The following is a 72089-nucleotide window of genomic DNA, read 5'->3' as shown; positions in this document are numbered from 1 at the left end:
CAGCTTGCCAAATGGCCTGTCAAATGGCCTGCCTGGCTCACAAACGGCCTACTAAATGGTCAGAGCAAACGGGCACCTTCAACGGCTTGACTTTCCAAACGGCCCCTGCAAATGGCCTGCCAAACGGCCTGCCAGCCGTTTGCAGGCAAAAATCAAGTATATTTAAAGGGCTTTCTCCATCCATTTCAACACACTCTCAATTTGCAGTTCATTTTATATTTTCAAGCTTTTAGTTAGTTTTTAGTAGTAGTTAGCTTAGCTTTTATTTTACGGAGGATATCCCGCCGAGTCCCTGCGATCTCGGGCAGATTTCTTTGACCTTTTCAGGTTTTTATCCGAAATGCTTGTCTTTTGTTGCCATGATAGCTTAATTAATCTGTATGTTGCCATGATAGAAGTTTGGATTAGCGTAATTATGTTAATTTAGTACAATTACTGTTATAATAATGAACTAGGAAGTCTGATAGATTTGTATGCTAGCATCTTAAGGATTGACCAACCTAGGTTGTGATCAGGACTTGTCCACCTGTATGAAATTAGCTACTTCATTGGATTAAGATCCCTGGTTATACTGTATCTGAAGATTCTATGAACTCGGTTATACTGTATCCCGAGAGGCATTTAATGTGCTTTTAGGGCACGGAACTTAGGAATTGAGATATGAATGACCTAGTATGCCTATTGACTGTTCCGAAGAGACTTCTTAGGAGCTGTTAAGATCTAGTTAGTGTTGTTCTTGTTTGATTGTTGCCTTAGGACTTAGTCATATCAACTGTTTAGGTATTCATTAGGTTTCTATCTGCTTTACTATCAGTATCTCAACTGTAATGTTGTATAATGTTTGAATTGATATGATTTCATTAGTATGATGGAATGGCTATTAGTTTTCACTTAAGGTTTTGCCAACTTAAACTGACGAATCCTTTTCGTTTGTGATCAGTGTTCAATCAACACGGCATGTTTTTATTCAGTTAACTAAACTGATAACGAGGGTTAGGATTAAAGCTCAATTCACTAATAAACCTAGTACTTTACTGAGGATAACCTCTGAGGTATAGCTACCTTTCAATTCTGCGACCAAGTGACATACTTCTCACTGCTTAAAGAGAACTCCGAGAGTTCAGAGACAAGTAGGTCTGTGTAATTGGCTCATCCAACCAGATCTACATCATTCCAAGCATAGTCTTAACATAAGCATAATTACCTTTCCCTAACTCAACACTGATATCTTGGTCAACATTTTCCTGATCTGTATACTCCGGATATCCTTCCACTTATTTACTTTTCTGCTCTTAGGACTTTTAGCTAAAACCAACTACTATCTTTTATCTAGGTAATTTAACTAAAAGACAATTATCCACTTGATCTTCAATTCGTTAATCCATAAAAAAAATACGACACTAGGTTAACTTACACCTTCTACACCTTAGAAAGTAAAAGTAAATTTAGGCCCCGCATAATATAAATAAACAAAACCACTGTGTGCTACCTTGATCAACTAAATCAGACGTCCTGCGGCCTAACGACACCGCACGAATAAAACCGTCCGTTTCGGCCATATCATGGTCATTAAAAGCGCGGCACGCATAGTGAAAACACTGTTTGTGAAGGAGTCCTTTGTTTCGACTCCATTATACCACTGATCATTCAATTTGTAACGACCCTGGTATTTACAACGTTATTTATTAATAATTATTATTATTAATACGCTTGATTAAACGAATGTATGTTATTACATTTACATATTGCTTTGATTGCCCGTACTTGAACTTTAAATGCCCGAAACGTCTTTGTGACACCCGGAACTTGCACGAATAATATTTTAAGATATTATTTACATTCATGATTAATTTTATTAATCATTTTAATTAACTAAAGCTATTAGTTAGTTACTTGGGCTTAAGTTGGACTTTTATTGGATTACTTGCTAACTACTTGCAAACTTGGGCCTTTTAGTGTTAATGGACTTGTGTAAGCCCACCCTACATTTATTAATGGACCTTTAGCCCACTCTTTCAAAGTGTAAGTATTACTTAGGACTTGTAACTAGTTGGTTTGAACATTTGGAATCTAGTCATGCCATAATCCCCATGTATAACCACTCTTTAACCAACTTTTGAAGCTTTAACACCCTATTAACCAAAGAACTTTGTCCTCCCCCTCCCAATTCAGCTGAATGCCGAATCCATGTACCCCATTTAGTGGAGTTTTGATTTCATTTTCCTTCATTACTCTCACTTGCTCACTCATTTCTCTTATACACACACACACTTGCTTCATCTTTTCTCTTATCTTTCTCTCAAGTTCTTCTTTCTTTCTTGTAAGTAACAACTTCTTTTCTTCTTTTCTTTGTTGGTAAAAACTGATTTCTACATCACATAATCATCATCAATCTTTGTTGTTAAAACTTTTGTTACTTGTTCTTGTTTAAAGTTAATTACTTGTAAGATACTAAGTTGTTTACTTACTTACTTTCATGTTACAAGATCAAACTTCTTAGTTTTGATTCTTCATAATATCTTGTATTATCAAGAACATCCAAGAACATAATCTATCTAGTTATGTTCTACATATTTTGTTTCAAAAGATTTAAAGTTTATAATCTTTATAATTGTTACTTGTGTTCTTGTTTGTTGTATGTTACTAGAATACCACCTTCATGGTTGGTTTAGGCTTATCATTTATTTTCTTTATTTCTTATTGTTAGTTGCTTACTACACATTTGAACAAGGACATGAAACCAACAAGAGCTTACACTTTGGTGCAAGTATCATGGATCCAACACTTGGTTGTGATCTTTCTTAGTGTTCATGAACTTGTTCATAAACTTACATGTAACCTTGGTTCATCAAACACTTACAACACTTGCACTTGAGTTATGATGGACAAACCTTGGTCAAAATGATGTTAACACATCAACGAGTTGTACACTTGAAGCTATACGCATCAAGGATGAGAACCATGATGAGCATCAAGCACCAAGACACCGGAACTCACCTAAAACCCACTGTTTCTGTCCAAAAGTTTCTGACCTACTGCTTCTGGAACAGACCAGCAGACCTGGGCTGTTCTAACCTTGATTTTTAGATAGAACTTTTCGAGTAGATAACTTTTCATATAGGACTCGTCTTAATCCGAGTTACGGTTTAGGATCTACGGCCCTCCGATCGTTACCATGTCCTTTAACGTTGTGCAGAAATTTCTGACCTACTCGCACTTAGACCGTCGCCACGGTCAAACCAAGACGAGTTTGCTTCTGTAAATTTTACCACACTTAAGGGACTCATAGACGGAGCCATGACCACTGGTCTCACCTTAATTCAGTAAGGGTAGAGGCCGTGGTGACTGACCGAAGTCAGCCTTTGTTTTAAACGACTTTCATAAACGAGTCTTACTTGTTACCTTTTGCTTAATGATGATTGATGATGACCCTTATGACCTTAATTACGTACTTGTAAACCTTTTGAGACGACTTATTGACTTAGTGCTATTTGACTTAGGTTGAGGACGTTTGGACCGTTACTTGCACACCACTTTCCGACTACTACCTTACCGTTACTACTAATCATTGTGAGTTATAGCATTCCCTTTTTACTTTAACTTATTTTGGGAACTGAGAATACATGCGGATTTTATGTTTTACATACTAGGCACGAGTACTTAAACTTATATATGTGTGGGTTATAAAACGGCAGAAACATTCCCTTTAGCTCGGTAACGTTTAATCATTGGTTTTTGAACCGTGAACGCGAATCTTAGATATGGATCCATAGGGTTTGACATCCCCACTCGGGCTAGTAGCGCTAGCATTTAACGAGTGTTTAATACTTCGAGGTTATACGCACTTGCCAAGTGCACTTTAAGGGGGTACATTAAACGTTAAGTTAGTTACCGGGTGCCCACGGTTAAGCATATACTTTTACATACTTTTGAAACGCTCGTTGTAGCACTGAAATCTCGTGGCCTACTTACATTACTGTTATACTTAAACTATAGCTCACCAACCTTTGTGTTGACCTTTTTAAGCATGTATTTTCTCAGGTGCTTGAAGTCGCTTCCGCTATCTTACTAGTCGTGCTGTAGAACCCGCTGCCTAGAGTTGTTATCGCATGACTACTTATGTTGCATTCAAACTTTTTACTTATGAACTTATGTTATGTAACGACCATTATGGTCACGTACACTTATTTAATGCTTCTACTTAGCGAAGCATACTTTTGATTTGTAAAACAATTGACGTATGTTATGACGTCACTTTTATTTATGAATGTAAACTCTGTTTTGAAAACGCATATAGTACTTAACCTTGTAATGATCCTGTTGTTGATGGTCCGTACATGATGATTTAGTACGGGGCGTCACATTTGGTATCAGAGCATTGGTTGTAGGGAATTAGGATGCATTAGTGAGTCTAAGACCGACCCGAGTAGGATTCACTAATAGGGCTAATCTACAACTTGTTAGTTTACTTGTTTCCGCTGAACTTACTGCATGCTGCTGCTTACTGTTACTGCTATATGCCGTATGCTACTACGTGATATCACTACTGCATGCTATTACTTGCTTTCGATTGCATGCTAGTTTCGTACGATTACTGATATTGCCATGCTACTTATTGTTATACATGATTTAAACTGTTGGCCTATTATTTGCTAGCTTTATGACATACTGACATGGAAAATTTATTTTTCCTTGTTCAGATGTCGGACGTTCCACCTACTGACATCCCGAGCGGCTCAGGCCCCGTTGTTCCTCCCACTGCTGCACCTGTTGCTGCTGCTGCTGCTGCTGACATTCCGGCCCCGACACCCACTGGCGACCCCGGCGCCTCTAGTTCTGGAGCTAGCTCTAGTGTGCTTATCCCGGCGTCTTCTTTCAGACCCCTGAGGCAACTGGCTCGCATTGGTGGCATGGAGATCCCCGCGGAATTCGGGGAAGGTCCCTTCCGTAACCATTGGCGCACACCTTGCCGACGCACTGCCGACGGCCGCTTAGCCGTGATTACGCCAGGCCGACACCGACAGATGTTGGCCGCTTTCGGATACGTTGAGCCACCCGCGCCACCACCGCATGATTCAGACGACGGTTCTTCCACCGATGCTTCTTCAGACGACACCTCATCTGACGACTCCAGTGATGAGGAGGATCCCGCTGACCGACCGATTCAGGCACCTTCTACCCCGCCGAAGAAGCGGTATCGCTTCGCTGGCATAATTCCTGGTCGTACTGTCACTGACGCTTATGGTCGGCGTCGTAGGATCACTGCTCGTAAACGGCTGGTGCCGTACCCCGCCGACCCACTGATATTACCGTCTCCACCCAGAGCCGGACCATCCACTTCAGCACCACAGGCTCCACCTGCACCGCCAGCACCACCTGCCCCACCATCTTCCTCTAATGAGGAAATGAGGCGGGAGATTGAGATTCTCCAGACTCGAGTTACTGAGCTCGAGGAGCAGTTGGCTCATGTTTTGGACATCTTGTACCCACCATCGCCGTAGGACTTTGTACTAGATTCTGTATTGTAATCTCTTTTGTAATTTCATATTTCACTTATGTAATGTACGAACTTATTGTAATGTATGAACTTATTATCATTAATGAATGGAATTTGTGTTGTTACTTTGTGCGCAAGTGTTCTATTTACGTTATCATATCATGGTTTTGTGGTACTTAAATATGCTTGCATTACTTAATCAACATGCGTTGTGCTGTTTTCATGTTGGTTGTTATATACTATATTATTATTATTTGCATAATGGATTTTGACTTGAGTCAAAATGTTTGTATAGAACATCATGGCCAACGGGAGATCTATCCCCACCGCGGCACAAATTGAGGAAATGATTAACGAACGTGTCGCTGCTGCACTAGCTGAAAGACAACCCCAAGTTCCACCACCACCGCCTGTCAATCCACCTGTCGTCCGAGATGGGTGTACTTACAAGGAATTCCAAAACTGCAAGCCACACTACTTCAGTGGCACTGAGGGACCCGTCGGTCTCACCAGATGGTTTGAAAAGTTGGAATCGGTATTCAGGGTTAGCAATTGTTCTGAGGCTAACAAAACGAAATTTGCATCTTGCACGCTGTCTGATGGCGCGCTCACATGGTGGAATACCATGGCCCAAGCGAAAGGAATTGATGAAGCGTATGCTACGCCTTGGGAAGAATTTAAATGTGCTATGATCGAGGAATACTGTCCGAGAACCGAGATTCAAAAGATGGAAATCGAATTTATGCAATTGAAAACCGTAGGGAACGACCTTAACAGCTACAACCGTAGGTTTTTGGAATTGGCCCTTATGTGTCCAACCATGGTCACCCCCGAATTTAAGCGTTTGGAGAAATACTTCTCGGGACTTCCTAAGTCCATCAAGGGTAATGTTACCTCATCCAAACCACCAAGTGTTCCCGAAGCAATGCGCATGGCGCATACTCTCTTGAATCAAATCATCCTTGACGAGCCGGAGAAGGCTAAGTTTGAAACTGTTAGTGGTGAAAAGAGGAAGTGGGACAACAACCACAACAACAACAGGGGTAGGAACTATGATCAAAACCCGGCAAAACGACATGAAGGGTTTAGGCAAAACAACAACATGCACAACAACAACACCAACCCCAACAACAACAACCGCACCAATCCGAACTACAAAGGAACCTTACCACAATGCAATAGGTGCTACAAGCACCACACTGGGTATTGCAATGTTATCTGTGAGAAGTGCCAACGATCTGGACATGTTGGCAAGGATTGCAAGGTTACCACTTTGAATGTGAAGCCAAACCACAACAACAATGGGCCTAAGAAGTGTTATGAATGTGGAAAGACGGGCCATTTCAGAAACGAGTGTCCTAACAAGCGTAAGGATGGCGGACCACCACGTGCTAGAGCCTTCAATGTTAATGCAAGAGACGCTCGCGACAACCCCGACTTGGTGACAGGTATATTCAAGATCAACAATCTTTTAGCTTCTGTCCTATTTGATACTGGTGCCGATAGGAGCTATGTGTGTAGACATTTTTGTGATAAGTTAGATTGGTCGTTAGTTCCTTTGAAGGAAAGTATGCTTGTCGAGGTCGCCAATGGAAAACTTGAAAAGGTTGACCATATTAGCCGTGGAGCTATTATCAACATAGCTGGTGCAGATTTCGAAATTGATTTGATACCTATCAAACTGGGAAGTTTTGACGCGATCGTCGGTATGGATTGGTTGAGCAAGATAAAGGCCGATGTTATCTGTGGAGATAAAGCACTTCGCATACCACAAGGAGATGGCGAACCACTGGTTATCTATGGAGAGAGATGTACCTCGAAGTTGAACCTCATTAGTTGCGTGAAAGCGCAAAAGATTATGAAGAAGGGACGCTTTGCTGTCCTAGCACATGTGAAAGCGGTAGAAACTGAGGTGAAGAGCGTGAACGACGTTCGAATTGTGAACGAATTTTCTGATGTCTTCCCAGAGGAATTGCCTGGATTACCGCCGCAGAGAGCAGTAGAGTTTCAGATTGACTTAGTGCCAGGAGCTGCACCTGTAGCTCGCGCACCTTATAGACTCGCACCTTCCGAGATGCAAGAATTACAGAGTCAACTACAAGAGCTATTAGATCGAGGGTTTATCCAACCAAGCTTCTCGCCTTGGGGCGCACCGGTGTTGTTTGTGAAGAAGAAGGATGGATCCTTTCGTATGTGTATCGACTACCGTGAACTCAACAAATTGACTATCAAGAATCGATATCCTCTTCCACGAATTGATGATCTTTTTGATCAACTACAAGGATCGAGCGTTTATTCAAAGATCGATTTGCGATCCGGATATCACCAGCTGAGGGTGAAGGAAAGTGACGTGATGAAAACTGCATTCAGGACCCGTTATGGTCATTATGAGTTCCTCGTGATGCCATTCGGTTTGACAAATGCACCTGCCGTGTTCATGGATCTCATGAATCGTGTCTGCAAGCCTTACTTGGATAAGTTTGTTATCGTCTTCATAGATGATATCCTCATCGACTCTAAGAGTGAAGAAGAACATGAGCAACACCTCCGATTAGTGCTTGAACTCTTAAGACAAGAGCAACTTTACGCCAAATTCTCCAAGTGCGAATTTTGGTTGAAGGAGGTACAGTTTTTGGGTCATGTTGTGAGCGACCAGGGTATCAAAGTTGATCCCGCCAAGATTGAAGCCATCAGCAAGTGGGAGACCCCCACTACTCCAACGCATATTCGCCAATTTCTAGGTCTCGCCGGTTATTATCGAAGGTTTATCGAAGGATTTTCTCTGATTGCGCGTCCTTTGACCGCACTGACTCACAAGGGCAAGAAGTTCATTTGGGAACCCACACACGAATCAGCATTCCAAACTTTGAAGAAGAAGTTAACCTCCGCACCTATCCTATCACTTCCTGAAGGCAGTGACGACTTTGTTGTTTATTGCGATGCATCAAAGAATGGTTTTGGTTGTGTACTGATGCAACGATCAAAGGTTATTGCCTATGCCTCCCGCCAATTGAAGATTCACGAGCGGAACTACACTACACATGATCTTGAACTTGGAGCCGTTGTCTTTGCACTCAAATTGTGGAGACATTATCTGTATGGAACTAAGAGCACTATCTTCACCGACCACAAGAGTCTCCAGCACATCTTTGATCAGAAGCAATTGAATATGAGACAGCGTCGATGGATCGAGACGCTCAACGACTACGATTGTGAACTCCGTTATCACCCTGGCAAGGCCAATGTTGTAGCTGACGCTTTAAGCCGAAAGGAGAGGACGGCACCTCTCCGTGTTAGGGCTCTGAACATCACCATCCATTCGAACCTCAACAACCAGATCAGAGTAGCCCAAGTTGAGGCTCTCAAGGAGGAGAACATATCTCACGAGCATTTGAACATACTTGTCTCTCGATTCGAGGTTAGAGAGTCTGGACTCCGATGTTATGCCGGAAGAATTTGGGTACCTTACTATGGAGATCTGCGAAGCCTGATACTTGATGAAGCACACAAATCGAGATATTCGATTCACCCCGGTGCAGGTAAGATGTACCACGACCTTAAGGAACAGTATTGGTGGCCGAATCTTAAGAAGGACGTTGCGACTTATGTTGGTAAGTGTTTGACTTGCTCGAAGGTTAAAGCCGAGCATCAGAGACCTTCTGGGTTACTTCAACAGCCGGAAATCCCACAATGGAAGTGGGAAAGGATCACAATGGATTTCATTACTAAGCTGCCGAAGACGGTGGGCGGATGCGATACTATTTGGGTTATTGTTGACCGCCTCACCAAATCTGCACACTTCCTAGCGATGAAGGAAACTGATACAATGGAAAGACTTGCTCACCTGTACATCAAAGAGGTTGTATCTCGTCATGGTGTACCTTTATCAATCATCTCCGATCGCGATCCCCGTTTTGCTTCCAGATTTTGGCGTTCTTTGCAAGAAGCCATGGGAACTCGTCTTGACATGAGTACTGCTTATCATCCTCAGACTGACGGGCAAAGTGAACGAACGATTCAGACCTTGGAGGACATGCTGCGTGCATGTGTCATTGATTTTGGAAAGGCCTGGGAAAGGCATTTGCCACTCGCCGAATTCTCGTACAATAACAGTTATCACTCAAGCATTAATGCTGCACCTTTTGAAGCATTGTATGGTCGTAAGTGCCGATCTCCTATTTGTTGGGCCGAAGTAGGCGAAAAGCAAATCACCGGACCCGAGGTAGTTCACGAAACCACGGAGAAGATTGCTCAGATCCAAGCTAGACTTAAGACTGCCCGTGATCGCCAAAAGAGCTATGCCGATCTTAAACGGAAAGACTTTGAATTTAATGTTGGTGATCGTGTAATGTTGAAGGTTGCACCTTGGAAAGGTGTGATCCGTTTTGGAAAACGTGGAAAGTTGAACCCACGATACATTGGTCCTTTCGAAATCTTGGAACGTGTTGGACCAGTTGCATACCGTTTGGATCTACCGGCACAATTGAGCTCAGTTCATCCTACCTTCCATGTGTCAAACTTGAAGAAGTGTCTTGCTGCACCCGAACTCATCATACCTTTGGAAGAACTTACTATTGATGACAAACTCCACTTTGTGGAGGAACCTGTTGAGATTATGGATCGTGAGATCAAAACTTTGAAACGCAACAAGATTCCGATTGTACGAGTACGATGGAATGCCAAACGAGGACCTGAGTTTACTTGGGAACGAGAGGATCAAATGATGCGGAAATATCCTCATCTTTTCCCGACTCCTCCATCTACTTCAGCTTAAATTTCGGGACGAAATTTTCTTTAACAGGTGGGTAATGTAACGACCCTGGTATTTACAACGTTATTTATTAATTATTATTATTATTAATACGCTTGATTAAACGAATGTATGTTATTACATTTACATATTGCTTTGATTGCCCGTACTTGAACTTTAAATGCCCGAAACGTCTTTGTGACACCCGGAACTTGCACGAATAATATTTTAAGATATTATTTACATTCATGATTAATTTTATTAATCATTTTAATTAACTAAAGCTATTAGTTAGTTACTTGGGCTTAAGTTGGACTTTTATTGGATTACTTGCTAACTACTTGCAAACTTGGGCCTTTTAGTGTTAATGGACTTGTGTAAGCCCACCCTACATTTATTAATGGACCTTTAGCCCACTCTTTCAAAGTGTAAGTATTACTTAGGACTTGTAACTAGTTGGTTTGAACATTTGGAATCTAGTCATGCCATAATCCCCATGTATAACCACTCTTTAACCAACTTTTGAAGCTTTAACACCCTATTAACCAAAGAACTTTGTCCTCCCCCTCCCAATTCAGCTGAATGCCGAATCCATGTACCCCATTTAGTGGAGTTTTGATTTCATTTTCCTTCATTACTCTCACTTGCTCACTCATTTCTCTTATACACACACACACTTGCTTCATCTTTTCTCTTATCTTTCTCTCAAGTTCTTCTTTCTTTCTTGTAAGTAACAACTTCTTTTCTTCTTTTCTTTGTTGGTAAAAACTGATTTCTACATCACATAATCATCATCAATCTTTGTTGTTAAAACTTTTGTTACTTGTTCTTGTTTAAAGTTAATTACTTGTAAGATACTAAGTTGTTTACTTACTTACTTTCATGTTACAAGATCAAACTTCTTAGTTTTGATTCTTCATAATATCTTGTATTATCAAGAACATCCAAGAACATAATCTATCTAGTTATGTTCTACATATTTTGTTTCAAAAGATTTAAAGTTTATAATCTTTATAATTGTTACTTGTGTTCTTGTTTGTTGTATGTTACTAGAATACCACCTTCATGGTTGGTTTAGGCTTATCATTTATTTTCTTTATTTCTTATTGTTAGTTGCTTACTACACATTTGAACAAGGACATGAAACCAACAAGAGCTTACACTTTGGTGCAAGTATCATGGATCCAACACTTGGTTGTGATCTTTCTTAGTGTTCATGAACTTGTTCATAAACTTACATGTAACCTTGGTTCATCAAACACTTACAACACTTGCACTTGAGTTATGATGGACAAACCTTGGTCAAAATGATGTTAACACATCAACGAGTTGTACACTTGAAGCTATACGCATCAAGGATGAGAACCATGATGAGCATCAAGCACCAAGACACCGGAACTCACCTAAAACCCACTGTTTCTGTCCAAAAGTTTCTGACCTACTGCTTCTGGAACAGACCAGCAGACCTGGGCTGTTCTAACCTTGATTTTTAGATAGAACTTTTCGAGTAGATAACTTTTCATATAGGACTCGTCTTAATCCGAGTTACGGTTTAGGATCTACGGCCCTCCGATCGTTACCATGTCCTTTAACGTTGTGCAGAAATTTCTGACCTACTCGCACTTAGACCGTCGCCACGGTCAAACCAAGACGAGTTTGCTTCTGTAAATTTTACCACACTTAAGGGACTCATAGACGGAGCCATGACCACTGGTCTCACCTTAATTCAGTAAGGGTAGAGGCCGTGGTGACTGACCGAAGTCAGCCTTTGTTTTAAACGACTTTCATAAACGAGTCTTACTTGTTACCTTTTGCTTAATGATGATTGATGATGACCCTTATGACCTTAATTACGTACTTGTAAACCTTTTGAGACGACTTATTGACTTAGTGCTATTTGACTTAGGTTGAGGACGTTTGGACCGTTACTTGCACACCACTTTCCGACTACTACCTTACCGTTACTACTAATCATTGTGAGTTATAGCATTCCCTTTTTACTTTAACTTATTTTGGGAACTGAGAATACATGCGGATTTTATGTTTTACATACTAGGCACGAGTACTTAAACTTATATATGTGTGGGTTATAAAACGGCAGAAACATTCCCTTTAGCTCGGTAACGTTTAATCATTGGTTTTTGAACCGTGAACGCGAATCTTAGATATGGATCCATAGGGTTTGACATCCCCACTCGGGCTAGTAGCGCTAGCATTTAACGAGTGTTTAATACTTCGAGGTTATACGCACTTTCCAAGTGCACTTTAAGGGGGTACATTAAACGTTAAGTTAGTTACCGGGTGCCCACGGTTAAGCATATACTTTTACATACTTTTGAAACGCTCGTTGTAGCACTGAAATCTCGTGGCCTACTTACATTACTGTTATACTTAAACTATAGCTCACCAACCTTTGTGTTGACCTTTTTAAGCATGTATTTTCTCAGGTGCTTGAAGTCGCTTCCGCTATCTTACTAGTCGTGCTGTAGAACCCGCTGCCTAGAGTTGTTATCGCATGACTACTTATGTTGCATTCAAACTTTTTACTTATGAACTTATGTTATGTAACGACCATTATGGTCACGTACACTTATTTAATGCTTCTACTTAGCGAAGCATACTTTTGATTTGTAAAACAATTGACGTATGTTATGACGTCACTTTTATTTATGAATGTAAACTCTGTTTTGAAAACGCATATAGTACTTAACCTTGTAATGATCCTGTTGTTGATGGTCCGTACATGATGATTTAGTACGGGGCGTCACACAATTCATCGACCAACGGATGTAAAAAACATCCATGTCCTTACCCAGCGACTTAGGACTAGGTATTAACAGTGTCAACATGAATGAAGAATCTTTCATACAAATCCAGGGGACAAATTATATGTTGTCAATACGACCGACCACATACTGCAAGCATTATTCATGTTGCCAAACGGATTAAGACCATCAGAAGACAACCCTAACCTAACATTTATAGGTTCGCTTGCAAAAACTAGATACCGTGCTTCAAATTTTTTCCATGATGTACCATCCACCGGGTGACGCATTTTACCTTCTTCCTTACATTGACCAGTAGCATGCCAAACCATATCTTTTGCAGTTACACTTGATTTATATAGACGTTGAAGTCTTTGAGTCAATGGAAAGTAACGCAAAACCTTGTGAGCAACTTTCTCCCCCTTCGTGTTTTCATTTTTTCATCTACTGGTCTTACATACAGGACAATGGTCCTTTTTGCTGTTCTCTTTCCAGAACAAATAACAGTCATTCTTACAAACATGGATCACTTCGTATCCTAAACCAATCTCACTCATTTTCTTCTTAGCCTCATAGTGAGACTTAGGAATATTAGCGAGAGGAAATTCAGTTGTAAGCAATTGCAAGAATTTGTCAAATGATGTATTGGTCCATTTACTATCTACCTTCATGTGCATCAACTTTTCCAAAAAACTTAAACGCTGACATAAAGTTACAACCAGGGTATAGCTCTGTCTTGTCAAGTTTATCTAATTCGCTAATACCGGCGTGTCTAGCAATTGGTGCATCAGTTGTGTTCATTGGATCATCGTCATCTATGGTTTGTTCATCTAAAGTATCGTTCAGTAAATCATGCAATTGGTCAGTTGGTTCATCTATGACAGGTTCTGTTGGCGGTGGCATAATGATATTTCAACCATGCCATCTCCATATCTTATAACATTCACTAAACTCGTGTTTATGTATGTGTATTTTAATTGTTTTTGGCTTGTAAAATTCATGGTTATCACATTGTTCACATGGACAACGACATTCCCCTTCGGTATTAAGGTATTCGTTACATCTACGGATGAACAAATCAAGACCTGACCAAAATTCTCTAGAAAAACGATCAAAAGTAGTCTAACTCTTATCAATTGACATTTACTGTATTTACAAAATTACAAGTAACAAATTACATAAACATACGTATACAAATCACATATATATTAAATCAACAAATTATTTAATAGTCAATCACAATCAAACTTTAACTATGTAAAATATAAACTAAGGTAAGCGGAGTGTAGAAGGTTGGCTGCCTAACCCACTTTTTGAAAATGTGTCTCACATACGAATGCGTATAAATGATTTACTATTTAAGAAAAATTCGGCAGCATTTCCCCTTAGCCCCCAAATAAGTGTATGAAACACATATTTGTAGGGCAAAAGGAAAATGTTACCGCATATTTCTTATAGTAAATCAAATACACGCACTCATAACCTAACTGAGACAACACATTCAAAAATCAGTCCCAAAACGGGGACAATTCGGAATTAATTTCTAAATTAATTCCGGACGGATGACCTACGGTTTAAAATAGAGAATAATTAACATACCTAAACTAACATCATACAAAGTATACACAATACATCAACAATTTATCATTAAACTTACAACTAAACTAACATTAACTTACTAAACTAACATAAACATAACCATTAACTTACTAAACTAACATAAACATAAACATTAATTTACGAAAGTAACATACTAACTAAATTAAATTACTAACTTACAAGTTTCTAACTAAATTAAGTTACTAACAAACAAGTAACTAACTTATAATTTTCTAATTATCAAGTTGCTAACCTAAATTACAGGTTACTAACTAATAATTAACTCACTAACATTGGCTTAACTAACAAAAATCGAAATTAACACTATCAAAGTAACAATCATTTAAGAAAATTATCAACAATAACAACATATGTACAAACCCCTAATTATCAACACTAACTAACAACCTTCTAACTAAAATTATGAACCCTAAAAACATAAATCGAAATGGTAGTGTAATCTAACAAGAGAAACAAGTTTAAAGAAACAAGTTTAAAGAAGCAATTGTAGCCTATAGAACAACAAAATTGCATAAATCTGAAAATTGGTGACAAATAAAGATTAAAGCTTGCAAACAAGAAAAATCAAGAAAATAGGAGTAAATTACTAATATTGATGAAGGATTCCTGAAGATATAAGGTGGAATCGTCCAGAAATTGATGTAAGAAACCCTAAATCGCCGGAGGTGGCTGTGGGTTTGTGTTTGGAGTGAAATGGTAGAGTGAAAGCCGTCAGACTGTTTTAATTTCCCTAGGTACCATTTGCACTAAAGCTCGCCGCTAATGCTAAAGCATCGCCGCAAATAAATTTGGCGGTTCATTAAATTTTCTGAGAGGGAAATCCGACTTTTCGTGGAAAATTTGGGGGGGTGGCAATTGCGGCGAGCATCGCCCCAAATGGCCGCCGTTTTTAAGTTTTTTATAATACCATTATTCTTAATTAAGAATAATCTTAATATTTATTCATTAAATTAAATATTATATATATATATATATATATATATATATATATATATATATATATATATATATATATATATATATATATACACACACACACGTATATAAAAAAGTCGTCTAGACATATCGTCATATATAATCGTCATCATCATCATCATCGTCATCATCATCCTCGTCATCGTTAAATTAATCCGTTATCATCATCGTCACATATCACCGTAATCATCATCATCATCTCATCATCATCATCATCGTCGTCATCATCATCATTAAATTAAGCCGTTATCATCATCGTCATCATCATCGTCACATGTGACGTCGAATCTTCGGCGAGAAACATTTGGTGGGAAATTTTGGGCAGGAAAACGGATGATGGATTTTTGTGCGAAAAAATTCTTCTATATACCTATCCCACTAATCACAACACTAGATGACTGCAACAATATGGCTGATAATTACCATTATCGTCCAGTGAAAACTTTGCCTGTAAAATTTTATTGAACTTGTGGTTCAAAGATGGTTCTCAAAACTTGCTTGACTGATGATTACCAGTACGGTCGACGATATTATGGTTTTGGTGGTAGGTTCGGCACCTTGATGTCTGAACTTTGTAGAAAGTGACAAATTTGGATTGATCCACTCTGGTCTGATAGGGCGCTTGAAGTGATACCAGAATTGTTAAGGTCCAAAAGAGCTCTAGAACGTTCACTCAAAACCGCAAAACGTCAAGCAAAAATGTTGAAATTGATGTTAATTTGTACTTTTGTAGCATTTGTGTTGTATTTCATTTTCAACTAACTGATGTAATCCCCTTTGGAAGCATTGTGTTGTATTTGTAGTTTCAGAATTAATTTCAGTTTCTAGTAACTCACGTATTGTCGTTTGAAGTAACTAATGTATTTTCATTTAAAAATTGTTTATAGTTAACAATTATGTGCTATATTATACGCCATAAACACTAAACACTACCCTATTAATTATACTATAAACCCTAAACCCTAATTTAACCCTAATTCACATTCTTTGTAGAATATTCAATTCATCTACTACATTTACATCCGATAACGACGTTACATATCATCTAATTGGGCGATAGACGATGTAAACTCGCTTAGAAACCTCAAAACGTTAACGATGTTAATGAAATTAGGGGAACCGATAACAGTACCATAGTAGACTTCATCAAAGGCTGTAGACGATGTGAACTCGCTTAGAAACCTCAAAACGTTAATGATGTTAATGAAATCAGGGAAACCGATAACAGTACCATAGTAGACTTCATCAGAGGATGTAGACGATGTGAACTCGCTTAGAAACCTCAAAACATTAATGATGTTAATGAAATCAGGGGAACCAATAACAGTACTATAGTAGACTTCATCAGAGGCTGTAGATGATGTGAACTCGCTTAGAAACCTCAAAACATTAATGATGTTAATGAAATCAGGGAAACCGATTACAGTACCATAGTAGACTTCATCAGAGGATGTAGACGATGTGAACTCGCTTAGAAACCTCAAAACATTAATGATGTTAATGAAATCAGGGGAACCAATAACAGTACTATAGTAGACTTCATCAGAGGCTGTAGACGATGTGAACTCGCTTAGAAACCTCAAAACGTTAATGATGTTAGTGAAATTAGGGGAACCGATAATGTACCATAGTAGACTTCATCAGAGGATGTAGATGATGTGAACTCTCTTAGAAACCTCAAAACGTTAATAATGTTAATGAAATTAGGGGTACTGATAACAGTACCATAGTGTTCTTTTTGGCACGGGTGACGTCAGCAGTCTTTTTACTTAGAAACATGTTCCATGTTTTTCCCTAAACACACGTGTGAAACTTCCAAGCTGCTTCAGATGTGGTAAAGTTGACAAACGCATATCCTTTATTCATTCGAGTCCTACACCTAATTATGGATTAAATTATATTTTATTCAGTATTAATTTTGGATTTATTAATACTTACGTGTAATTATTTGGTATGTTTTTTTATCATAACAGAAGTGGAATTATCATTTTCATTCAATGGAATTATGGTTTGTTTATACCCACAACTTTTGTTGTGAAGCTCCTTTCTACCAACATGATTAGGTGTTTTCCGGCAAGTATTCCAGTTTCTTGGCGGCGAATATTTTGTTTTGTTCTCAATATTTTAATTTTTAATTTTATCTTATTACTCTATACTCAATTATATTGATATGGTTTTATTATTTATACCAAATTGTAATGTTCCAAATTAGTATAAACGAAGATATGAAAAATTGAACTGTAATTTAAATGACAATTTTTATTCAACATAACTACTAAAAATGATACAATTAATACCAAAATAAAAACGATACAATTAATACTAAGATAAAAACGATACAATTACCACCAAAATAAAAACGATACAGTTAATACTAAAATAAAAACGATACAATTAACACCAAAATAAAAACTATACAATTAATACCAAACTTAACTAAACTTACAGTTTAGTTGCGGAAATTAAAACAAGTTTATTCATCTTCCAAAACTAAATAAAGAGAACTGCGATTAGAACGTCAACTCAGAGTTTCTTTTATACCGTTCCACTGATCCTCTGTTCGGAGATATGTAGCGGACAATTCCGGAACACAGTCATCTTCGTAATACAAGACGTCCGTGTGTTCGAACGCAACCATTTCTTTCAAAAAATATAAAAGGTCCTCTAAACCTACGTCGCGAACATCAATTTCTTCGAACATCAATTTCTTCGAACGTAAATTTCGAACTACTCGTATAATCGTAATCACTCATTTGATTACGGAATCTACTTCCATAATACACTTCCAAAGAGACAATCATCAATGGAACGGTTACCATTTTCGATGTATTTGATGTGTGTATGAGGTTAAAAATATATGTAATGTTAATAAGTTATATATTTATGCCCTTTATTTATAGAATCTGTAACAGACCTTTTGTGGCGCACCATTTGCGGCACTCAATTATTGCGGGAGACAGATTCCAGCGGGAACTAGTACGGAGGGAAAAATTAAGCGCCAAAAACTATTGCGACCCTTATTTGCGGCGACAAGCATCATGGCCCACAGTTCAACCTTTGACCAGAATTTGCCAGCAAAGAAAAAAGAAAAAGAAAATACAATAAACTTATTTGCGACGACGGCCCACAAAGGATCGCCGCAATTGCACGTAGGTCCCATTTGGCTGGTCAAAAGACTGAAATTTTTGTCGTTTAGTGGTGCATTTGCGGAGAGTCAGAGCGCCGCAAAAGGACTTCGTCGCCTGTCCTATTTTTTCTAGTAGTGGAAACCATTATCACGTTGTATTATCTAGTTATTAGGTTATGAATTATCTTACAAGTTGAGGTTAGCCAGGTTAGCTAATTAAGGCAATTTAGGTAATGATAATTGTAGGAATCAGTTGACAACTGTAGTTGCATAATCAATACAATAGTTTAAGGTGTTTAATTCAATACAATCCGAACTAGGCTGAATGAAATCTAAGTACATACCTTTTTATTTTATTGGATTTTTTACACAATTTACTTTCTAACAGGCGGAGTGGTCTGCGCATCGCGACAGCATTTCACGACTGGTTGTTGATTTCCGAAAGTGGTTTGTTAGTACATTAGTAACATATATTCATAAGAGTAGATGTTTGATGTTACATAGTTACAAATCTATTACATACGTGGTGGTGCTACATACAGAGTTTCAATATACTTGTTTGATGCTACATAGTTACCGCATACATAGTCACATGGAGTGTACAAAAGAATTGCAGACACGTGACATCTTGAGCTGTGGCAGTTGTAAAAGGATGGCAGACACATGAAGATATCATGAGTTGTGGCAGTAACAAAAGGATGGCAGAAACGTGGAGATTTCTAATCTTTCTTCTTTTTGGGTGGTTGTGTGTTTGGATCTGCAACGTTTTTTGTTTGTCAGTTTTTTTTTTCTTCTTTTTTTTCTATAGAATTTATATTGTATAAGATTATGGGATTCTTAACTTGGGTCGTGAAGGACTCTTTTGCTTCTAGGGTGCGTATTTGAAGGAGTTGTTGATGATCCTTCTTGTGATGGTGTATTGGTTTGTGTGATTGGTGGGTCTCTGACTCTCTGTGGGCGGAATTGTATAGCTGTTTGTGATGTCGTTGTCGTTTGGTTCAAAAATATCAGTTGCCATGTATTCGTTGATCGACTGTAGTGAAATTCGAAGATTTTGGTCGTTCCTTCTAGTACTTTGATTGGTGGTGGGATTTGGTTCAAAAATATCAGTTGCCATGTATTCATTGTCATCGTTTGGGACAAAAGTATCATTGCCTCCTACTAATCGGATGCATTTGTGTAGTAACTATTACAGCGAACACACTCTCTGACACACAAATGCAACCGACGAGTAGGAGGCAGTGATATTTTTGAACAAAACGATGACAAATACATGGCAACTGATATTTTTAAACCTAATCTCACCGCCAACCACAGAGTGTGTTCGTTGTGATGGTTATTAATTATTGTTAAAAATTAAATGTTTTAGTGAAGTTTCCAGTTTTAAACACATAAATATATATTTTTAGTAGTATAAATAGCAGCATGCATATAAAGATTAGGTTAAATATGAAAAAATAATGTTCAATACAAAAATGTGTTTCTTTCATTAATTTTAAAAAAATGAAGAAATAATATTCGTAATAGGGTGTTGTAAGTACTTACCGTTTTGTGATATACAAAGGTGGTGATGGATTAACAATGTTCTTGATATAGAAGAGGTATTAGCGTACTTGTGTAGTTGGTGGTAGCGATGAAGGAGAAAGTCGATGGCAAAATAGTTGAAGTTAGGTCTTTAGAAAAGGGTTATAGTAACACGTGTGTATGCTTATAGTCCGTGTTATTCAAGTAATGTTTTAGGGATAAATTAGTTTTAAGTTCTGGAAGTTAGTTAGGCCAGATTATTTGTGTCAATAATAACATAGTTTATTGGGCTCATTTTGTATTCATTAGGTTGCTAGAATAGTTGTTATCTAGTTTTGTATCGGGCTTCAACCTTTTGTGAGCATCTAGATATCTAGATAAAATATTATATTAGGTAGTCAAATACAGTTTTGGAAACACAAACCGTCACTGATTGTCGCAAAATTATTCCAAATAGAATATACATAGATTTGTTTTAAAACTATCTCAAATAAAACCCCAATTTAAACTTAGTCTAGTTTTAAATTAATAATTACTTAAATTTAATACACTACTTTATGATGAACGAACTTTATTTGCTATCGGTGACCATCGGTGACCATTTTGCTGATCACATATTGCTTGCACTTTCTTAAGGTCTTTTCGATCACCTTTGACCCTCCGCTGTTGTTCCACGACAATAAGGTTGATTTCGGTCCCTTTCCGTTAAATTTTTTTAATTCATTTATGAGCTTGATAATGTGGTAATCACAGAGGCTTCTAAAGTGTAAAGTGGTGGACAATTCGGCTTTGTCCTTTCACGAGAAAATGAAATAATTTAAGCTTGGTATTAAAGGGTGGCAAACAATTTGAGAATTACAATTGTTTCTAGAAAATTGATTGTTAATAAGAGAATAAATGAGATTGAGGCAATGCTAGATTCTGATGTTACTGATGAGAATCTGTTATTGGAGAGACGTGGCCTTCTATAGGAATTCGACACATTGCAAAAGAATGATGATTCAGATATTGTTCAAAAATCTCGGGTTAAATGAGACGATGAAGGAGACGAGAACTAAAAATTTTTCACTGGATTTTGAAACATCGTCGGAATAAACAAATGGTACGTGGGATTACAGTTGATGAAGAATGGAGTTACGAATCCTACGATCATAAAAGATGCGTTTTGGTCATTCTATAAACATAATCTCGCTAGAGTTCCATGTTAGGATATTAGGACCCAAACAACACTAGTAATTCTACAAAACTACTAGCCGAGTAGTGATTCTATCAAGATCACTCAAACCCACTTAATGAACGAAAGATAATAAATGCGAAAATGTAAGAACGACACAAGATATAACGTGGTTATATGCAATCGGTGTGATTGCTTTAGTCCACGGACCAACTAGAGAGTGTTTATTACTGAGAATCTGTATTTGGTGTGTTACAATTGCATAAAATGAGTTCTACATATAGGAGAAAACAAGAACACCATGACAACTAGCTAGGAATCTTCATCATGACAAGTAATCATCTTGTTTACCAACTAGCCATGCTTTCCACCTTGTAATGGCATGATCACAGCCCTAATTTTAGGTGTAAAGTGATTAACTTTGCACCTAAAGTGAAAGGAGGTCAAAGCATGCTCGGATGTAAAGGTTGCAACTTGCCAACTTGCTGCCAGACACCAGATGCGCCGCATCTGATGTGTGATGCGCCGCATCACTTGCTTTTCACGTTCCAGATTCATGTACCAGCACTCGATGCGCCGCATCGAGATGGTGATGCGCCGCATCGGACCCCTGATGCGCCATATCAGCTCAATGCTCCTCATCAATAAATCTCGGACTATTTTGCTCGATGAATGCGCCGCATCCATGTCAAGATGCACCGCATTTGACTGCTTCACGCTTCCCGAAATCTGCAAAATCCGTGCAAGTGTTGGAACAGTTTTTTTTTTTTTCTCGTTTTGTATAAATGTCTCCATAATCTAACAAATCTCCCACTTGGAGACTTTGAACAAAACTCCAATCATATCAATGAATTAACCAAGAACATTAAACCACCTTCGATTACCGCCAAATACCATTTGGGACACGCACGCTCAACACATTCTTTGGATGAGTAGACTTTCGATAAAAGGTCTTCAATACTACTTGTTAAACTTGTAACACCATTCACATCTCTAGCTGGGGTCTTCTCTCATCAATTCATGAGAAGACCAATTGAGGTAATGCAAAACCTCAATTTCTCCGTCGTAAACACCTTAGTAAACATATCGGCAGGGTTCTTCTTACCAAGGATTTTCTCCAAGAATAAAGTGCGATCATTTATATGTTGTCGAATAAAATGATACCTTATCTTGATGTGTTTCGTTCGACTATGAAACACTGGATTCTTCCCAAGATGAACCGCACTTTGATTATCACAATACAAGACGCAATAGTCTTGTCTTTTACCCAACTCACCTAAGAAGTTCTTCAACCACACTAGCTCTTTAGAAGCTTCCGCAATAGCCATGTATTCGGCTTCGGTGGTTGACAAAGCAACACTCTTTTGCAATCGAGATAACCAACTAATCGCCATCTTCCCCATTATGAAAACATAATCCGTAGTGCTTTTCCTCGAATCATCACATCCACCCAAATTAGCATCCGCATAACCTCTAAGTATGAGATTGTTTTTGGAGAAACACAATCCCATATTAGAAGTACCTTTCAAATAACGAAGCAACCATTTGACCGCTTCCCAATGCTCTTTTCCCGGATTAGACATATAACGACTTACAACTCCCACTGCTTGAGTAATATCGGGTCTTGTACAAACCATGGCATACATAATACTACCCACGGCCGATGCATATGGAACCTTTTCCATATCCTTCTTGTCTCTTTCCGTCTTTGGTGATTGACTTTTTGATAACTTTAAGGTGCTTCCCAAAGGCATAGAACGGGCCTTTGAATCTTCCATGTTGAACCTCTCTACTACTTTCTCAATATATTTAGATTGAGACAAGTATAGAGTACCCTTCAAATAATCACGCACAATACTCATGCCAAGTATTTGCCTAGCACCGCCAAGATCTTTCATCTCGAATTCTCGGGAAAGTAATCCCTTCAACTTGTTAATTTCGGACATGTTTGAACCTGCAAGTAACATGTCATCAACATACAACAATAAGATTATGTAAGAAGACTTGAATTTCTTCAAGTAGCAACAGTGATCCGCTTCACATCTTAAGAAACCAATCTTCTTCATAAACTCATCAAACTTCAAGTACCATTGCCGAGGTGCTTGCTTCAACCCATACAAACTTTTCTTTAGCTTACAAACCCACTTCTCTTTACCCTTTACCTCAAAGCCCTCGGGTTGCCTCATGTAGATCTCTTCAACAAGATCACCATGTAAGAATGCAGTTTTTACATCTAGTTGCTCAAGATGTAAGTCTTCGGATGCAACCATAGAAAGTACCAAACGGATAGTAGTCATTTTAACTACCGATGAAAATATCTCTTTGTAGTCAACCCCTTCCTTTTGTTGAAAGCCTTTGACTACCAAACGAGCCTTGTACCTTTTCTTGCTATCCATCTCATTCTTGATTCTATATACCCATTTGCTTTGCAATGCCCTTTTATCATGAGGTAACTTCACTAGTGACCAAGTCTTGTTCTTCTCAAGTGATCCCATCTCTTCTTTCATGGCAAGTTCCCATTGTATGGATTCTTTTGTTTTTCTTGCCTCAAAGTAACTTTCGGGTTCACCATTCTCGGTATAGAGCAAGTAGTTTGCTGATCGAGAATACATAGGATTAGGTTTGGGCACTCTAGTCGAGCGTCTTGGTGTAGGAGTAACCGGAATGGTTGGACCGGTTTCATTTGTGTCCTCCTCATCACTAGAACTCGCACTATGTTCGGAATCATCACCGCTTTCCGAATCATCCCCATCATTAGCATTTTCCAACGCCTCACCGTTATTTGGCAATTCATTGTTTCCCGTACTCCCACTAGAACCTGCAAGATCATCAATAGAAACATCGTCAAAAGTAACTTGACTCGGTTTAGGACTCCCCGTTTCCGGTTTGCCATAGACCGAATCTTCATCAAAAGTAACATCTCGCGAATGAATTACTTTTCTAGCTTCGTTGTCCCAACAACGATAGCCCATTTCATCCGACCCGTAGCCTATGAAAGTACACTTCTTTGACTTAGCTTCAAGCTTGTCTTTATCCGCATCTTTGGTCTTCACATATGCATTACACCCAAAGATCCTAAGGTGACCATAACTCACCTTCTTACCTTGCCATTCTTCCTCGGGAATTCGGAAACCCAACGGTGTTGAGGGTCCCCTATTTATCAAATAAGCCGCCGTGTTAACCGCATTCGCCCAAAACATTTTAGGTAAACCGGCATGTAGTCTCATACTCTTAGCCCTTTCATTTAACGTACGATTCATACGTTCGGCGACCCCATTGTGTTGCGGTGTCTCCGGTACCGTTTTCAATATTCTAATACCGAGCTTTGCATAATGGTCTTTAAACTCAAGACTACCATATTCCCCTCCATTATCCGACTTCAAGCTCTTGACTTTCAAGTTAGTTTCATTTTCTACCATAGCTTTCCACTTCACAAAAGTATTAAATACATCGGATTTAGCTTTAAGAAAATAAACCCATACCTTTCGAGTGGAGTCGTCAATGAAGGTGACATAATAGCGAGAACCTCCATGTGATTCTACATTGGTTGGACCAAACACATCCGTATGAACGAGCTCCAATTTCTCCAACTTAGGTGCATTCCCTGATTTCCCAAAGGTCACCTTCTTTTGCTTCCCATATACACATGGTTCGCAAAACCCAAGTTCTACCTTTTTCAAATCCGGAATTCTCCCACTCGAAACAAGCATCTTCATACCCTTCTCACTCATATGCCCGAGTCTTCGGTGCCATAGAGTTGATTCGGACACAACATTAATCGAAGCAACCACCGTGTCTTCATCAAACACTTCAACCATATAAAGAGTTCCCCTTTTATGTCCACGAGCCACAATACTACTACCCTTAACCACCTTCCATTGGCGGTTTTCAAAAGTTACTGCGTTACCTTCATCATCTAATTGACCAACCGAAATAAGTTTCCTTTTCAATTTAGGAATGTACCTTACGTTCTTCAAAGTCCAATTAGAACCAAGAGTAGTCTTCAAAACAACATCTCCAATGCCCTCTATGTTGAGTTGCTTGTTGTCCGCCAACCTCACCTTGCCTTGATATGAACGAAAATTCTTCATCATGCTTTTGATATGAGTAGCATGAAACGAAGCTCCCGAATCCAAAATCCAAGACTCCATAGAATTTTCAACACTACACAAAAGTGCATCATCACTTTCCCCTTCGGCTAAGTTTACACCTTTCCCGGAACCATTTTTGCAATTCCTTTGAAAGTGCTCCTTTTGATTGCAACCCCAACAAGTAACTTCACTTCTATGCTTCGATGAATTCCTCTTCTTAGACTTCTTCCTACCCTTCTTCTCACCGCGTTCAAATTTTCTACCACGGTTGTCGGTACTTAACAAAGAACCGGATGTCGATTCTCCCGAGTTTCTTCTACGAGTATCTTCACCAAGAATCAAATCCCTTATAGCTTCAAACGCTAGCTTAGTAGTTACCGTAGAGCTACTAACCACGGTAACCGTACCCGACCAACTTTCCGGTAATGATGAAAGCAAGATAAGTGCTTTTAGTTCATCATCAAACTTAATCTCTACCGATTCAAGTCTTGAAACGATATTATTAAATTCATTGATATGATCCGTTGCACTCGTACCTTCCTTCATCTTAGTATTAAACAATTGACGCATGAGAAATACCTTATTTGCAGCTGTAGGTTTCTCATACATGTTAGAGAGTGCTTTCAAGCAAGCAAATGTCGTCTTCTCATTCACAACGTTGTATGCAACGTTCTTAGCAAGTGAAAGACGAATAGCACCCAAAGCTTGATGATCCAAAAGCGTCCAATCGGCATCGTCCATGCTTTCGGGCTTGGTCTCTAACAAGGGTTGGTGTAGCTTCTTTTGATACAAGTAATCTTCAATTTGCATCTTCCAAAAGCCAAAGTCTCTCCCATCGAATCGGTCGATTCTAAACTTCCCATCTTCCGCCATCGTTCCCTTAACGAAACCTTGTGCTCTAGATACCAGTTGTTAGGATATTAGGACCCAAACAACACTAGTAATTCTACAAGACTACTAGCCGAGTAGTGATTCTATCAAGATCACTCAAACCCACTTAATGAACGAAAGATAATAAATGCGAAAATGTAAGAACGACACAAGATATAACGTGGTTATGTGCAATCAGTGTGATTGCTTTAGTCCACGAACTAACTAGAGAGTGTTTATTACTGAGAATCTGTATTTGGTGTGTTATAATTGCATACAATGAGTTCTACATATAGGAGAAAACAAGAACACCATGACAACTAGCTAGGAATCTTCATCATGACAAGTAATCATCTTGTTTACCAACTAGCCATGCTTTCCACCTTGTAATGGCATGATCACAGCCCTAATTTTAGGTGTAAAGTGATTAACTTTGCACCTAAAGTGAAAGGAGGCCAAAGCATGCTCGGATGTAAAGGTTGCAACTTGCCAACTTGCTGCCAGACACCAGATGCGCCGCATCTGATGTGTGATGCGCCGCATCACTTGCTTTTCACGTTCCAGATTCATGTACCAGCACTCGATGCGCCGCATCGAGATGGTGATGCGCCGCATCTGACCCCTGATGCGCCATATCAGCTCAATGCTCCGCATCAATAAATCTCGGACTATTTTGCTCGATGAATGCGCCGCATCCATGTCAAGATGCGCCGCATTTGACTGCTTCACGCTTCCCGAAATCTGCAAAATTCGTGCAAGTGTTGGAACAGTTTTTTTTTTTTTCTCGTTTTGTATAAATGTCTCCATAATCTAACATTCCACTAACTTGGAACACTCCTTCGATCGTTTTTGTCTAAGTTTTATCTAACAACGAGGCATAGATGTTGGATGGCCACGTTATGAATTTGAGTTTCGTGAAGCCATTTGGAATTGTGGTAGCGACAATGCACCGGGGCCGGACGGGTTCTCTTATTTGTTTATTAAAAAGTATTGGGATCTGCTTAAAAACGACTTATGCGGTACGATAATGAAAGCATTCAGCGAAGGTAGAATGTCGAAAGGAACCTCTTCAACGTTCATAACTTTGATCTCAAAACTTTCTAATTTGACGTTCAATAAAGACTATAGACCTATATCGTTAATTGGTGTGGTCTATAAAATTATTATGAAGATTCTTGCGAATCATATGGTGAAGGTTATTGATAAACTTACTTCCAAGGAACAATCAGCTTTTATTTGTGGAAGATAAATTTTGGATGACCCGTTAAGAATTAACGAAACCGTTGATAGGTATAAAAGGAGTAAAAAGAAACTTTTGATTTTCAAAGTTGATTTCGAAAAAGCATACAACACCGTTAATTAGAATTATTTGGATTTCATGCTCATGAAAATGGGTTTCGGCGATGTATGGAGATCATGGATAATGATGATATTGTACTCGACCCATACTTCGATTCTAACATGGCGATCATGGATAATGATGATATTGTACTCGACCCATACTTCGATTCTAATTAACGTAGTTCTACTAATGAGTTCGAGATTCAACGTGGGCTTCGACAAGGGTGATCCATTGAGCCCATTTTTATTTCTTATTGTCATGGAAGGTTTACACCTTCTAATGGAGGAATGTGTGGAATCGGGATGGCTGCATGGTGCTTTAGTAGGAAATCTACCGGTTAAAGTGTCTAAACTCTTGTATGTCGACGATGGAATCTTCATATCCGAATGGGGGGATCTAATCTTGATGGTATCATTCAAGTTCTCAATGATTTTTATAATTTACCGGGATTAATGATTAATATTACTAAGTCGCATGTGTTTGGTATCAGTACGAATGATTTTGAACTTAATTACTTAATCACTCTGCTAAATGGTTGTCAAAAATGGGTTGTACTATTTTCTTATTTGGGCACCATGTGGGGGAAAATATGAATCGAATTACTAATTGGGATACTTTAATCGATCGGTTAAACAAGCAGTTAGCGAGATGCAAGGCAAATTCGTTATCCATAGGTGGCCTCCTAACTCTGGTCAAAGCAGCTCTTAGAAATTTAGGCATCTACTACCTTTAGTTATTTTAATGTCAATAAATATAAGAGTTTATGGGATGGATTCTTCGGGGGAAGTTCCACGGATAACAAGAAATTACATTGGGTTAGATGGGAGCAAGTTTTGGCTTCTCGTGAGCATGGTGGCTTAGGAGTCGGATGTTTACGTGCCTTTAGCTATGCACTTTTATTCAAGTCGGTGTGGCGATTTTACACAAATTAGGATGCTAAATGGGCCATGGTTATTCGGAAAGTATAGGACTCGGTTGTAGGGATTAGTGTGTCGATTAATGGGCATGGAGTACGGTGCTCTACTTTACATCGTTATAAGAAGGCTTGCATACTTCGGGTCAAGATCGGTAATGGGCAGTTGGTTCTATTTTGGAAAGATAATAGGATGGGAGATGGTATGTTTCAATGTAAATATAATTGGCTATATCATTTAGCAACAAATAAACACTATACAATTGCATATTTGTACATTAGTGGAGATTGGAATTGGTCCTGGTCACGGGTTGATATAGGTCCGAGAAATCAATCCCTATTAACCGATATGTGTACACAAGTTGTTAATGTGTCTATATCGGATACAGATGATTCATGATGGTTAATGAGGGAGGATGGAAAGTTTCAAGTTAGTTCCACACGATCGTATATCGATGAGGCAACGCTTCCGACTTCTGAGTTGATTACGAGATGGTAAAGCATATTCCATGAAAAGTAAATATTTTTGTGGAGACTAGCTTTGAATCAACTCTCATCAAGAGTTAATTTATCTTGCATCTTATGTGCTTATCGTGTGGAAAGCATTGATTACATCATGTATTTTTGCTCGGTTGCACACACTTTATGGGGGTAAGATTTTCTGTTTGGGTAGACATTCCTTTTTCAGACTTCGAATCATGGTCTAGTTTCACTACATAGCTCGATCAGTTGCAATTACAGGTGGAGGCAAAAGAGAGATATGATGTTATTGTAGCCACCACTTTATAGCACGTTTGCGGTTCCAGAATGATGTTCTTTTCGCAAACAGGACTATGAAGAAAGCACTTTTATTTGATTTGATTGGTATTATCGCGTTTAATTGGTTAAGTAGCACAAGTTCTTGCAAGTACGTTGATGTGAGCTGAGATGAGACTTTTGGTTCATGAAGCCGTTGTAATCCGTTGTATTTTGCTTTTTAATTTCTTGCATTCTGAGATAGAATTTTTGTGTTAAATAATAATAATAATAATAATAATAATAATAATAATAATAATAATAATAATAATAATAATAATAATAATAATAGTTAAAAAAAAACTAAATATAAATAATAAAATATTAAATAATGATAATAATATTAATGTACAATATATGTTTTTTTTTTTTTTTTTTGAACGGCATGTTAGTTTTTCATCGCACGGTTAGTGGTTAGATCGCATCGCATCGCACGTTCCAGGAGGAAACCGCCACCATCCAAACGGGCAGGTGGGAAAAACCTCCTGGTGAGACTCGAACCCGGGTCTCCTCGAAACCATGCAAGCATGGTTACCAATGAGGCAAAGCCCCATTGGCAATGTACAATATATGTTAATTTGTATATGTATATGATTTCCACCGTACAGATCGACAGCTATATATTATGGTATGACTTGGACCCAAGTATGTTTGTGTAATGCTGTAACAATTTCACAACTATTTGACAGCAACTTACAAGAAGAGGCCGATCATTTTTCTAATTTGTGAAACGTAGATATCTATATATCTAGTATAGTCTAGTACCTAACCATTTCTTTTTTCTTGGAAATTCATGCTAGCTCATGAAACCGACGTTCAAGAACCGTCTACTAACAAAAAAAATGAACTAAAAAAAAACGCGTATTTTTATATACACACAGTAGTATCATTTCAAATTAGTTTCGTACGTATACTACTCGTATTATATTATTAAGAAAAGTGCTAATCATAGTCTTTAGGGTAATAGTTAAACCTTCTAAATCTAAAAATATTTTCATTACAAAATTTATTATTAACATAAATAAATAAGCCTCTAAATTTTAATTATTGAAAATACCTTATAACATAAAAAATTAACGAGTTGTATTAGATGTTTAACCATTGCTCTAAAAGTTATCATTAGCAATGTCTATTTAATTTATTAATCTTTACCAGACATGAATATAACTTTTTTTCTTCTATGTTGGTTTATATATGGGAGCGCGTATTTATGACGTGTTAAGTAAATTTTTTTTACTGGTAGACAATGCCCGTGCGTTGCACGGGTTGTCCCCAAATTTCAAGATTTTGATAATAATTTTTTGAATGATTCCATCATCGAGTTGACTAAGATCTTTGATGAGTACGTCATTGCAAATTCATGTAAAATCAGTTAACAAACGTAAATAATCACATAAAATCTTGTGTAAACCATGATGTTGTCCTATACAAACTCATAGCTTTTGATAATAAAATGTATTAAGGTTATATATTTAATCAAACAACTTAAAACCGATATGTCACAAAATAAACAATAAACACCAATGTAAACAAAAAAAATCGTTTCTTCTATTAGAAAAATAGTTACCATCACATTGGAAAAATGTATGACTAATGTATTAAAATTCAAATGAACAAAAAATTATTAGCACAATAAACATAAATTAAATTTATCAAAGTTTACATACATTTAATTATAATGAACATACAATTTTTGTTACGTTTTTGATAATATCAATTGTTTTGGATTATTTTACTTAGTTTAATATATAGCAATTGTCGTGTACATATTCATTTGCGCATTACAATTTAGATTCAGGTGTTATTTATAGGTACACTTTATTATTGGACATATAATACAATATATAATCATATAAAAATAAAAATCAACAACGAACAATTTTAACAATGTGTATAAAAAAGTTGTATTCCTCAAGGATAAGCAAAATCAAGTGTTATCCATGCAATATTAAGAAAAGACCCCATATTTTTTAATGTGCCACTTTAACATTCTTTTTCTTAATACTAACAATAATTAAAAACACAATTATAATGCAAGAATAAAGGAAAATATATGGAAAAAAATCTGATGTGCACACAGACTCTATGTTATAAAGAATCAAGAACTCAAAATACATTTCTCATTAGGTATTTAGATGAAAAATTCAAAGTCGATAGAGATAAATGTATCGTTTGTATGAGTAGATCATCATCATTATCATCTAAATCAAAAAATATAGTAAGCTTTAAAATTTAGTGAGTTGAAATCAAAAATAAGGAGTCAATATTAAGTAATATATATTATATATTATATATTATATATTATATATTATATATATATATATATATATATATATATAAACTAATTTATTACTTTTTATCTTTATTTATTATAAATAATTTCCCTTTATTACATTAAATCTCAAAAATAAAAGAATAATACATAAACCTTATATTCTCTTGCAAGTCTTCTTGAACTATACCAAATTTTAATCACAATTCTAAATCATTTTTTTTATAATAAAAAAATCAATAATAATAATTTTATTCTTATTATCATAATATTAATATTTATATTGTTTATATATATATATATATATATATATATATATATATATATATATATATATATATATATACATATACATACATACATACACACAAATTAAACGATTGTTACATATTACGGAGTAATTACTTAACTAATATACAAATACAAAACAAATGCTAATAATATTAGAATGAAATCTAAGAAAGTAAACTACATACATAATTATAAACTAACTTGTATAAAAAATATACATATATAAATGAACTCTACATTACTATCATTATTGATAAACAATTACAAAAATTGAAGAAAAAATTATATGAACCTGTGACGATCGCTCCAAATCCATATGGACGAACACGTCATTCATCGATTTCATTGCGAGGTATTTGACCTCTATATGATACGTTTTATAAACATTGCATTCTTTTGAAAAGGCACACCATAAATGAATATTTAAATCAAAGGTTTTCGATATCTGATGATTTCTACATATAGACAATCATCGTAATATAATAGTTTACAATAATACTTCCGTTGATAATGCAGTCAAAATAAGATAGATAGTGATATTTTGTGAATGCAACGTTTTCTCGAACAAAGCATGTATGACTCCATGCACATATCTTGTATATCATATAAGCAAACAGCGGAAGACTTCTAGGAACCTGAGAATAAACATGCTTAAAAGTGTCAACACAGAGGTTGGTGAGTTCATAGTTTTAATGTTGCGCATAATCTTTATATAAAGGTGGATCACAAGATTTCAGTTATTTAATCTAGAAACATTTATCAAAATATTCTACGATATTGAGCACCCTGGTAACTAAACTTAACGTATATATAATTTATACCCTTTGTATAATCATCTTAATAATACACGCAAACCAACGTGTACGCTTCTCAAATAGCATACGTCCATTAAAAGGCTAGTGCTCTAGCTTGTACGGGGATATCAAGCCATATGGATCCATAAACTACTACTCACGCCCACCAGTTCTTATAAATGGCAGTTACTAGTTACCAAAGCTAAGGGATTTTCGGTTCAAACTCAGTGTAGAATTAAGTATGTACTTGTGTCCATTGTTTAAAATAAAGTGCATGTATTCTCAGCCCAAAAATATATATTGCAAAAGCATTTAAAAAGGGAGCAAATGAAACTCACCTTAGCAGCATATAAAGTCGTTCACCAAAATGTGACCGAAACTCGGATTACCAAATAACCGTAGATCTCAACCTAGAGAACATATGTTGGTCAATAAATGTCTATCAAGCTAGGTCAGGTCATAGTGTATCACAATCCTAATGCTCGAGATCGACATACAAAAGTTATCCAAAGTCGTTTCAAAAAGTCAATCTGATTCAGTACTATAGTTTTTATAAGGCTTTAAAATATGATAAAATAATCAATTTTGACAATTGTTCAACAAAACAAGACGTGCCTTATATAAGGATTCATTTACTCGGCTAATAATATTCAAAAATCTAATTTATCAATCTTATAAATAAGTTGTTTAAGTATCAATTGCGGATTCAAAAGCAATTCCAATTAACGTCAATCATAATTCAGTTGACCATATCTTTTAATTCGTTCATCGAAATTACGCGATTTCTAAATGAAAAGTTATTGATTTTTCGCCAGCTTTCCAAAAACATGCATATCATATACCTTTTATCAGTAATATATGTATTTAATTCGTGATTCATCATAAACTGTTTAACGAGGAAATTTAGCATACAAGCATGCATAAATATATATACTCGAGCACTAGACATGGATACACAATTAATATATAAAAGATAAGATATAAATGCTTACGTATCAATATTGTGATTCAATATTGCAGAAAAGTATGTAGACGCAACGGAGATGATAAATACTAGTTTGACTTGCGAACAATACTCACGAACATTACCCATAACCTCCATAGTTATAGCCCATAGTTTCCCTAGCTCTATCCAGCTCGGAAGGCTTGTTTGAAAATAATTCGCTCATGACCTCGTCGTAATATTTTATGTATAATAATACTAATAATAATACTCCTAACTATAAGACTAATAATAATATTAATCTTAATAAAAATAATAATAATATAAATAATAAATATAAAATATAATACGGAGTAATATAGATATTAATATGTGTGTGTGTGTTGAGCAAACTGGCCAATTTATAGAATGTTTCTGAATTCTGACTGCCATGCCTATTTCTCATGCGGTCGCATGGCCCCAAAATCCAGCTCACAATTTTTTTGTTTTCTTGTTTTTCGACATATTATTATATATATATATATATATAATTTATATAATTTATATTAATGATGATGTAGCGTGAGGGTACGAAATAGTATTATTTTTACTAGGAAATACTACAAAATATGACACAAGTTTTATTAATTTACGGATGGGATATACCTAAACCTTGCTACAACACTATAGGCAGTGTACCTAATCGTAGAGTAGTGTAGTTTTTAGTAAGTCCGGTTCGTTCCACAGGGAGCTAGTGATTACGTACTATATTTTTATAAAACTATATTTATATAAATATATATATATATATATATATATATAAGTAGTAATATTATTATAAAAGGGGGGTTTTTACCGTTTAATGACCGGTTTGTCGATTTTATATTTTTAAGCGTAAAGATAAATGACAATAATTAAAGTGCGTAAAATAAATAAATGACGATAAATAAAATAACAATAAATAAAATTGCGATAGAATATGAAATAAAAGGATTATGCTTATTTAAACTTTCGTAATCATGATGTTTGACGTTTTGATTTTAATTAATTGTTACTCGGGTTAATTGTCCTTTGTCATGGTTTATTTGATACCTATCTGGTTTTTATCCATAATAGTCCATCGGTCATAAATATAAAGTGCGAGTGTCCTCGTCAAATTACCCTTATACCCGAAATCAAATATTCCAACTAATTAAGGATTTAAACTGTGACGCAGTTATCACTTCTGTCAACAATTACACCAGTTATCACTGTATGTAATCTACCCCTGTTTTGATTAGATATGAATATTAATTTACCCACTTGATCAGTTTGAATAATCAATTACCCAACCCGAATAATTAATTAAATGATTATAATAGATTCCATATGAACGTCACTAAATAGGACAACCATAATCATTATTAATTATTAGGATAATTAATTTGAAGATAGGTTCGACAGACTCCAATGAGTTGTCACTCAATTAGACAATACCCCCCATCTATTAATAGTCAATAGTCCAATTTCCACAAGTGTCGGTCTTTTGCCCAAACCTTAATTATGGTACAAAGCCCAATTACCCAATTTTAGTAATTAGCCCAACATCATGATTACTTCGTTTTAAATAAGCATAATAATAACTTAGCTACGAGACATTAATATAAAAAGGTTGAACATAACTTACAATGATTAAAAATAGCGTAGCGTTACACGGACAGAATTTCGACTTACATACTCAAACGATCTCTATCATAAATCTTATTATTATCATAATTTAAACTTAAAATTAAGATTATTGTTATATCTTATTACATTAACATTATGATAGAGAATTATAGATATTGATATTAGATATATAAAAGGGATTTAGGATAGAAAAGGGTGTGTTTTTTTTCTATCGAATACACTGCCTTTTATAGGCGAATTCTGAATTTGATTTTTCACTTACGACCCATGAACTATGCTCAATTAACAACTTTTTATTATTTAATATTATTCTTATTATGAATTATTTAAATATTATATTTTATTCTTGTGCATAGTTGACTTGTAATTTTTACACCGTTGCGTCGAGCGTTGAAAGTTGACTTAGGTCCCAGTTCCGGATTTTCGAACGTCCTTTCGTACAATTTTATATTGTGTACTTTGCGTTTTGTAACTTGTACTCTTGTCATTTTTAGACGTTCTTCATCAATAATTTGAACCTTTTTGATTGTATCTTGTACTTTTGAGCTTTTTGGACCTTTGCGTCTTCAAATCTTCGTTTTCGCCTTTTGTCTTCGTACTTATTTAAAATAAACGAATATTACTCGAAAATGGAACAATTGCAACTAAAATCTTGTCTTTCTTGGGGGATTTTGCTATGAAATATATGTTCCTTTTTAGCCTTATCAATATCCCCACACTTGAGCGTTGCTTGTCCTCAAGCAATACAGCCTTGAAATAATATAATACATCACACGAATCACTTCTTTATTCTTCACACTTTGTACATCAGTGATTTTGATAGAGCGGTATAAACAATGATATTAACAATAGAACCATGGTTAAAGGTGGGTGTGTCATCCACAGTTGCCTTGGGTTTAGGTCAACGACACTTGCAATCAAATAGCCGATTTACTTTCGGTTTCCAAAGCAAAGTGCACATTTGAAAGGCGGTTTACAGTCCCACATGACTATAAAAATGTAGATCCTTTAGGAAATTGGATCTTTATGAAAACATTTGATCTTTTAAAAATTCAAGCTAGATTTTACCCTAGACAAGTTTTCTGATTTGACCCACCATCGGTGTTGCAAAATATATTTGTGGATCAATATTTTGGCTAAAAACATTTAGGTTCGTGTAATCCACTGCTATCCCGGTATCGGAAAGCACACATCCAGTTTACTTGTTCCGTATATTACCTTTCGGTAAACTACCGTCCGGTTGTAAAGGAAAGCGATGAACAAGAAACTGTTAGGGCAATGTCCCGTGACATGCAGATGATTATGGTCTTATTAACGTGTTGGATGCTAGAACTATCCTTGGTAGGAGCAATAGTAAAGATCATCCTATAATTTTTTCGGTCTGGCACAAGGTCCTGTCTCCGACCATGCTATGCAACCACCGTTCTTACGGTTGACACCCGATTTGGTTCAGGTGACCTAATGAATTCCAGGTAAATTCCTAGGATTTTACGTTCAATGGTAATGAACGCATTGAAAATGGGTTTTCAGAAAACAAATCGGTTTGTATTTTTGATCAAAATATTTTCTCGTTCAAGCTCGAGTTTAGATATCATTGAATTCCATGAGTTTGAATTCTCAATCTTTAAGGTCAATCTCAAGGATTGAGTAATATCAGTCTTAAAAGCTGATTTTTAATCTTTTAAGGAGATTATCCTTTCTGGGGATCTGATTCATTAGTCTTATCAAGCTAATTTGCACGGTGCCTCCCCATTGTACGAGATAAATCCTTCTCATGGTTAGGATAAATCTGACCACTTGGCGACCCTGTTTGATGCTGAGGTCCGTGGATTTCCTGCTGATTTTAGAGATGACTTTTCTAGATTTTTCGTCAACCTACAGCTGGTCTGGACGACAACTTCATGACCTAAATCAAGAAGCGCGTGTCTTTTTCGGAAGACTTTACTTCCTTTTAATGATGGAATTGATTCATCGTGTAGATCCATCTCTTCTTTTAAATATATTACAGTAAATTGGGTAAAACTGATTAGTATCGTCCAAAGCAAAAGTACCTGCAATATCTTTACAGAACATGTGATAGATAGTTTTCAATTGAATAACTTGGTACATTCTCCCCACACTTAATTTCTTTCTTTGCCTTTTTATTTTCTTCTATTCCATTTTAAATGAATTCAAGCATTTTAGGTTGTTTCTCAATTTATGTCCTTTTCGAGGTAACGATAATTTCGGTATTATCACCTAGTTTTCACCGTTCATAAATATGTATAAACATGATTTTGACTTCATTTAATTGAAAATTTTTCAAATTTTCACAAAATTTGGCAAATAAACTAAGTGTAAACACGAGAGAATTTATAACCCTTCCCCACACTTGAGATCATGCAATGCCCTCATTTGCATGAAATCAGACTATAATTATAAATTCATGAGGGTGATTAGTGTAGAAAAGTGATTAAAAATACCCAGTTTGTAGGCATATTATTTTACATCACATTTGATATTTTGCGCCTTGTCATCAAAATTAGTAGCTTTTTGTTGAACTTAATGACAGTCTTTGAAAGTGCGCTGTTTTACCCTGTTGTGTACATAAGATAAAATACAAACATATATATATATATATATATATATATATATATATATATATATATATATATATATATATATATATATATATATATATATATATATATATATATATATATTTTGAAGTTTGGTTTATAACCCCACTTTTCAAAAATTTATAAAGTATAATATTTTTGGCATACTTTAAATCAATAAAATTAAAAATAATGATAACAAAATTTGTCGCCCCGCCCTCGGGTAAAGCAATTTCGGCTCAACGACCTAGTCTTTAACTCACGACGAATTTTAGAAATCATTTTTTAAACTTAATGAATTAAAGTAAATTTTGTTTTTAAAAACTTAAATTAAAATGCATATTAATTTCATAAAAAAAACCTACAAAACAAAAATTCAGAATGGAGGGAGAAAACTAGTTCTTTAGTGTCTGCTAGCGGAAAAGACCAATCGGGTTCCATTCTCGGAACTACACGAGAACAGAACAACTAACTCTAGATAGCATTTTCTTTTTAGAACATTTGAATCTCCCCACACTTAGGTAGCTGTGGTGTCAAAATTGTGATTAACTTCATCGTCAATTTCTCTTGGTCCATAATCAACTTGCATATCTGTGACTTTCTCTTTAAGCCATTGGTCGGATTCCTGTGTAATATCCACAATTTCAACTAGTTTCTCCTTTTCTTTAGGTGATAGATTGGATACTAACCGGTTACATAACTTAAAGTTCCCCTTGGTTCTAGCATCGCGAATCCGTTTAATAAGTTTCTTCATTGAACTATTAATAACGGGATCATTTAATTTCGTATCAACAACGGGGTTCTTTGTTATCATGTCATCATTAGGTGTTACTTCATTTTCCCCACACTTAGGCGTTTCATTATTGCTAAGTATTACCGTTGGAGTTGGTAAAAGCACATGGTTCTTACCAATTGTTTTTACTGGTTCAACGGTTTTGGCTGGTGGAGATTTAGACTTTCGAATCATAAAGGTGATCGATTTGTCACCACTTTTAAGTGTCATTCTTCCATTTCCTACATCAAATAACGCCTTGGTGAATGCTAAGAATGGCCGACCTAAAATTAGAGGAATGTTTGGGTCCTCTTCTATGTCAATGACAATAAATTCGACTAGAAAGGTTAAATTGCCTACTTGAACGGGTAGGTTGTCAGCAATTCCAACTGGGTGCTTAATGGTTTGATCAAAGAGTCGAACACTCATATCCGTTGGACTTAACTTACCTACACCTAATCTCTTATATAAGGAAAGAGGCATAACACTTACACTTGCACCTAAATCTGCTAGTGCATCATACATGACACAATCACTAAGTAGACAAGGAACAATAAATTCACCCGGATCACCTACCCTAGGTGGAGGTTTTGGTGGAACTGTCTTCACCGGGTTTATATTTACGGCTTTTGTTTCTTGCACTTTCTTATTCTTTTTCTTCTTCTTCTTTCCAGAGGTATCACAATCTTTATTACCTATCACTTGCTCATACTCAACTCCTTTTCTTGGAAATGGGATGGGTGGTTTGTATGGTGCCACCACTGGCTTTACATACTCGGGTGGTGGTGGTGTAACTTCTTCATTGTTACTCTCATCTAAAACCTTCCCATCTTCTGGTGCTGGTTTTTCAGAATTCGTTGAAACCATATTAACATTCTCATTCCGAGGATTTACTTCAGTATTACTCGGTAGCTTTCCTTGTTCCCTCTCACTCATCATGCTAGCAAGAGTACCTACGTGTTTTTCTAGATTCGAAATGGAAGCTTGTTGAGTTCTTAATGACTGATCAAATCTCTCGTTCGTTTGGGTTTGAGTTTCAATAAATTGTGTTTGAGATTCAACTAGCTTGAATACCACGTCTTCCATATTTGACTTTTTCTCTTCGGTTTGTTGTTGTGGTTTATATAAGCCAGGTCTTTGTTGATTGAAAGTGTTGTTTTGAGTTGGTTGGTTATTCGGACCTTGTTGGTTATACCAGTTATTTTCGGGTCCTTTTGGATTGTAAAGAATGTTTTGATTTCGATTGAAGTTTAGCTTTGGCGGTTGATAATTATTTTGATAATTATTTCCAGGCCTTTGGTTCATATAGGAAACATTCTCTCGTTGTTCCAATGTTGGTTCAATGTGACAATCTTTCAATAAGTGTGGTCCACCGCATAGCTCACAACTGATTCGTATTGCGTGAATATCTTTATTCATCTTTTCCATTCGTCTTTCGAAAGCATCTATTTTTGCTGAAACGGAATCAAAGTCATGGCTAGAATCGGCTCTAGCCACTTTAGATGAACGAAAAATATCTTTTTCTTGGTGCCACTCATGCGAGTGGGAGGCTGTGTTATCAATAATTTTGTAAGCTTCAGTTGCGGTTTTCTTCATAATGGAACCACCAGCTGTTATGTCGATGTCTTTTCGTGTAGCAACGTTGACACCTTGGTAGAATATTTGTACTATTTGGTAAGTGTCTAAACCGTGTTGAGGACATCCTCTCAACATCTTTCCGAATCTTGTCCACGCCTCATATAATGTTTCATTTGGCTTTTGCGCGAACGTAACAATTTCTCCTTGAAGTCTCACGGCTTTAGATGCCGGAAAGAATTGTTTAAGAAATTTTTCAACTAAAACATCCCATGTGTCAATCGCCCCTTCAGGTAACGATTCTAACCAATCTTTGGCTTCTCCCTTTAAAGTCCAGGGAAACAACATGAGATAGATCTGTTCATCCTCCACTTCTCGGATTTTGAATAGTGTACAGATCCTATTAAACGTACGAAGATGTTCGTTGGGATCTTCTTTTGGCGTACCACTATATTGACATTGATTAGTTACCATGTGTAGGATTTGTCCTTTGATTTCATAATCTGGCGCATTAACATTTGGCTTAATAATGGCGTGACCTTGGCCCGTGCGTGTAGCTCTCATTCGATCTTCCATACTTAGAGGTTCCGTTACTTCCATTTGAATTTGTTGAATACGAATCACTAGAGGATTCTGATTTAACGGTTTGTGGTTCAGGAGGAATAATTAGTGGTTCAGGATCTCGGAATTGTCCCTGAGTATCCTCCGGGTTCTTAGTTGTGAGGTTGGGTTCAAAAATTGGATTATCAGAAATTTGAGTTTGAGTACTTGGTCGACTTGATGACGATTCTAAAGAAAAATCAACAGCGGCGATATTTGTTAGACGATGTCTTGATCGAGTTACAGGTGGTGAACGTATGAAAGGTGGTGAACGTTTTACTCGGTGCATTCACTGAATATCCTATTAGTTTTTAAAAAGGAAAGAAAAATTATAATAAGTTATTCAATTAATAGACTTTTCTGATTTTGCCCACGTTTCGAATAGCCAAAAGATGCAGCAGAGGGGCAGGATTCGTTTGGTCTCAATATAATTGAGTACTGTTTGGCTCCAATAACCCGGTCCACGTACAAATCCAACTATTACTACGAACCAGAAAATTTTGATGTCTATCAATTTAACCACTTAAAATAAATTTTCGTAATTTTAAGAAATTTAGATAAGAAGTAGAATAAAAATCTTATCCTAAAACTAGAATAGCGAGAAATAAGAAAGAAAAAGATTGCGCGTCGAAAAAGGTCGAAAAATAAAAGGTCGAAAAATAGGCGTCGAAAAATAAAAAAAAGAAAGTAGCGCGAAAAACGGCGTCGCAAAATTCTAAAGCACCTAAATCTTAGTCTAAGGAATAAGCACTTAAGGGATTTTACGGCAAACCTAAAAATTCTAGAAATAAAAATAACTATGCAAAACTAAACTTAATACTAAAAATTGTAACTATAGTCTAAAAATCTAAAGGTAATAAAACTTAAAAAAAAAATTATTATTTATTATTTTTTAAAAAAATTTTTTTTTTTTTAATTTTTTTTTTTTAAAAAAACGGATTTTTTTTTACAAATTTTTTTTTTTTTTTTTTTTTAAAAACGAATTTTTTTTCTTAAAAAAAAACGTTTTTTTTTTTAAACTTTTTTTTTTTTTTATAAAAAACGAATTTTTTTTTCTTTAAAAAAAACGTTTTTTTTTACACAAATTTTTTTTTTTTAACTCATTTACTATTCATGAATAGTAAATGAAAAGAAATTAATTAATTTACTATTCACATGAAAGCGACATGATAGTAATTATTAATTACAAGTTACATAATATACCCCTGAAGTATTTAATAAATACGACTTTTTAAAAGATTATATTTTGATTCTAAAATATTATTATATTATTATATTCTATTTCAATATTATTATATTATTATATTTATTTCAATATTATTATATTATTAAAAATATAGCGTTTTAGCGTTCCCCGGCAGCGGCGCCAAAAACTTGATGATGTAGCGTGAGGGTACGAAATAGTATTATTTTTACTAGGAAATACTACAAAATATGACACAAGTTTTATTAATTTACGGATGGGATATACCTAAACCTTGCTACAACACTATAGGCAGTGTACCTAATCGTAGAGTAGTGTAGTTTTTAGTAAGTCCGGTTCGTTCCACAGGGAGCTAGTGATTACGTACTATATTTTTATAAAACTATATTTATATAAATATATATATATATATATATATAAGTAGTAATATTATTATAAAAGGGGGGTTTTTACCGTTTAATGACCGGTTTGTCGATTTTATATTTTTAAGCGTAAAGATAAATGACAATAATTAAAGTGCGTAAAATAATTAAATGACGATAAATAAAATAACAATAAATAAAATTGCGATAGAATATGAAATAAAAGGATTATGCTTATTTAAACTTTCGTAATCATGATGTTTGACGTTTTGATTTTAATTAATTGTTACTCGGGTTAATTGTCCTTTGTCATGGTTTATTTGATACCTATCTGGTTTTTATCCATAATAGTCCATCGGTCATAAATATAAAGTGCGAGTGTCCTCGTCAAATTACCCTTATACCCGAAATCAAATATTCCAACTAATTAAGGATTTAAACTGTGACGCAGTTATCACTTCTGTCAACAATTACACCAGTTATCACTGTATGTAATCTACCCCTGTTTTGATTAGATATGAATATTAATTTACCCACTTGATCAGTTTGAATAATCAATTACCCAACCCGAATAATTAATTAAATGATTATAATAGATTCCATATGAACGTCACTAAATAGGACAACCATAATCATTATTAATTATTAGGATAATTAATTTGAAGATAGGTTCGACAGACTCCAATGAGTTGTCACTCAATTAGACAATACCCCCCATCTATTAATAGTCAATAGTCCAATTTCCACAAGTGTCGGTCTTTTGCCCAAACCTTAATTATGGTACAAAGCCCAATTACCCAATTTTAGTAATTAGCCCAACATCATGATTACTTCGTTTTAAATAAGCATAATAATAACTTAGCTACGAGACATTAATATAAAAAGGTTGAACATAACTTACAATGATTAAAAATAGCGTAGCGTTACACGGACAGAATTTCGACTTACATACTCAAACGATCTCTATCATAAATCTTATTATTATCATAATTTAAACTTAAAATTAAGATTATTGTTATATCTTATTACATTAACATTATGATAGAGAATTATAGATATTGATATTAGATATAGAAAAGGGATTTAGGATAGAAAAGGGTGTGTTTTTTTTCTATCGAATACACTGCCTTTTATAGGCGAATTCTGAATTTGATTTTTCACTTACGACCCCTGAACTATGCTCAATTAACAACTTTTTATTATTTAATATTATTCTTATTATGAATTATTTAAATATTATATTTTATTCTTGTGCATAGTTGACTTGTAATTTTTACACCGTTGCGTCGAGCGTTGAAAGTTGACTTAGGTCCCAGTTCCGGATTTTCGAACGTCCTTTCGTACAATTTTATATTGTGTACTTTGCGTTTTGTAACTTGTACTCTTGTCATTTTTAGACGTTCTTCATCAATAATTTGAACCTTTTTGATTGTATCTTGTACTTTTGAGCTTTTTGGACCTTTGCGTCTTCAAATCTTCGTTTTCGCCTTTTGTCTTCGCACTTATTTAAAATAAACGAATATTACTCGAAAATGGAACAATTGCAACTAAAATCTTGTCTTTCTTGGGGGATTTTGCTATGAAATATATGTTCCTTTTTAGCCTTATCAATTAATTATATATATTATATTATATTCATGTACATAGTTGACTTGTAATTTTAGGTCCGTTGACTCGTACGTTGATACTCGACTCGTGTACCACTTTCGGTTTTTCGAACGCACTTTCGTACGTTTAGAAAACTAGCCTTTTACGTTACGCGACGTGTACCCTTATTAATAATTTGACTTACTCATCAATAAATTACCTTATAAAAAATGTAACTTATAAAATTGAGCGTTGTAGTCATTTGCTTCTATAAATCAGTGACTCGTTGTTTATCAAAATATATTATTTTAAATCAGGACATTTTTTGACTAAGTTAATATTATATTTTCGTAATATATATATATATATATATATATATATATATATATATATATATATATATATATATATATATATATATATATATGTATATATATATATATACGTATATTTTCCAATCCAATTATAATGGTTCGTGAATCGTCAGGGTTTGGTCAAGGTTAAATGAATGTATGAATACAATTTGCACTTCTTGAGATTCAACTTAACAAACTTTTCTTATCGTGTCGGAATAATATAAAGCTAAAGTTTAAATTTGGTCAGAAATTTCCGGGTTATCACATAACCTCAATAACATCTTTATATAATGAAATCGCAATATACGTTCGATGTTATGTGATTGATGAAATCAACATAAAAAGAGCAAAACAACCTACAAAAATGATGATGATGATGGATTATATTTGAATATGTGAGTAATGTGAAGATTAGAATGAGTATTTATAGGGGGGAAAAACTGTAACATCTCATGAAAAATGAAAGGAATAGTAAGATGAGGTATTTAATTAAAGAAAAATAAAAAGTTTATAACTATTACTATTATTTAAGATATAACTTCAATAGGCTTAAAATTTATTTACCTTAGGTATTAAATTAGTTAACTTTTTAACTATTAGTTACTATTTACTATTTTAATATTATTAAATATTTGGTTAAAAGTTTTATTTTTTAACTTAAAATTTTTACCGTTTTACTATAATTTAATACATGAGTTAAATTATATTTATGAGTCTGGGACTCAATTTTTAAGTGTATAATAAAATAATAAAATAATAATAATAAAGATAAGATTATTAATTTTTACCATGTGGTTAAAAGATTATATTGGATAAAAAATAATAGTAATTAAGTTGGGTATATATATATATATATATATATATATATATATATATATATATATATATATATATATATATATATATATATATATATATTATAATTAATTATTATATTAATGGCAAACAATAATTTTTTTTTTAAATAAAAGTGATTTATCATGTGGTTAAGAGTTAAGATGGGTAAAAAAAAGGTTAAATTAATGAAGTTAATCTAATTAATGGAGATGGGAGACAAAATTTAGATATATATATAGATATAGATAGATAGATTGTTCCATTTCTATAAAACATAATAAACCCCTCCGGAAAGAAAAATGCGATTTCAATTAATAGAATTTCATATGTGAAATGAATTTGACAACACATAACTTGGGACCCAAGTAACATAAACGTGTGCTGAATTTAGTGTATATATACAAATCCATCTCTTCTTTCACCAACTTAATATCTCCATATTACTCGATCTCTCTCAATCTCTCCCAAAATCTCAACATGACAGTAAGCCTCTCTCTCTCTCTCTCTCTCTCTCTCTCTCTCTCTCTCTCTCTCTCTCTCTCTCTCTCTCTCTCTTCGTAGAGAGAACTCCGTATGTAAGTATGTTACAAACTTATAATGTATGTATGTATATGTTTAGCATGAATATATATAAGGTAAATTAAAAACAACTTTACATAAAGGTGAATATAAGCTCACCAATTGAAATGCACCAATATAAGCTACTCCCTCCGTTCCAAAATAATTGTCCTGTTTTAACTTTTTGAGTCTTTTCTCTTCAACTTTAACTGTAAATATCTTTCTTTGTGTAATATAATATCGAATTAAAGTTGTACCAAATGAAAACACATTCGAAAATCAATCTATTCATATAAATTTCATCAAATATTTTATAGCAAAAATCAACAAATAATTAAAGTCAAAACTTAATAAATTGACTTTGAAAAGTTCAACAGGACAATTATTTTGGGACGGAGGGAGTACAATACATATAATACCGGTGATGTATCTCTAAATACACACATTTACTATTCAGTATTTGCTATATGTAAGTATAATAAATCTTGACATATATACTAATCGCGTTTGAGGTGTATAAAATTATGTGGTAGCTTGCTTGCGAGTGTTGGATTTTTATTTATGCATGTAATTAACAACCAATTACTTGAATAAGAGTAAATTTCTTAACGACAAAGTCAACCATACATTACAAGTATACAACTAGTAATAAGTATATTAACCAAACAACGTATATAATAGTATCACAAACTAGACAAGTTAACCAAATTTATGTTCATCATAAGGCATTGTATCTCCTACGATCATTCAATATAAAAAGTAAATTATTAAGTAATGTATAGACAAGTCTAAACGTTGACTTCTATATATAACCTTACATCCGTATGTCAATTTAATGTCAAAAATCATGAAATTAAAATTTTGATCTTTTCTTTTCAGATGGTGGAGCTCATAGTAAACATGGATTGTCATGGCTGCGAACGCAAAGTTAGAAAAGCCCTTCAAAGCTTAGACGGTAAATATTAACCTTTATCGCAATGTCTTAATTATTTCTAACTAGAATCGATTAATCTTGATAATGTGCAAATTAATTAATCTGTCTTCTTCTTGTTACAGGAGTTGAGAATATTGAAATAGACTTGAACTTACAAAAGGTAACAGTGACTGGATCATCATTGATGGATCAAGAAAAGGTTCTGAAGAAAGTTAGAAGGACCGGAAAGAAAGCTGAGTTATGGCCATTTCCTGAAAACCCCGAAACGATAGGGTTTACTGAAGAGTACGGCAATTTGTACAGTTATCATAGCGACCCTACAACTTACTTCCATACCGAGCAACCGGACATGTCGTCCCACAAGTACTACAAGCATAGCTACAATGGGAATTATGGGCAAGTTACTCATCAAGAATTGCCTTATTCATCGACTGGTTTTGACGAAAAGGCTAGCAATGCGTTTAGTGACGAAAATGTGAATGCTTGTTCGATAATGTAAATAAGTACTACTATGTATCATATTTGTAATTAAAACATTCAATTTATGTATAGCTTATATTTATGGACAAATTTCATTGAAATTTCAATTTCCTATATAAGAGTATAAAAGGTAATCTATTTTCATTCGTATTATTTAAAGAATCGTTTTACTAAATATTAATCAAAAAAAGGAGTCATGATCGTAACGGAACCTATGTATCAACGATTCCAAATAAGGACAGAAAATTGAATTCATTCGTTAGTTTTAAGTTAGAACTCCGTTTAAAAATTATCGATACTGCTTTTAAAAAACAAAATTAACCATACCCTATTTTTTAATTCACATTTCATACTTGAATAATGTATGCATTTTGGGGAAAATTCGGCGACGTGTACTTACGTTGGCGAACTCGTGTTTGTGATTATGGTGGTGGTTGTGGGATTGGTTATATTCGTGCTATTAATCGAAAATACGTTGATAAGTTCCATACTTTCATATATACTTTACGAGCTTACTCGATTTGGGTAATTAGTCAAATGGTAATGTATCGTTAACTTTATGAAAGTTGAATTAAAAAATTGGAGTACCATTAAATTTTTAACGCCATTTTAACTTAACAGTAGCGATACCTTTTTTTATTTTTTATTATTTTTTTTTTTTGCAAAAAACTAAAACTTTATAACAAACTTTTTCTCGAAAAGAGAAAAAGAAAAAAAAAATACAAACACGAATTAAAGCTCACTAACCCCGAGCCCCGACGAGAGCCATCAAACAACACGAGTACAAGCTACACTTTAAAAAAAAAACGCGAATACAAAGAAGAATCTAATAACAAAGACACTAAGTAGCTAACATAACAATTCCAAACCCCACTAACCGATGACCACATTGGCGGTGATGTTCGTGTCGACACCATTCCCCGCACTAACCTTGAAAGAAAAGGCTGCATCGTTCTTGTTGGAGTATGATACAAATTCAAAGCGAGCGGAAGCATTTTTAAAACTTTACAAAATCATACTCTTCCACGGATCATTGTACAAAACTTTAGCAAACAAAACATAATTAACGAAATTAAACAAGAGAAGATTAGAATACAACCTTTGTAGCCTTTTGAAGATCGAATCTGAAAAAACCCAAAGAAGAGTTCCGCTAAACGGTAGACATCCAAAGTTCCAACCTTGTTTCAATCTATACCTTCTACTTAACGGATCTTTTCTTTTTCCTTATTTCCACCAAAACTGAACCCAATTATAGATCTCAAGTATTTTGGTTACTTGAAAAAGAGAAAGAGAAATATCATTTTGTATGTGTGTTTTTGTATCTCAAGTTTTTTTTTTTTCAATACCAAGATTTGGTATTATATAGAATTAAAATTGATACAATAATACATATAATACAAATATAAAGATTTGGAAAGATTTTGAAAGATTTACAAAATCAAATCTTTATATAAAATAAGATTTACAAATCAAATCAAATCTTATTTATTTCAAATAAAATCTTATATATTGTATAAAATATGATTATAGTACAAATCTTTATATAAAATATGATTTACAAATCAAATCAAATCTTATTTATATCAAATCAAATCTTATATATTATATAAAATATGATTATAGTACACACATAAAAAAAAACTTACTTAATTTATTAAACCATTAACTAATGATTAATAAATTAATTTCCGATTAGAAGGTATATCAAACAATTTACGATTGGCCTTTGTGTGTGACCGAATAGGATAAATGGACTTTTATTATTTAATGTCATGGGCATATCTTCGGAATATATGTACCACGGTCAAACCACGGTCGAACCATAGCCAACCCGAGAACATATTTCCAACAGACTCTCACTTGCACTGACATTAATAATATTGGCTAGTCTTAAAGACACACCATGTGTAACAACTAGTCTGCTACGTTACACTCCTATATTTTGATTTATATCAATCATCCTTTTGTTCTAGATATCTTTATGAACGTGTGACATGGTTAAGTGTCAATCATCATCGTTCAAGATTATATTTCCCGATAGAGATTTGTGGTGATCAAATAGACTGCTATTGCATCAATTCAGTCGTAGCATGGTCATGCATTTAATGCAGCACAAATCAACGAGGGGCCCAGAGATATCGCTTCAACTTGCTATGAGAAGAAGGAACAAATTGCTTCAACTGTATAGACATCCACCACATCCCATATTGTACCTGATCTGCACCCTTATGACTGGCATTTACGCACAGCGTTAAATACAGGTCAAAGTAGAATATAGTTTGTGTCAGGATTCCTCATACATATCCACTCTAGGATAAATGATATTGCCATCTTAGAGCTTACTTGTGACTTAAAACCATGAAGTAGCATCTAAGTGTGGTCATTCCAGAACCTTGAATCAACTATCAAGTTCCTCATGAATGTAGTTTCATATAAGCCTATATTACTACACTTCATAGCAGCCTTAATTCAATTCTCTCTTCCTTAGAGAATGACCGACTGTGGAAGTTTATGAAATAATATTCATTGGAAGTTAAAACATGCAAAATGAAACATGGCAATATACAATGAAATGATTGCATCATGCATATAATATAATCTCAATATATTAATCATCAGATCAATTGCAACATATATTATTGCCCAATGTTTAAAGTTTCAAACCTAACATAATAAATACAATCAAACTTTATCATCAATGACACGAATGCCAATAGACATGCTATGAGCATCATGCTTAGTCTGTGGCAAAGGCTTGGTGAAAGGATCAGCCAAGTTCTTAGTCGTGTCTACTCTACTTAATAATATGTCATTTTCTGCTACAAGTTGACGGATGTAATGGTACTTTCTGAGTATATGCCGTGTGCGCTTTTGTGACCTCGGTTCTTGAGCCAAGACAACCGCACTCACATTATCGCAGAAAATCTCAACAGGATCATGGATTGTAGGAACCATTCCTAGATCCCCGATGAATTTCTTTATCCACATGGCCTCTTTAGCAGCTTCATTTACTGCTATATACTCGGCTTCTGTCGTAGTATCATCAATAGTACTTTGCTTGCCACTTCTCCATGTGACGGCTCCACCGTTCAACATAAATACAAATCCTGATTGTGAAGAGCAATCATCTCTATCTGATTGGAAACTAGCGTCTGAGTATCCTTTGACGCTCAGCTCGTCATTCCCACCATAGACCAAGAACATCTCTTTAGTCCTCCTAAGATACTTTAGAATGTTCTTGACTGCTATCCAATGAGCTTCACCAGGATTGGCCTGATAACGACTAGTCATGCTTAGTGCATACGACACGTCAGGCCTAGTGCATATCATCGCATACATGATCGATCCTATAGCTGAAGCATATGGAGTCCGACTCATGGTAGCTGACTCCAAGTCAGAATTAGGACATTGAGACTTGCTCAATATCATTTCAGGGTTCATAGGAATGCACCCTTTCTTAGAGTTATGCATACCGAATTTCTTCAGTATCTTATCTATATATGCACTTTGGTTTAGCCCATTTAATCTCCTTGACCTATCTCGATAGATCTTTATTCCCAAAATATATGATGCATCTCCTATGTCTTTCATGGAGAAACATTTCCCTAGCCAAGCTTTGACATCTTTCAGTGTCGGGATATCGTTTCCCATGAGTAATATGTCATCGACATATAGTACAAGGAAGACTACAACACTCCCACTCGACCTAACACAGACACATGGCTCATCTTCGCCTCTAATAAAACCAAATTCTTTGATCTTCTCATTAAAGCAAAGATTCCAGGTACGAGAAGCTTGTTTAAGTCCATAAATGGACCTTTGAAGCTTGCACACACTATTAGGATACTTAGTATGTACATAACCCTCAGGTTGTGTCATAAACACATCCTCTGTTAGTTTACCATTAAGGAAAGCTGTTTTTACATCCATTTGCCATATCTCATAGTCATAAAATGCAGCTATGGCAAGAAGTATTCTAATGGATTTCAACATAGCTACTGGTGAAAAAGTTTCATCATAGTCTACACCATATTGTTGCGTGTAACCCTTAGCCACCAGTCTGGCTTTGAATGTGTGTACATTTCCATCCATATCGGTCTTCTTCTTGAAGACCCACTTACACCCAATAGTTTTAATACCTGGTATATGATCAATCAAGATCCAGACTTGATTATCATGCATGGATTGGATCTCGTTGTCCATAGCCTCCTTCCATTTGGCAGACTCGGGGCCTGTCATTGCTTCCTGATAGGTAATAGGTTCATCAGAATCTATATTTTCTTCATCACCCTCAAATATGTGTAAACTATATTTCTTTGGTGTTCGACGCACTCTATCAGATCTATGTATAGGTGGTGGCTGTAGGTCAGTTTCTCTTTCAACTGCAGGCTCGTCGACCTCTTGAGGAGAATCGATTCCAATATCGGTTTCCATGTCGGTTGATTCTTGAATTTCTTCAAGGTCAATTTTGCTCCCACTGGTTCCTTTCGATATGAGATCCTTTTCAAGGAAGACTCCCCTTCGAGACACAAAGACTTTGTTCTCAGTAGGGTTGTAAAACAAATATCCAAAAGAATCAGTCGGGTAACCAACAAATAAACACTTTTCAGATCTGGGTTCAAGTTTATCTTGAGCTTCACGACGAACGTAAGCCTCACAACCCCAGATTCTTAGATATGAGAGAGACACAGTTTTACCATGCCATATCTCATAAGGTGTTTTGGAAACTTTCTTGGTTAGGATGAGGTTAAGGATCCTTGCGGCAGTTTGTAGGGCGTAACCCCAAAAACTGATTGGAAGCATTGTGCGGCTCATCATGAATCGAACCATATCAAGTAATGTTCGATTCCTCCTTTCAGCCACACCATTATGTTGTGGTGTTCTAGGAGGAGCTAATTGTGAGATTATCCCACAACCCCGTAGATGATCACGAAATTCATCATTAAGATATTCACCACCTCTATCAGATCGGAGAATCTTAATTCTTTTGCTCAGTTGATTTTCTACTTCGTTTTGGTATGCCTTGAATACTCCAAAAGTTTCAGATTTTTGTTTAATTAAATAAACATAGCCATATCTACTGAAGTCATCAGTAAATGTAACGAAGTATCGTTCCTTGTGTCTAGTAGGCGATCTGAACGGACCGCACACATCAGTGTGTACCAACCCCAACAGATCCTTTGCCCGTTCACAGTTTCCTGTGAAAGGTGCCTTTGTCATTTTTCCTGATAAGCAAGATTCGCATTCATCATACGATATTATATCAAATGATTCTAGAATTCCATCTGACTGGAGTTTGGCTATGCGTTTCTTGTTTATGTGGCCTAAACGACAATGCCATAGATACGTTTTATCCAAAACATCTTTAGATGAATCAACATTGTAGATTGAACTATCATTTAGCTTTGCTGTGGTTTCTAAGATGCCTTTACAAGGACTAGCCTTGAAATAAAACATCCCATTTTTGAGAACAAGTATTGATCCATTATCAAAACTAAAATTATATATATATATATATATATATATATATGATCCATTATCAAAACTAAAATTAAAACCATCATTAAATAAAGCATCAAAAGATATAATGTTTCTTCCCATTTCGGCACTGTAGCAAACATTAGATAAAACAATACATAAACCAGAATCAAAAGAAAGCTTGTATTCTCCAATCATGTCAACAGAGGCAACATTCTTATTCCCCATGATTAGATTAAGCTCCCCGGTCTTCAGCTTCCTACTTCTTGTGAGTCCCTGCACATTTGTACAAATGTGAGTACCACATCCCGTGTCCAATACCCAGGAATTAGAAATAGTAGTATTGTTTAGTTCAATCATGAACAAACCTGAAGGTATGGCGACTCCCTTAGCCCGTAGTTCATTAAGTTCCTTCAAGTACTTAGTACAATTGCGCCTCCAATGTCCTTTATCCCCACAATGAAAGCATATTGCTTCTTCAGGAGACTTGGTTTGCGGGATCTTTGAAGTAGAAGAGTTAGCAATGCCCTTAGGTTTAGGTTTGAAGTTGGACGTGCCAACCTTACCCTTGCCCTTGTTCTTGCCCTTTGCTTTGTTTTTCTTCTTCTTAATCCCACCTTCACGAATGGCTAGAACGGTAGTTGCGGGTTTAGCTTTGGCCATCTTAGCCTCAGCGGTTTTCAACATGCCATGGAGCTCCATGATTGTTTTCTCCATATTGTTCATATTATAGTTCATAATGAATCCTTCATATGCACTAGTCAGCGAGTTCAGGATAAAATCCGTTGCAAGCTCCTGACTTATGGAAAAACCAAGGCGCTCCAACCGGTCTATGTACCCTTTCATTTGTAGTACATGGACACTAACGCTACTTCCCGTTACCATTTTGCAAGATACGAGAGCTTTCACGGTGTTAAACCTTTCTTGCTTTGCTTGTTGTTGGAACATGTCCTTGAGTTGGTTAAGCATGTCATACGACCCTAAGCTCTCCATGCCCTTTTGGAGCTCTGGAGACATGGTCGCCAACATCAAGCATTACCTCATTAGACTCGGAACGACGTTTTTCAAACTCGTCCCTAGCCGCTTGAGTAGCTCTCGATCCGGGTTCTGCCAGTAAGGGTTCCTCAATTGCCCTGATCTTTCCTTCCATCTTAAGAGCAATTCTTAGGTTGCGAAGCCAGTCCATGTAGTTCAAGCCCGTAAGCTTGTCCTTTTCGAGGAGCCCTTTAAGGCAGAAATTAGTGATTGATGACGGAGTAGGATTTGTGTTTGTTGCAGACATCTGTCATATTTTTATTTTTAAAGTAAGTTGTATTAGTTAGTTTGATATGTTTAAACCTTGTTAAGATAATTACCCAAGTGTGTTTAATATTCAAACAATTATAATTAACAAGGCTAAGATCCATATTTCACTTATGTTAACGACGGGTTCGCCGCGGATCGCCAACCATAAGCTATTTAGGTAGGTAACTATATTACCAATTTCATCCATTATGAAATTCTTAGGTTCTGCGGGATTTAGTGATAATCAATTATTTCACTTTGCATGTTTAATCCCTTCTACGCTAATCCTTCCTCGTGGTGGGTTTGCCGCAAACCACGATTTCAGATTGTAAACCGTCCGTGATAGATACACGTAAAATCCGGCCCAAGACTCTCGGGTATCGCGAAATTCACCTCACCCTTCCCAACACCCAATTAAAGTCCGGCCCAAGACTCTCGAGTATCGCGAACTCTAACAGGTAGAAGGTTCGGATGTGTGTACTACTCATGGATAGCGTAAAGTTTACATTTAAAATGGGTTTTTGTTTTCTTTTAGCAAAAGTAGTTTACACCATTTTAAAACATTTGCTAATTATGTATTGCGTGTTGCGTTTGTTAAACTAATTTTAACCAAACCGTTTTATATGATTATTGTCCCTTTTGTTTTTTTTTAAACATTTTCTAGCTAGTATGGCATAGACAAATAATAAAACAATAATAATCATGACACGCAATTATCGGTAGTATGCCTCGAGTCCTATGCGTTTTCCGATGAGCCAACACACTGAAAAACTTGGTTAACTAGGGACATAACCTTGTGTGAGAATTGGCTCCCACTAAAACCGCCATCTCCATTATATGCTCGGATGGGCCGCCTTGTGAACATCGTCTTCTTGATTTCAATCTTGGTTGCATTATCTTACATAATAATTATTCTATTTTCTATACTATTACAAATACAATATAAATAGAAAGACGACATACAATTCGTTTAATAAATTATTACATTCATCCCGAATAAATAATAAATAGAATCATATAACCAAACATCCACACAAGGGTCTTATAGAGACAATTACTACCGAATACAACAACAATTACATACATAACAAATGGAGTGCCAAACATCCATTTTCATGAAACATGTTTCGATAAGGATTGATTTTCAACACTTAATGGCACACAAAATAATCAATCCTTGTTTACATAACTTATGTATTCATGTAAACTCACTTCATATTTTGTAAGTATGGTTTTCATGCCAAAACCATCCAAACAAATATATTAAGTGAATCAAAACATGTTGGAGATTTATTCACTTTAACAAAGCATAAAGTCTAAAATTAACAATTTTAATTTTATCATTTCATGTAAAACATGAATATTATTTATGTACTTTATTTTCCTAAACATTGAATCTTTTTTAGTCAACTTGCAAGTTACCTTATCAAATTTTCGGATTTTGGCAAATTCATACATGCAACTTCAGATGGTCATATCTTACTCATTTCTAGTCCGTTTTCGATGATTTTTTTTTTCAAATTTAAGTTCTTTCAGTTAGCTTTCAAATGTAATTGGTCTCATACAATAATATTGAGTTTAAATCCCCGTAACAGTCCATCAAAGACGGACTGTCCAAGCTGGAAAAAAAAAATTTCTTAAATGAAAAAATGAGTTTAACCATTTAACATTTTGCCAAAACCCAAGATTCAAGTTAGTATTTAGGAAACATAAAACATAAATCGTGATATGTATTTTGCATGTTTGTTATGCATAATCATCTCCAAGAATCATGCACAACACACCCATCAAAATTAAATATCACAAGAAAAAGTTTGCTAAAACTTGTACAAGATGGCTCGGATACCACTGTTGGAGTATGATACAAATTCAAAGCGAGCGGAAGCATTTTTAAAACTTTACAAAATCATACTCTTCCACGGATCATTGTACAAAACTTTAGCAAACAAAACAAAATTAACGAAATTAAACAAGAGAAGATTAGAATACAACCTTTGTAGCCTTTTGAAGATCGAATCTGAAAAAATCCAAAGAAGAGTTCCTCTAAACGGTAGACACCCAAAGTTCTAACCTTGTTTCAATCTATACCTTCTACTTAACGGATCTTTTCTTTTTCCTTATTTCCACCAAAACCGAACCCAATTATAGATCTCAAGTATTTTGGTTACTTGAAAAAGAGAAAGAGAAATATCATTTTGTATGTGTGTTTTTGTATCTCAAGTTTTTTTTTTTCAATACCAAGATTTGGTATTATATAGAATTAAAATTGATACAATAATACATATAATACAAATATAAAGATTTGGAAAGATTTTGAAAGATTTGCAAAATCAAATCTTTATATAAAATAAGATTTACAAATCAAATCAAATATTATTTATATCAAATAAAATCTTATATATTGTATAAAATATGATTATAGTACAAATCTTTATATAAAATATGATTTACAAATCAAATCATATCTTATTTATATCAAATCAAATCTTACATATTATATAAAATATGATTATAGTACACACATAAAAAAAACTTACTTAATTTATTAAACCATTAACTAATGATTAATAAATTAATTTCCGATTAGAAGGTATATCAAACAATTTACGATTGGCCTTTGTGTGTGACCGAATAGGATAAATGGACTTTTATTATTTAATGTCATGGGCATATCTTCGGAATATATGTACCACAGTCAAACCACGGTCGAACCATAGCCAACCCGAGAACATATTTCCAACAGTTCTCGGTCCCGTCACCGATGTTAGTACCCTTTTTTTTTTATTAACATTTGGTAAAACAAGCCTTTAAATACTCACAATGAATATAGGTTACGTTTTATAGGAAATTGTGGTAATACATTTTTATGGAATTTGTCATGTGTTTAATTTTATATGAAGTCTCATCTATTACGGAGTAGTTGTTTTCAGTATGATACACACAGAAAATATAAATTAATCTCCCTCGTGACCACGAAGATTCACCTGCAATAATTTGGGTTGTCCGTAAAGCATGTAGTCGCCTTGAAATTAGTCGGCTCGCAAAGCGATATATATATATATATATATATATATATATATATATATATATATATATATATATATATATATATATATATATGGGCAGGATCAATGGGGAAGTAACCAATTGGGGGGAAGCGGGGGGAATCAATTTTTTTTTCGTTTTTTTGAAAAAAAAAATTTCGGCATCAAAATCACACGAAAATATGAACATTTAGAAGAGACACTTCGTGATGAATGTTATTATTTAGGCGGGAAAACGATCGACAAAAATAACATTCAAGATAATATTGTTCGTGAAGAATATGAATGTTTTTTTTCTTCATGTTTTGTGAAGTAAAATTTAGCCCGATTTAGAGTTTAGGGTTTAGGGTTTAGGGTTTAGAGTTTGGTGTTTTGGGTTTATTCCATAAACCCAAAACACCAAACCCTAAACCCTAAACCCTAAACTATAAACCGTTCGTGTTAAAAACTCAATCTAAATCCTAAATCTAAACCCTAAATCTAAACCCTAAACCCTAAATTTCTAAATCCTAATATCTAAACCCTATAAACTCTAATATCTAAACCCTAATATCTAAACCCCAATAGCTAAAACCTCAAAATACGCTCGAAAAATACGATAATTGTTATATAATACTTCTTCGAGCGTTTTCCCGCTAAAATAAAAATATTTATCACAAAGTGTCTCTACTAAATGTTCATATTTTCATCCAATCTATAATGTTCGTGAACAAAGTTTTTTCAAAAAACGAAAAAAAAAAAAAAGTTTTTGCTTCCCCCGTTTCCCCCCGATTGGTTACTTCCCTCTTGATCCTACCACTATATATATATATATATATATATATATATATATATATATATATATATATATATATATATATATATATATATATATATATATATATATATATATATATATATATATATATATATACAAAAAACAATATGGATTCCTACAAACTTATTTACATTTCAACACATATTGCTCAAGTACCTTACTTAGTATGAATTGAATGTTACATTTTTGTATTCTACCATATATATACTTTGTCACGAATTAAAAAAAAAAAAAATCATCTAATATGTAAACTAATCGACTGAAAAAACTCTCTCTATAACTAAAACAAGTGAGGTGAGATTTTCATTATACATACAATTCTCTTATCCGTTCACTCACCAACTCGGATCCTTGTCCATCAAGTTGACAACTATTTGATAAGTTCATGAGCCTTACTGCTTAGTTATAGCTGTATTCTAAGTTTAGTTCTTTCATTTTTCAATGAAAGAGTCTCAGATTTATAGTTTTCGTTATATTTGAAAAAAAAAAAAAAGAAAAAAAAAAAGACATAGCCTCGTTTTTTCATTGTATGTTTGGAAAAAGTTATGTTTATGTATGTATGGTATCTGGTTATTGTTGCCAAGGGAGGACATATACGAGTATATTTTTTAGCACAACAAATTCATGCAATATAACTTTAAATAGGCCTAAAATTTTGGAGTATTAGTTGTAATCGGGCTTAATTAACAAGGTGGGCCAGCCCAACTACCTAAATATGTTTCATTAATTTCACGCTTCTATATATCAAACAGGGGAGCTACTGGGCAGCCCATACAAATCCATGTCAGCTAAAACCACCCGTTACGATTTTTTTTTTTTTTTTTTTTTTTTTTGCACTCCTTAAAGAAGTTAATTTTTGCACTCCTTAAAGAAGAGAGAAAAACTTGATTATAATGTGATAGTATTAAGTATTGAAGTTGTGTTATGGTCGGTATCAAATTTGAGTATCAAATTTTACTATGTCTCATATTTTATAATTTATATTCTTTTTGTTATGAATAAATAAAATAAATAATTAACAATCTATTAAAATTAAAATACAAACGATAAATTAAATAAGCTTACATATTTTAAAATTCTTAAGTAAAGTCGTTGGTTTGCAATACCACGGTATCTTAGAATGTGAAGTCGTTTACGAGAGACTCGTGTTTGCAAACATTGACCCACATAATTTTGAATGAAATTCACCATTATTTTATCTTTGAGTTCATCGATAAAAATTAAATCGTAGATCCATATATATATATATATATATATATATATATATATATATATATATATATAGTGGACCAATCCATGGATAAGCACTAAATGGGGCACAAACTGGATAAGTAAAATTTCAAAAATAAATTTTTTAAAAAAAACGATCCTTTAATATGCAAATAGAAGAAAACGAAAAAATTTTAAAAAGTTTTTTAACAAAATCGTTCTAAAATCGATGATGAATGGTAAAATTAACCATTCATCTGGTTAATTATCATTCATTTTTGTTCGCGATGAATGATAAAATTAATCAATGCTAAAAAAAGCAGATGAATGGTTAATTTAACCATTCATCTGTTTATGATGAATGATAAAAAAACAGATGAATGGTTAATTTAACCATTCATCTGGTTTTTTTAGCATTGATTAATTTTATCATTCATCGTAAACAAGATGAATGATAAATTAACCCGATGAATGGTTAATTTTACCATTCATCATCGATTTTTTAAAGATTTTGAATTTTTTTTTATGAAAAAAATTGATTAGATGTGCATTTTAATGCAGATTTATGAATGTAAAAAAAAAATTCAAAAAAAAAAATTTTATTTTGCTTATTCCGTTTGTACTCCTTTTAAGCTTATACATGGATCGTGCCCCTATATATATATATATATATATATATATATATATATATATATATATATATATATATATATATATATATATATATATATATATATATATATATATATACGTATATATATATATACGTATAATACATATATATACGTATATATATATATATATATATACGTATATATATATATATATATATATATACGTATATATATATATATATATAGTGTATGATATGTGAGATATAATTTGAGTTATATTTGAAAAAGTGGATTTTTGTTATAAAAAATAATAGGAAAAGCTGTTGTCAAACGGATATAATGTCCTAACCAATTAATCGCGCCACATGATTCCATTTCTTCTTGTTGCATACAAAATTGGTGCCCTCTTGGCGTCAGATTTTACGACACCCGTAACAAAATTGACATATGGGATTCCAACACTCCAAAAATGTTGCGCAGTACTGTGGTTGGTCTAACGGGCAATGTTTCTCATTATGCTAATTCAATACTCCGAATTGAATTTGCTCACATATGAACGTGAATGTTACATATGATTCATTTGCTCAGTCGCAAAACGATGGTCGTTCTATTTAGTAATGTTGAAATAGACTTAGATTCACAGAGATTGACGGATACGACTGACACGATGAGCTGACCAAGAAGACGTTCTCGAGGGAGTAAGAAAAACATGAAAGAACGTTGAGTTGTGGCCCTTTCCATACATTTCTAATTACTTGGACTTCACACAATAATTATAACCTTCCCATATATATATTGAACTAAAAAGTTACTTCAATGTAGAACAACTTGATACTGAATACACGTACCATGAACGAAAACCTATAATGACCATCAACATCAAGAATTACCTCACTCGCCAGCTATCAATCGGGTAACACCACTTGTTTTTCGTAATGAACTTGTCAATGTTTGTTCAATAATGTGAATATGTTTTTTGATTTCGTTATAATTTTTTAGGCCTATTGCAATGATGATGAGTTTTTTAGGCGTGTTGGGGGATGGGGTAGGGTGGTTGACGCTGATGTGTTGATAAACTGAGAAATAATTAAGTGGTGTGTTGAGGGGTTGAGTGAGGTTTTATAATTTCTTTTTCCATTTTTTGGTATAATTTCACAAGTTTTTATTTTGTTTAATTAGTTTAATTTAATATAACTAATTAGTAAAAAAAAATTATATAAACTACTCGTCATAATAAAAAGTCCTAATAAAAAGACAATAACCAAAACGTTCTAAAAAGCGAAAATTACAATAATATATCTATAATAAACTACTCGTCATCCTAGTTTGATAATTGTATTAAGTCACTATACCCTTCGAGCAATTTTTTCTTCATCTAGAAGTTGTGATGTGGTTCAGCGGTTGGTGGCATGCTTCCTTTAGGGGAGGTCAGGAGTTCGACCCCCCGTTGGCTATATATATATATATGAATGTATATGTATGAGTTATAATGATGAAGATGAAATTGAATTGATACACAACTATTAGTCACAATTCATCAAGTGTGAGGATTACAAGGTGAGAGGGATTTAGTTAACTAAGTGAAAGTGATGGTGTAAATGTATGTGACAAAGTGAGGGAAAAGTAGTTTACTAGGTGAGGAGATGATATCATCTCCCTTACATCACAACATACATCACTGAATTTGAGTCCTAACATTCTCTCCCTTGATGTGTGTTGTGGGAGAATATCTTTGTAGTTTTATACTTTAGGGATTTCTTGAACTCTCTCCCTTGTAATAGTCGGAAAAGATAATTTGAACATGTAGACGCTTTTTCTTGTGGAAGCTTCTTTATCTCCATAAATGATTCTCCAAGCAACGTTCATTACAAGTTCTTTGAGCATGAATGACTCTCCAAGCAATGTTTATTGAAAATTCTTAAATCAACTTGTATGTTCTCTCCATAAACAATTGAGTCTTTGTTTTACTCCCCCTCTGTGATGACCCGAAAATTTCTGACCAAATTTAAACTTAATCTTTGTATGATTAACATTTCCGACACGATAAGCAAAGTCTGTAAAACTGAATCTCAAAATTTTTGAACTACTTTCATATATTCAAATCCCTTTCGATTATTCTTGACGATTCACGAACAATTATATGTATATAGATACATACATATATATATATATATATATATATATATATATATATATATATATATATATATATATATATATATATATATATATATATACATACATATATATACTATAACTTGAAAACATAACAATGTATTAATTGTTTGATACCGTACATTAAACTTATTGGTTTAAATATTTATTTGAATATATATGATAAGTTGGAATATTAATTATATGAATAACTTGCGACGTATATTTAAAACGTGTTTATAAATGTTAAAAATATATATTAACTTGGTCATAAAACAATTTGTTATTATATATATATTAACAAATAGCGAGACGATGATTTATAAAAGTAAATGACCAAAATACTCGAAAGTTTAAGATATACTTTGAGTGGTATAGTTTAGGGATAATTTAAGGCTATATTTTGACAAAGGTACGTGACACGGAACGTAAAATGCAAGTTTTCTCAGCGTACGAAAGGACATTTGAAAGACCGGAACTGGGACATAAGTCGAGTGATGACGTACGACTTATCAGAACAAAAATTACAAGTCAACTATGCATGTGAATTTAATATAATATATAATTAGTTATATAAATTAAATATATTATATATATAATATAAAATTATGTCGACAAACAAGAAGTTAAAAATTGGTGAGCTGTCCCAGGGTGCCATGCGATCGCATGGCCTTGAAGCACAAATCCCATGCGATCGCATGGGGTACTTTTTCAGAAAAGGTTCTATAAATTGCTCAGTTTTCACACTTCTTTCTCTAATATTACTCCGTATTTATTTTATTTATTATTATTATTATTATTATTATTATTATTATTATTATTATTATTATTAAGATTAATATTATTATTGATCTTATTATTATTAATATTATTAATTAGTATTATGCATAAAATACTACGACGAGGTTATGAGCGTGTCACCTTCAAAATGGTTTTCAAGCGGGATAGAGCTAAGGAAATTATGGGTTATTGCCAAGGAGGTTATGGGTAATGTTTGGGGGTATATTTGTGAATCAAACCTAGTGTTTATCATCTCCGTTATGTCTACGTACTTTCCTACAATATTGAATCTCAATACTGATACGTAAGCACTCATATCTTATCTTTTATATATTAGTTATGTATCCATGTCTAGTGCTCGAGTATATATATATTTATATATGCTTGTATGCTAAATTTTGTCGTTAAACAGTTTATAATGAATCACTAATTAAATACATATATTACTGGTAAAAGGTATATGATATACATGTTTTTGGAAAGCTGACGAAAAATCAATAACTTTTCATTTAGATATCGAATAGTTTCGATGAACGGATTAAAAGATATGATCAACTGAATTATGATTGACATTAATTGAAATTGCTTTTGAATCTGCAATTAAGATTTAAACAACTTGTTTACGAGATTGATAAAGTGAAATTTTAAATATTACCAACCGAGTAAATGAATCCTTATATAAGGTACGTCTCGTTTGTTGAACTATTGTCAAAATTGACTTTTTGAAACAACATTGGATAACTTTTGTATGTCGATATCGAGCATTAGGATTGTGATACACTATGACCTGACCTAGCTTGATAGACATTTTTTGACCAACATATGTTCTCTAGGTTGAGATCTACGATTATTTGATATTCCGAGTTTCGGTCACATTACGATGAACAACTTTATGTGCTGCTAAGGTGAGTTTCATTTGCTCCCTTTTTAATTGCTTTTGCAATATATATTTTTGGGCTGAGAATACATGCACTTTATTTTAAACGCAATGGATACAAGTACATACTAAATTCTACACCGAGTTTGAACCGAAAATTCCTTAGCTTTGGTAACTAGTAACTACCGGTTATAAGAACTGGTGGGCGCGAATAGTGGTATATGGATCCATAGGGCTTGATATCCCCGTCCGAGCTAGAGCACTAACCTTTTAACGGACGTATGCTATTTGAGAAGCGTACACGTTGGTTTGCGTGTATTATTATGATGATTATACAAAGGGTACAAATTATATATACGTTAAGTTTAGTTACCAGGGTGCTCTGTTACGTAGAATCTATTGACAAACTTTTGATAAACGTTTCTGGATGAAACAACTGAAATCTTGTGATCCACTTTTATATACAGATTATGCGAAACACTAAAACTATGAACTCACCAACTTTTGTGTTGACACTTGTTAGCATGTTTATTCTCAGGTTTCCTAGAAGTCTTCCGCTGTTTGCTTATATGTTAGACAAGCTATGTGCATGGAGTCGTACATGGCATATTTTTCAAGGAAACGTTGCATTCACCAAATCATCACCATGTATCTTACTTTGACTGCATTGTCAATGGAAGTACTATTGTAAACTATTATTTACAGTGATTGTCTATATGTAGAAATCATCAGATGTCGAAAACCTTTGATTTAAATATTCATTTATGGTGTGCCTTTTCAAAAGAATGCAATGTTTACAAAACGTATCATATACAGGTCAAATACCTCGCAATGAAATCGATGAATGACGTGTTCGTCCATATGGATTTGGAGCGATCGTCACAGTTGATATCAGAGCGTTGGTCCTAGTGAACCAGGTCTTGCATGAGTGTGTCTAACTGATAGTTGTTAAGATGCATTAGTAAGTCTGGACTTCGACCGTGTCTGCATGTTAAAAGTTTTGCTTATCATTTCTTGTCGGAAATTACATGCTTATCATTCTTAAGTCTAGACACGTTTTACTGTATTGTTTACATGAATAGTGTATAGATAAAATTCATATCTTAGCATATCTGTTACTCTAAACTTTTCCTGACATCTTCCAAAAATTTCTCCGTGATTTATAGAATTTGGTATTATATATACATATGTAAATTATGTATTGAAGAATACCAAACTAAATTCTATAATCTAATTCATATAAAAAAATCATCTCCCTAATTATACAAGATGGATCCCGTATCTAATTCAAATTCCTTTAACTCTGACAGCTATTCCGATATGGATATTCACCTGAATTTCGAAGACAGTGTAACCGGAATGGATCAACCAATTAGCCATCATCTATTCTGAATGAATTGGGGATGGGTTCGTAATCTACTTAATCATTGGAGACAAGAAGAATGCGATCTCTTCTATCCACCACATTCACCTCTTGGTGAAGAACCTGAAGCACTTACCGGCGAACCCGTTCGTAACACCATTTTCACCCTCATTTCCAGAACAGCTCGCAACAACTACGTAATATCCAATATTCTAAATCTTATTCATCCACTTGTCCGAACCACCAATCATCCCAGTATAATAGAAGAAGTCAACGCGCTTCGCGCTCGGGTAGTGGCTTTGGAGAATATGGTGCAAGGATTACAAACACCAGCAGCAGCACCAGCAGCATAACCAGTACCACCATCATCAACACCAACATTATCATTACCACCACCAATAACAACATCCCCATCACACACCTCAACATCACAATCTGTACCTCGGATATCAACATCATACTCACCATAGATACCAAGGGGTACCAACAACAATAAATAATGAAGTATTGATTTCATTAGTGAAATACTCCGCGAAGATTATGTAATCTCTAATGTTTTAGAGATTAGTCATTTCTAAGTCAAGCCGAAAATCAAATGAGCTTAATATGATATTAACTCATTAAATATGTATTACATCTGAAGAAAATATACATACATATATTTTCATAAAGACGAGAATAAAAATTCTTTTGTACAAAGTATTAATTGTGAAATCTTTAACGGGTAGGTAATACCCGGGAAATATTTAAGTTCGCAATTAATATGTTACACTGTACATTCTTCAAATTTGATTCAAAAATCATTAACTATACTCACTATCTTCACAGTGATACACAATTATTTCATACAAATTCAATTACATATTCTGATATTGACGGATCAGAATCCAAGTCATAACTCTGAACCGGTGACGTCATTCTTAGATCTCTACATCTTTCAAAACTATACTTTGACTTCAAAACCGTGCAAGATCCTTTAGCGTTGTTTTTACCGAAAATAATCTTGCAATCTTTTTTCAAAGTATTCAGTTTTACTATACTTCCAACCAGTCAACCTCGACTTTTCAGATTAGCCTTATTATAACCTTGACATATACGTTTTTGTTACTGGGGAACCTTTCATGTTCCACCACATTAGCAGTAAATTTACCAATAACTTCATTTATCCTTGATCTTTCGAAAAATCCTTATACGCATTGAAACCCTATCATGTACTCATCCACATCTTGTAACGATAATTGCCATACCAACTACCGGGAATTAGCAATCAGTATTTTGAATTTCACAGCAATTCTACGCCAACAATTATATATAAACATATAATGTCTATCTCCTAGACTTACAGACTTCGAATGTGAAGTTTCTGAAAAACACCCTAAACTATGAACTAGTTCTCTGAAATTGGAACAATGCTGATGAAGCAGCAAAAAAAATTGTAAACGACCTTAACAGTCAAAAGTTTGATGATAAAGAATGGTAAGGTGGTAAAGCTGAGAAAAAGAGAAGATTTGGAACTGGAAAACGGATTGAACAGACCATGAAGGAGGCTGTGGACAAATCACAAGGACGAAATCTACCTTCAAAGGATCCAAATGATTCAGTGTCTGCTAAAATCGTTAGCAAACACCTTACTCCTCATTCTAAACCTTCACAGACAGATTTTCCACATCATCCTCTGATATTATAAATTATAAGATATCATCATATCTTTCATTATAAATATCGTCGATATTTCTGGAGACATCTTCATAACTATTCTTATGTGAAATCATTCATCTCTTCGCGCTATCTGTATTACATCATAAAAGAAACTATTTTAGTTTCTAAATTCTGAAACCTTCAAGTTTAAAATATGAATGTTTTGAAGTAGTGTTGGGAACTGAAGCATGAATTAGTATAATATAATGACACTTGATCAACGTGATTATATTACAGTAAGTCATGCTGAGTTTCTAATGGAACGTGATAAAGGTTCACAGATTCCACCCTCATCATGAACCATGTTACATAACTCTTTCATTCTATATAATCTCTAAATATATCAAGAAAATATATTTCTTGATGATTCGGTCTTTTCCGGATATTCTGTAATTTGATAAATCAAGATCGTGCCATTACAATTCCCTTCTTAGAACATTAACTATGTTCATCCAAAACTCCATACCTACGAATTCTGGACCATTATTCGCTTGACTTGAAGTCGGGAAGGAAAAATAAAAGCATGAAGCTCCGAAATATAATGGAGAATAAAAAGCCCGATAAAAACCCCGAAATTACAAACCGTGTATATCAATGTGTATAGCAATATAAAGACACGGGAGAATGAAAAACACTATAACCCCAAGGTAATAGTAGAAGAAAATAACCTCCTCTGGTGGCAGATGAAAAAGAAGAATGAAGGATACGATAGCCAAGAAAATATCAAGAATCGGAACTGGATTAAGCATTTTCAAAATCTATTAGGAAGTATGAAATAAGGAAGAAGTTTATAGGAGTGGTGAAAATAAATGAAACGGAAGAGGTCAATTTATAGTAAAATATCATACATAGCAATCGAGGCAGATTACGCATTTAATTAAAGAAGATCTTAATCTCCTTAATTTCCGAAGAATCAAATCTTATTTAGATTATGAAGATTTTCTATTCCTTAAATTACGGAAATCAATCGTTAATATGTCAAGAGTTAAGACGAATCTCTATTCTTCATTTCACTCTTTTACTATAACTTCTCTCATACGCTTCGAATAATCGGATTATTTTATCCATATTATTCAACGGTGATAAAACTCTATTTATCAACACATATACATCATGAAAACATTTTTATTGTTAGTCATGACGACCTCACTCAAATTTCGGGACGAAATTTCTTTAATGGGTAGGTACTGTGATGACCCGAAAATTTCTGACCAAATTTAAACTTAATCTTTGTATGATTAACATTTCCGACACGATAAGCAAAGTCTGTAAAACTGAATCTCAAAATTTCTGAACTACTTTCATATATTCAAATCCCTTTTGGTTATTTTTGACGATTCACGAACAATTATATGTATATAGATACATATATATATATATATATACTATAACTTGAAAATGTAACAATGTATTAATTGTTTGATACCGTACATTAAACTTATTGGTTTAAATATTTATTTGAATATATATGATAAGTTGGAATATTAATTATATGAATAACTTGCGACGTATATTTAAAACGTGTTTATAAATGTTAAAAATATATATTAACTTGGTCATAAAACAATTTGTTATTATATATATATTAACAAATAGCGAGACGATAATTTATAAAAGTAAATGACCAAAATACTCGAAAGTTTAAGATATACTTTGAGTGGTATAGTTTAGGGATAATTTAAGGCTATATTTTGACAAAGGTTCGTGACACGAAACATAAAATGCAAGTTTTCTCAGCGTACGAAAGGACATTTGAAAAACCGGAACCGGGACATAAGTCGAGTGATGACGTACGACTTATCAGAACAAAAATTACAAGTCAACTATGCATGTGAATTTAATATAATATATAATTAATTATATAAATTAAATATATTATATATATAATATAAAATTATGTCGACTGGTGAGCTGTCCCAGGGTGCCATGCGATCGCATGGCCTTGAAGCACAAATCTCATGCGATCGCATGAGGTACTTTTTCAGAAAAGGTTCTATAAATTGCTCAGTTTTCACACTTCTTTCTCTAATATTACTCTGTATTTATTTTATTTATTTATTTATTTATTTATTATTATTATTATTATTATTATTATTATTATTATTAAGATTAATATTATTATTGATCTTATTATTATTAATATTATTAATTAGTATTATGCATAAAATACTACGACGAGGTTATGAGCGTGTCACTTTCAAAATGGTTTTCAAGCGGGATAGAGTTAAGGAAATTATGGGTTATTGCCAAGGAGGTTATGGGTAATGTTTGGGGGTATATTTGTGAATCAAACCTAGTGTTTATCATCTCCGTTACGTCTACGTACTTTCCTACAATATTGAATCTCAATACTGATACGTAAGCACTCATATCTTATCTTTTATATATTAATTATGTATCCATGTCTAGTGCTCGAGTATATATATTTATATATGCTTGTATGCTAAATTTTGTCGTTAAACAGCTTATAATGAATCACTAATTAAATACATATATTACTGGTAAAAGGTATATGATATACATGTTTTTGGAAAGCTGGCGAAAAATCAATAACTTTTCATTTAGATATCGAATAGTTTCGATGAACGGATTAAAAGATATGATCAACTGAATTATGATTGACGTTAATTGAAATTGCTTTTGAATCTACAATTAAGATTTAAACAACTTGTTTACGAGATTGATAAAGTGAAATTTTAAATATTACCAACCGAGTAAATGAATCCTTATATAAGGTACGTCTCGTTTGTTGAACTATTGTCAAAATTGACTTTTTGAAACAACATTGGATAACTTTTGTATGTCGATATCGAGCATTAGGATTGTGATACACTATGACCTGACCTAGCTTGATAGACATTTATTGACCAACATATGTTCTCTAGGTTGAGATCTACGATTATTTGATATTCCGAGTTTCGGTCGCATTACGATGAACAACTTTATGTGTGCTAAGGTGAGTTTCATTTGCTCCCTTTTTAATTTCTTTTGCAATATATATTTTTGGGCTGAGAATACATGCACTTTATTTTAAACGCAATGGATACAAGTACATACTAAATTCTACACCGAGTTTGAACCGAAAATCCCTTAGCTTTGGTAACTAGTAACTACCGGTTATAAGAACTGGTGGGCGCGAATAGTGGTATATGGATCCGTAGGGCTTGATATCCCCGTCTGAGCTAGAGCACTAACCTTTTAACGGACATATGCTATTTGAGAAGCGTACACGTTGGTTTGCTTGTATTATTAAGATGATTATACAAAGGGTACAAATTATATATACGTTAAATTTAGTTACCAGGGTGCTCTGTTACGTAGAATCTATTGACAAACTTTTGATAAACATTTCTGGATGAAAAAACTGAAATCTTGTGATCCACTTTTATATACAGATTATGCGAAACACTAAAACTATGAACTCACCAACCTTTGTGTTGACACTTGTTAGCATGTTTATTCTCAGGTTTCCTAGAAGTCTTCCGCTGTTTGCTTATATGTTAGACAAGCTATGTGCATGGAGTTGTACATGGCATATTTTTCAAGGAAACGTTGCATTCACCAAATCATCACCATGTATCTTACTTTGACTGCATTGTCAACGGAAGTACTATTGTAAACTATTATTTACAGTGATTGTCTATATGTAGAAATCATCAGATGTCGAAAACCTTTGATTTAAATATTCATTTATGGCGTGCCTTTTCAAAAGAATGCAATGTTTACAAAACGTATCATATACAGGTCAAATACCTCGCAATGAAATCGATGAATGACGTGTTCGTCCATATGGATTTGGAGCGATCGTCACACCCTCCATCAAGCACTGGCTATTTTAACTACCTTGATTGATTTATCAACCATTGAATCATTTCTCCCCTTCATGATGATTGTCCGTGGAAATCTGATTTGCGAAGTTTAGAAACCTTCGGGTTTTCTTATAGCTTGGTACATTCCGGGATTTCAACTGGTGTACATATTGATACCATTGTTGGTTTTAAATTTCTATTAAAGAATATGGAGAATGAAGATATCATCTTTTGCATATCTTTATCGGATTGATCCAATTTTGAATCACTTATCTCATCAGAATCTTTCATTTTTTTATGATTGGAGTTGAGGACGAACTCGAAATTACAGTGTAAACTCGTTGGGATGGTTGTTGTTGAGTTTGTAAGCTCTCTTTATGTATATCTCTTTTAGATAAGCTCATTTGCATCTCTGAGATTCGAGTTTACAACATTTAAATTTCATAAAAAAAATATCGCTTTCTCATTTTTGAGTCCTCTGATGATAAGTGTGACACATGCATTTTGTTCTTTGACGTCTTAATTTGTTGTTGCAGCGTACCCATTTTTGATTCCAACCATTTTTCTCCTAATTTGCTTTGAACAAGAATAACATTCAATTCTTCAATCTGAGCTTATAACTTGAAATTTTTGGAATCATGTTCATGTTTTTGTTCTGTGACCGGTGTTGTCGGAACCAACGAGGATAAACTTTTTTTGACGTCATCAGATAGAACCGAACTTGAAAATTTTCAAGTATTAATTAATTCTAAAGGTACACAATCTTCTGGAAATTTCGTTAAACTTTTTTTTAACGAAAATCGTTAAATTTCGTGACTCCGTTAATCCTTTTCATTAGATGAATTATGTGTAACATGGTTAGCTGAATAGTTCATGTTGAAAATTTGGGCTAGAATCTGATATGGGCTTGTGAAACGAATATGGGCCTGATTAGATTTGAATTGGGTTTTTAAATTTTGTTTATTTGAACCAGCAGGTTGGGTTAATTAATTAGGATTGGGCTTTTAGAAAGCAGTTTGCAAATAAGCCGTTAACTTTTTCTCAACTGAAAAATTGATATGGGCCTGAAGTGGTATTGGGCCTGAATAATAGATGGGCAACAACTAAGTTGAACGTGTTTCTCCTGGAAAACCTTACGACAACCTTTTGTCATGTTCCCTAAAATCACACGATAAAAGTTTTATGAACATAAACCATAATCTCAACCGTGTGATTCATTCCGATAACCCTTGCATAAAATCTCTAAGGTACCCGTGAGAAATCGCTAGTCAACCATGTAAGAGAGCGGTCAACCGTACATGCGAGTGCGAGTAGTAAGTTTCTCGATTACAACCATGCGTGTGATATTGTAACATATTTTTCTGTTGAAAGAAAACTGAATTTTTCGACGAGTTTATGAATATTCCGGAAACAGTTGCGGTGGTGAGTGGTGGAGTAACGGCGGCGATGGCAAAAGTCAACCCAAACTCACTGTCAATGCACGTAACTTGTAGCAAATTGTTTCTATTATCTTCCAAATTCTTTCTCAATCCGTAATTCGCACTAAGTTATCATTAAATCGTTAAATATTTCGATGAACACGAAAGTGCAAAAAAATAATAATTTAAAATTTGCTCTCGTTCCAAAAGCAATATAAATATAAATTGATGATTGTGGTAGCTTCACAAGGTGATTTACAATAACTCTACACTTTTACTTTCCTTGATTTCT

At 34.4% G+C, this 72089-nt stretch overlaps 1 protein-coding gene across 1 annotated transcript; it reads left to right on the top strand.

Annotated features, from left to right (window-relative positions):
• Positions 1–28734: 28734 nt before the first annotated feature.
• LOC139864414 (heavy metal-associated isoprenylated plant protein 28-like) lies at positions 28735–47271 on the top strand. The gene is made up of 4 exons (XM_071852994.1): positions 28735–28851; positions 29836–29931; positions 46718–46793; positions 46895–47271. Exons 1-4 carry the CDS (start codon positions 28735–28737, stop codon positions 47269–47271), a joined length of 666 nt encoding a protein of 221 aa, XP_071709095.1.
• The last annotated feature ends 24818 nt before the right edge of the window (positions 47272–72089 follow it).

The sequence above is a fragment of the Rutidosis leptorrhynchoides genome, chromosome 8 (assembly GCF_046630445.1).
Source record: "Rutidosis leptorrhynchoides isolate AG116_Rl617_1_P2 chromosome 8, CSIRO_AGI_Rlap_v1, whole genome shotgun sequence".
NCBI classification, from domain to species: domain Eukaryota; kingdom Viridiplantae; phylum Streptophyta; class Magnoliopsida; order Asterales; family Asteraceae; genus Rutidosis; species Rutidosis leptorrhynchoides.
This window is presented reverse-complemented; position numbering and strand designations above follow the sequence as displayed.

Excerpts from the sequence above, each read along its gene's own strand:
- LOC139864414 (XM_071852994.1), top strand. The coding sequence starts at position 28,735 with ATGGGCATGGAGTACGGTGCTCTACTTTACATCGTTATAAGAAGGCTT. Across the intron at positions 29,932-46,717 it reads CAGGTGGGAAAAACCTCCTG|ATGGTGGAGCTCATAGTAAA; the intron begins GTGAGACTCGAA and ends TTTTCTTTTCAG. Across the intron at positions 46,794-46,894 it reads AGCCCTTCAAAGCTTAGACG|GAGTTGAGAATATTGAAATA; the intron begins GTAAATATTAAC and ends TTCTTGTTACAG.